At 44.3% G+C, this 71,399-nt stretch overlaps 1 protein-coding gene across 3 annotated transcripts; it reads right to left on the reverse strand.

Moving 5' to 3' along the window:
• Positions 1-380: 380 nt before the first annotated feature.
• Positions 381-31,828, reverse strand: SMAD5 (SMAD family member 5). 3 transcript variants are annotated; one of them, XM_061457028.1, is made up of 7 exons: positions 31,549-31,828; positions 9,527-10,113; positions 8,015-8,266; positions 6,775-6,894; positions 5,935-6,156; positions 3,204-3,460; positions 381-2,309 (listed from the first exon to the last, which is right to left on the reverse strand). In XM_061457028.1, exons 2-7 carry the CDS (start codon positions 9,927-9,929, stop codon positions 2,166-2,168), a joined length of 1,398 nt encoding a protein of 465 aa, XP_061313012.1. In that variant the 5' UTR covers positions 9,930-10,113; positions 31,549-31,828; the 3' UTR covers positions 381-2,165. The 3 variants fall into 3 exon arrangements, with proteins under 3 accessions (XP_061313012.1, XP_061313011.1, XP_061313013.1); XM_061457027.1 differs by lacking the exon at positions 31,549-31,828 and adding an exon at positions 19,453-19,643; XM_061457029.1 differs by lacking the exon at positions 31,549-31,828 and adding an exon at positions 19,015-19,293.
• Positions 31,829-71,399: the final 39,571 nt, after the last annotated feature.

A 71,399-nucleotide genomic window follows, 5' to 3' on the forward strand; every position in this document is an offset into this window, starting at 1 on the left:
GAAAAACACTTTGGATAAAGTAAAATCTTGTACCTACAACTGAGATCTTTCCTTAATCCAATGTGCCATGACGTTATAAAAGCTAGTCAAGAAAAAGAAATTCTGTAGTGTCAAACATACATATTCAGCAACTTGACAAAAGAAAAGCCTGATCCTGTGGCCAACTGACTTCACATCTTACTTGATCAAAAGAACCATCTCTGGGTTGCAGCTCCAAAGAATTAAAGAGAAAACCCCAAAGGTGAAGAGCAAATCAAGTTCTTTCCCTTCTCCTGAACATTCAGTTGTTTGGTTTTGAACACACTTGAGAAACGGCTTAAAAAACACTAAACCCATAAAAAATACACCATCAAATACAGAAATTCTTGTACAAGAGAACATCAGGGTTCTGCAGAAGTGTTACAGTTTATTCCTTTAAGGCATTTTATAGGAAACATTTTAATGACACGTAAACAATTTCATTTCTTTAAGATCACTTGTTACTTAGGTACCATATGATGCATGATTTCCATGTCATTCAATAGAAGACACCGGAACTTGTGTAAGCAATCAATGTCTCATGATTGCAGTAATTAACTGCAACACACCTTTGAATAACTATTTGCATTTTAGAGTTTTCAGCCTCTCCCCCAAACAATGAACCCTTTTCTGAAGGGGTGATCAGGAAAGAGAAAAAAAAGAGGACAAGAAGGTAAAAAATACAATGGGACTTTTTCTGCATGCAAAGAGATTTTGTATATAATTCACTTTAATTCTCTTAGATTCAGCCTCCTTTTTTTTTAAAGGGGAAAAATATACATATGTTAACTGATTTTAGTGTTTAGTACAGTGTTTAAATTCTCTACTGAGTAATACAACAGCACAGGCAAGAGGATTCCTTACATGTGAGAGAGAAATTTCATCATCATATTAATGCAGTCCTTCCATCCCATAAAGCTGCCAACTACAGCTACGAGTCTTCTGACTGAACACCTGCCACCAGGGACAGGATCAAGACCACTGTTTCATGTAGGCTACAAATAAGTGATTACTTTTGGTCATTACCAACAGGTCTGTATTAAATCACATGATCTGGAAGTAAAAGCTTCTGCAATCATTTACTAATTTGCTAAGCCACTCACAGTCTTTGGAGAGACTCAAACGCATACTGAAAGTGAATTAAATACAGTGTAATCACTAATACTGCATAAATGTCTACGGAGAGATTAAAAAGGCCTAACACAGATCAATTCCAGACAGGTAAAATAAACAGCTAGAACACCAAAAAGAGAACAAAAAAAACTTAATTCCTTCCAAAAAGTAGTAAGCGCTGCCATTTACAAATAGTAGTGTTTATGTTAAAATAGAGAAGGGTACCTAAAAAGAAATAGCCTTGGCAACCAAATCCAAATGGCACGAGTGTAAATCAAAGCAAAACAAGGATTATTACTCCAGAAACGTGCAAGATGTTTACCTTGTATTGATTACTATTGAAAACGGTGGTTAAAAGAGAGATTACAACACTAAAGTGGGAAAAAGGCTAAGAACTGCTATTCTGCATTAATATAAAGTGTTTATGACAGCATTTTCCAATAGACAATAAAAGTGTTTTTTACAGCACTCCAAGATTTGTAAAAAGTATATTTCATGTGTACACTTAAAACAAAAAGTCACATTGCTCAATCTGAGGCAAATTAGCCATGATAAAGTCTAATTTTATTTATGACAGATGTCAATCTTAAGATGTTAAGCAACTATGCTAAAACTACAGCCTGCAAACTGGAGCTGCACATGTTCAAACAGTAAAAGAATCCCAAACTATGATATGTATTTATTTGCTGAAGTCAGTCTTCATAATTCTTGTCCCTCCAGGACAAAAAGCATTTTCCAGTTAAGACATAGGCCTGTAACTTCTAGGGGAGGGAGGGGAAAAGTGTTCTGAATCTTTTCAATAGACTTTTTTTGTTACCCTTAGGGCTCAACTGTCACTTAAGCATCACAAGAACAAATTGAAATGTAAAACTGATTAGCTATACACAATGGAATTGGTCACAAAGGGCTTTAAAAAAAAAGAGAAGTTAAACCGTAAGATCCATTCTCCACATAGCTCACAGTATCCACACTGGAAGTTTCGCTAGAATTAGAATAAGTTCGCTAAAAATAAGGCTGAAGATAGAATTTCAGCACTATGAAACAGATGAGATGGGATTAAGGGGAGAACCCATTTGTGTAAGTACTTTATCCAGCCACTGGAGGGGCCCATGAAGGTGAATTTCTATCCAGCATGGGGTACTCGTCACATCTTGTCGGTGATATTCAGCTCCCCAACCCTGTAAAAATGAACAACATGTTATCGATCAAGTTAAGGAAATGCTTTCAAAATAACTGTACCAACAAGCAGCAGGAAATCATGTTCTAAGATATTTATCTGAAGGCAACTCATGATCTAGCGACACTTCTTATCTAAAGGAAAAAAAACATGAGGCTGGGAAGGAGTGGGAGGGAAGCTGCACCTGGAAGCCTAAAGTTTTACCTGCTAAGCCTTGAAGTAACTGCAGGAGCTCCTCTTGGAGCTAGCTCACTGCTGACTCAAGAACAACTACTGGCTATGGCCACCTTTTCTGTTTCTCCCTCCTGCTCCCTAACCTCTGTACTCTCAAATTGAGCAATATTTATCATAACTGACAAAACAAGGTATCTTTTGGACAAGATGCAAAAAAAACCCTGGAAAGCCCAAGTCTAGACTTTGTGCTAACTCTGAATTGGACAGCATCTTGATTAAACATGTTGAGAAAACACCACTGAGAGTAACAGCAGAGTCTGACTTAATGAATTCAAATCATGTCTTTTTACCCCACACCAATTATTTAAAACTCAGTATCATCTCAGTATCATCTCTACTGACATTCTTTTAGTGGTCTTGCAATTCACTTTGTTCTTTCAAATTTAGAGCATGAGCTCAAATCTCCCATAATAAAATTATAGCAACCACGATTAAATGCCTGTCCTGAATACTGAATTAACTAGATACCCATCATCCAATACAGCAGTGTGTGCTTTCCCTTTCTTGCACCAATTTTCCTCCCTCCAAACTAACTATTTTCAACATAGTTACCATTTAAAAGAACCACAACAGGTCAGAACAGCTTTGCTACCTTGTTACAGTGCTAATGAAATTGCCGCTGAATACCCAAATCCACAAGAGATACCAGTGCCCGATTTACCTTTACAAAGCTCATGCGAATGGTGCACATTTTGGTGAGCTCGTACACTGCTTCAAATCCATGGTTGACAGACTGAGCTAAAAGCTGAGCAAACTCCTGATTGTTGAAGATTTTCAGACTGCATCCACTGGGAATCTTGCATACAGTCGTTGGATGAAAGCCATGGTGGTAGTTGCAGTTCCTGCTCTGTACAAATATGCTGCTATCACTTAAACACTCAGCATAGACTTCCCCACCAACATAGTAGAGATGAACTCCTGGAAAACAAGATAAAAACATTTCAAATTACTTTTTTTTTTTTCTGAAAATATAGTACTTAATACAGCTCCCTCAAAATCAGAGACAACGAAGTACATTTTCTGTTTGAGGAGCTTTTCAGTAAGCTCTTTTGTCCACACTATAACATACTTCCTCAATACAAAACACAATAAGCTTCATTGTACACTAGCCACTAGATGTCCTTCTCTCATCAATTAAAGAACAGAATGGAAAAACTACTGCCACACAGCAGTTATTTCAAGCTATTTTCCTAGAGAACTTCTGTGGGTTTTAAAACTCCAGTCTTATAAAACTGATGGTTTCTGTCTATGGCAATTCCAACAGAAATAAAAGTGTCCTAGGGAAGGGGCAATGACAGACATGAACGAGAAAGTATATCCATGCTCTGACATTCATTTTTGTATTTTTGTGAAGAGGCAATCCAATTAGCTGCACAACTTAAACACCATCAGACTTTACAGATGTGATAATCAAAGCCCTTAGATTTTCACATCTGCCTGGATTCAGATATATAACATAAATGCTTCCCCTTCATTATGTACTGAAGCCTATATATCGCTGCAGACTATACTGCAGTTTGCCAGATGAGGCTGCAGCAAGTAAGCAGATGCAAGTTAATCTTTCAGAAAGCAGCAGCTGCTGTGAACATTGCTAGATCTGCCTGGGACTAAGGCAGGATGGTTATGCAGAGGAACCATTGGCTTCAACCACCCTAAACAGCTGTCAGAAAATCTGGAGTGAGCAAGAAAGCATTTTCAGCACACAACCCTGTATGTTTAAAAAGACAGGGACTACCACTTGCTAACTAACAATCTTTTGATTAAAGACCTTCCGAGAGATTTCTAAAGAGGGGAACGGACTAATGTAACAGTCTGAGAAGAACACAGGTACCTCTAATTGTGCACTGGATTATGCTTAATATCACACTTGCAATGGAATACTTCTGCAGGGAGAAAAATTTACCAAGTAGGATTGGGTAGTTGTAAGGAGACAAAAAAAACAAGACTTCCAAAAGCCATAAATGAACAGTATTTTAATCAAAAAAAAAAAAACATAGAATCATAGAATGGTTTGGGTTGGAAGGGACCTTGAAAGGGTTCCAACCGAGGAAAGGTCTTCCACTAGATGAAGTTGTTCCAAGCCCCGTCCAACCTGTCCTTGAACAATGCCAAGCATGGGCAACCACAGCTTCTCTGGACAACCTGTGCCAGCACCTCACCACCCTCACAGGGAAGAACTTCTGCCTAAGATCTAAACTAAATCTCAGAACTTTTACCATAAAGCAAATTTATTTTAATAATTAGTATTAGAGTCATAGACATATTAAAACTCACTGCAGCCAATACTACTCTACAACATGATCCTGGACCCTTGTTACATTTCTGACCTTAGGGAGATGCACTAGATTTCCCTGCCAGCACCATCAAAAGGCATTAGCCAAAACACAAGAACCTTACAAACCAGCCATAACCAAGAAATCAGATGTTTCCCTTCATATTATTAAATTTTCTTGGACAACAGCATTGCAGAGCCATGCATCATTTTGCCATATGTATAACTGTTTCTAACTAAAAGACCATTAAGGAACAGGATGGGTCTTGAAGACAGAAGATATATTACAAGCAACAGTGACTTTTATCAAACAAAAGTCAACTCCAACTGCACTGAATGATCTCTGGCATTAAAAAGGCCTCTAAATGTGTGTAATAAAAACAGGGTTCTCTTCTCAGGACTTTGTTACAGTAAAAAGGAGATATTCAGAAAAGTAGTACTACCTTTTAAGATAATCCAAGCACATTTCAAAGATGAAAACCATGCATCTGTATGTGCTATCAGCCAAACAGTATGGGAAAACTAGAAGATCTTGCAAAACCTGCTGTCTCCAGGAATCCCTCCCACACACAAACACGCCCCATGGATCCACTCAGACAAATGAGCCCTTGCAGTTTTGCATTAGCACTTCAAAGTCCTGCTGACAACTCATGCAAGATACTTGAACGTACTGGAGACAGCAGCGTAGTACCTTGCATGTACAACAAAAGAAAGAAATCTATCTTTGGTACACTGTGAAGTAGTATGAAGAATTTGATTTAGGAAGAAGATATAACATAGAATATCAGAAGTCCTGCAATATTTCTTGGTGCTGAAACATGGAATTCTACATACAGACTACTACATCAGCCATAACAAGCAAAGCCCTATGACAATATAGTGTGGTAAGGAAGAGGTAGTATTTAATCTTTTAAATTAGTGCCAAAGAAAAATGTGTTCAATTTCTAATTAGACCTAAACCATGCTTAAGTAAACTGTGTTCTGATACCAGAGAGGTAGATAAGAATAGTAGAAACCATCTGTGATGTTATCTGAGAACAATCATTGTTGCAGTATACAGAAGTTCAAATAAAAACAAAGACTTCGCTTCATAATCATGCATAACACAACCAAGCTTTACCTTTTCCAATGTGTCGTCGAGTGTTCTCAATTGTCGAGTTGCGATTAACGTTTGAGAGCAAACCTAAGCAGAACCTGTTTTTGTTATTGGAGGGATCTGTAAACCCATCTACTAAGACACTTGTAGAAGATGCATGAAAAGCCTCCCCAACACGATTATTTAGCTCGTAATACACGATGGAACACCAGTGTTTGGGTTCTTCATAGGCAACAGGCTGAACATCTGAAAATAAGCAAAATGGATTTACATAAGGATTAAAATATTAAATCTCAAACTCTAAAGCAGACGTTCCAGCATACAACAGGTAAGTAAATGCTCAGTCAACAGTTATGATGGCCAAGAACTGTCCCGATTTGGATCTTAATGATTTTTATTGTTAGGCATTTTAACTAGTCCACTGACTTTATAATATTTTCCTATTTTAAGTCTGTTATTAAACAAAAAACCTACACAAAAAAAAATACAGATGACTGTGGTATCAGATGAAACGTGATTCTTCTGTCCACTTTTAGGAGAATTGTTATAATTTTGGGACTAATCTCATAGCTTTTGTGTATATACAATTCCAGCAGCAGGCAAAGGTAGCAGAAAAAAATGGTTCTGAGAAATTAATGAAGTTCAACTTGTTGTAAGCCATATGATGCACCTGAGGCTTTAAAAGCAAGAGATGCAAATAAGCAAGGCAAGCCTTATTTCTCAACTCTTTCTCTTACATCCCCAGCTTGCCTTGGAGGACTGCTTCCACTTATCAACAAGGTTCATTGTGTCATCTGAAGTTACTCACTCGATTTCGTCATAAGCCAAACCATGTTAATTTTACACCACACTCTACAAACTTACCTCTGGTAGATATATTTGGCATGATTTGAGGGATCATTGAATTGCTTGTGTCCATAGACTGCGAATTATCCTGCCCCATTTGATCATCAGGGGGCATATATGCAGGAGGTGGAGTATCAGCTGCAAACATGAAAAAAATAAACCCAAATAAACCTCAACAATTTAGAGTATTTATTTATTCATGCTACAGCTGTAAATACACAAAAATACTCTTGAACAAGAGACCTTAAAACATTTGGACCCATTTTCAAAGTAACCTGAAGACAACCCAGCCAGCTGCCTTTACTGTAAACTCCCTCAACAGTTGGATTCTTACCTAAATAAATTAAGAGATGGGGTTTTTTCTTCCTGCATTTTTGTTTTAAGAACTGTATTCCTGCAGCTGAGCAAGATGACTACAGTTCCTACCTCCTGTCACACAAACATTAGCTTTCCTGCCTACCCTCTCCTCCGTGGTCAAAAAGAAAGTACTAGAAGAAATAACTTTATTTGCCGCAGCATAACAAAGGCCTAAACCAGTTATGGTTTTGCTGCTTCTGTAGGCTGAGTTCATTACAAAACTGCGAATCTCTGCATTCTTCCATTCAGCACAGCAGCCAGTGTACCAACATATTATTATCCTCTACTTCAGAAATTCTCTCCGGATACCATTAATGCATCCATCCCAGTGATCCCAGTACTTATCCGAGAGGGATACCCCACTGAATGGACACTCATTTTGTGGCACTGGGCAACCAGAAAGAACAAAGATGAAGCCACTGAGCTACTAGAAAAGAAATTCTTCCATTTATCAACTTCTTGGCTTTATAAGCCACACCAATAACCAGACTCCATACAGCTTGTCTTATCATTTGTTGGTTTTTCCTTATTTTTACCCAAATAGGTTAAGTTCCTATCAAAAATCTACTGTTTTCCCAGTTAAATACCATATGTCTTTGTTTAAGACAGACATCAATAAACTTCTTGCTCAGCCTCTTACATCTGCTTCCTTTTCATTACTGAATATTCTTCTGAAGTATGTATCAGTTATTCTACACGGAAGCTGTGCAAAATAACTGACCATACATGACAGTAAAACAAGAACTAATTCCGATCAGTGACAAAACTAGTAAGAAACCCCTCTCAAAAAGCAAATGGAAAAGCAATTTACTGCAAGTATCACAAATTCCTGAGGTAGTAAGTCACAGCAGCATGTGACATTTCAATTATTTTATTAAGTTGACATTTAGGCTGTACTTACCCGGTAGCTGAAATGGACTGGATGGTCCAGAGCTAGCTGGGGAGCTCGGGTAAGTGCTGCTGGCTGGAGAAGGTGGATAGGGACTGTTTGGTGAAATGGAAAATGGAGTGCTGTTGGGTTGCTGGAAAGAGTCTGGAAATGTCGCATTGTGTGGCATGTGTGGTTCGTTGTGGCTTAGGTTCCTGAACTGGACTAGTAGACTGTGCTGTGGATTGAATTCACTATGTCTAGGCACTAACACTGGAGGTAGAACTGAAAACAAAACACAAAAAATAGATACTTAGATAGTAAAAACTAGTGATAGGAGAGATAAAAGTAAAATGCTCTTCTGCTCATCATGGAAAGACAAGGGGTGGAAAGAGGAGTAGGGGATTCAGTGATGCCTTTGCCCCATCCTCTCTCCTTTACCTTTTTACATTATGCTCCATGGAAGACTCAAACTTCACTCTTGCAAAATTAGAATGAAACTACACTTACTTCATGCAACTGGACCTTTTTTTCCAAGAAAAAAGAAACAGTCTACATGTGGCACATACCAAAGTACTGATTTTGAGGTGCTAAGCTGTCCTGGTTTTGGCTGGGGTAGAGTTAATTTTCTTCCTACCCTCACTGTATGTGTAAATTACCAACTGAGTTGAAACAGAAATACAGTCTATATTACTATAGCCTAACTACATAGTTACACATAGTCCTTTCTTGCTGAAGACAAAAAAAATTCTACACTGCAATGTAACTATTGCTAAGCTGGAGTTTTAACTTCTAAATTCAAGAGTGCTGGAGTCTGGAATTCAAGTGCTACAGCAGAGCACCTGAGCACTACAGCAGGTTGCAAGTAGAGTTACAACCATTTTGTGGAACAATGGAAGCAACTTTTCACTGCACTTTCCAGAGCAACATACTTCACCTCTCCCACTTGTAACCACAATCCTCCTCACCTTCTCCCTTGGCAATGTGCCTTAACAGCAAACTTACTACCTGACACAAATCTGGTACCTTGCTCTAACTGATCATCACTCTTGGTTCTGTTCAGCTCTGCTGCCTGCTGCTGGGAACTCAAGTCCCACCTGACTTTATCAACTCTGTATCTCAGAATTAGTATTTTAATGCCTCAATTCATGTCACTCAGTGACGAAATACTAAGCTCCTGAAAGAAGGTTATAAACCTCCTCGCAGACTCAGGGTTTTAAACAAGTTTGTCACAGAAACCAAAGTATTTTGATCACTGCTTTCTATTTTATTACAATTGAGGAGTTTGCCACTAAGTTTAAGATTAATGGGCTTAACAGATCTGCTGGAAAAGTGTGATTTGCCACAAAATAAAAACAGCTAGTACAGAATGGACAACACACCTCCCCCAAGCCCCACCAGAAAAGTGTACTTCGAACATTATTCCTCTTCCAAACTCCCTCAGACACCAAATGTAGTTTGTTATACGGCACTGGAAAAGGAGTGAACAGTAAGTGGTACCTGAAGATATTATCCAGTTTTCAAGACAGCCATGTTCAAACATACCTGGGCTCTCCACCCTCTTATAGTGGTACGGATTGATGCAGACTTCCTTCTGTTTAGATCCAAAAGGAAATTCACAAATATCCAATGGCTTCAGCTCGTGATGACTTTGTAGATCAGGCCAACGCCAAACACGACAGTAAATGACATGGGGAAGGCCCTTTCTGTGAGAAACTTGAAGTCGTCCATCTAAAGAGCGGGGGATAGTAACGCACTTGCTGGGCTGTCCTGGACTGCTCAAGGCTTTCTCCAGTTCTTCCATAGCACCTTTTTTCTTCTTCAGCTTTTTAACCAAAGCATCAACAGCTTTTTCGGCCCATTTTTCCTCTTCATCTCCTTGTTTCCAGCCCAACAGACGCTTTACAGCTGGGCTAGTAAAGGAGAACAAACTGGCCATTGACGTCATTTGACACAAGTCTTCAAAAGGTCTGTTAGGTTTTGGCTGTTGGGCTTTTTTGTTTATTTGGGTTGTCGCCAAAGAAATGTCAGTTATTGCCACTGATGAGCTGCACTAGTTCTTGGAGGCTGACAAATGAACATAGAAATGTCAGTGATGAAGTCTTCGCATCAAAAATAATGATCGATTCCTCCTATTAAAGAGATAAGTTAACAAGTAATTAGTAAACAAGTAAAGAATGCGATAAACCAAAAAGGCCAATATCAAAAAGAATCCCTGTTTCAATCCAGCCATGGCACCTGATTTTGTTTCAGAATAATCTCTTAAGTACAAGAACCTCACACCAAAGCTAAATGGGATCAGAGTCCCCAGTTCCTGCATCACTGATCAGTGAGGGAAAGGACAGCCAAGGGACCAAAAGGACAGCATGGTTTCTGTTAACAGTAATCTTTAAATCCATGATTTTCCTTCAGAAAACAGGCTTGGGGAATATGCTTTAAAATTGGTATTATATCCCTCTCATGGAGCTTCACCAGAAGACTTAAACTCACGATGAAGAAACAGGGAAAAGGCACAGTGGAACCAATAGTTTCACAACCAGTACGGCACTGTAACACTCAGCTTCTCAAATGGATCTTTATTGCCCAAAAGGAGAAAATACAAAAGCATCTGCTTGCTCTTGAGCTCTAATTCAGCACCCTACATTTTTGGAAGAGTATTAAGAAAAAAAATAAGGAAGAAGCTGCAGATAACTACACAGAAAACAAAATCAATCGGAAGAAAAGCACAATAATACCCCCAAAGCAACCCTGCCCCAGGCACTCAAAGGTGATCAACCTTTTCAGCTGCAGCTATTTTTATGCTGCACTTCCTTGTATCTTTTCAGAAGAATATTTGAAGCGCTGGATATATTTAGCCTTTGGCACAAAAAAAGTGTTTTCTTTTCCCCAGAAAAAGAAGGGGGAGGCATGGTGGAGCAAATACTGTGACCTTTACTACAAACTGCCTCGGAGAGGAGCAGAACAACACTGTGCAGCTCAAGCAGTGCTCATGAATGGTGATGTTTTCTACCACTCACCAGCTCTAATGCAAATCCTCCCCCCACCAATTTAAGGAGTACCGATGACAAGAGGAAATGATGTGCTGTGGCAACGCACTGATAAGAACTTGTAAAATCCCTTGTGAATACTAAATAAGCAAGTATAGACAATGAGCAGCTGGCAAAAAGCAAGAGCAGAGCTAAGAGAAAGGATGTCAATAACAAAAGATGCTTCCTTTCTTGCTACAGAGACTGCCAAACAACACTGTCTCTCAACTTTTGATAAACCATGGTGAATCAGAGCACCTAACATAGCCCAAGATGCCAAATCTGCACATAAGAGAAAGGTGTGCGCTGGGGAGCAGAAGATTTAAGTTCCTCTGTGCTGGTTCTCTTAGATTCCTACCTTTGATCATCAGGATCTTTTTGCCTCCCATCTCTGATTAATTAAGTTACCTGATAAGGTTTCTCTTAGTGTCTAGGCACATATACAAGCTTGCTCAGACACATGGACAGGTACTTTCCTCTAACATAACCACACATTAAGCATCAGCAGCCAAAGATACAGCAAACATCCCCCGACAAAGCATTTATCATGTTGCGCATGTAATCATCCTAGATGTTCTACAAGGGAGGTGGAAGGTGAGGAAAGCAGGGAACAAACCCAAGGACACTTGACTACAACGAAGAGTGTAAGTTTAAAAACTTATGAACATCCTTTACAGGAAAAAGTCCATTTCTTTCACACAGTAGCTTAATCCCATTGGTAATTCTTTGATTATTCAGCTTTGTTTCTATAATATCAAACAAAAATGGGAAAACCAAACCGAACAAAAACTGTTTGAAGATCTTTCTTCCTAAATTCTCATAAAAAGCAAAACGAACAAAAAGAGATTAAGGGAATAGAAGTCCCCTACTGCTTCAGTAAGAGGCCATTGAAGAAAAAGAAAAGAAGAAAAGAACCCACAACCAATTATGTATCACAAGAAATAAGGACACGTCTGCACTTTAAGTATCATTTAGTTCCCCAGAACTATTACACATGAGAATCTTTGCACCCTTCAAAGTAACAGGAAACACATAAAGGGAGATAAACTTGGCCAAGAATGCAGACTAAATTTATTCTTTTACTCAGGATAAAAGTTTACTGTTCTAAAAAGTAAAAGCTGTTTATAGTCACATTAAGTTGCTTCCAAGCCTTGCGCACATTCAATAGCTGTAAGATATCAACTACTGCTCACACCCCTAAGAAAGGAAATGATCCCACCTAGCATCTCAGACCAGAAAGAAGAGAATTCAAAAGTTCTATTTTTGGTTCTCAGCTATGCTTTCAAAGAACCTTCAGCATCACCGAGGCAGAAGAGACACCAGAAATTTCTATAGTTGCTGAGCTCTGATGAGATTCTAAGAAATGCCTCTTGACTGTCGCCACCCTGATCTATTTTCTGTTACAGCTGCCCCATCTATATTAAGCAATCAAGTTTGCAGATCTATGATTCTATTCTATGATCACATCTAATTGCTTATTTTTTATTTAATACAACAGTAACATGCAGCAAGTAGGAACAAAATTTTCCTGCTTGTATATAATTTCAACATCATTTATCCACAAGTATGCTCATGGAATAAACAACTCTAACTAAAGGCAAAGAAAGTTGGAACAGTTCTAAACTGATGCTTTGGAGGAACTAGGGTTTGTAGGGCAAGTGTCAAGAGAATTTTGACAAATAGTTGCCCTATAAATGATGATTTCAGAAACAATCTGCTTGGAGTAAATAACGTAACTCGAAACCCTTCACATTCATCTGAATACCTATCAACAAAACCAAACCTAGTTGTCCACATACATGCTTGCACTATAATCACTGAAAAATGAGACTGCTGAAGATGAAAGCGTTAACAACATTTACTGGAAATCCATTCTGGCCACCCATGATGCTTTCAAGACTCTTCTGCTGAAATGTATTTTTACCTGTTCAAGAAAAGCAAGGGCAAAACAGAAACCCTGAAACAAATTACTAACAGATTTTAAGAAGTACAAACGACACTGAATTAAATCTCATTAAAAGCTTTTCAGAAGTTCATTTTGGAAGGCAAAAATACTGAAGGTTTACAGCTTTTGCTTCTTAAGAAAGCAAGGCAGAATTAAAAAGCTTCACAATTACTTTTACACTTAGAGTGTTTCCTTCTTTGGAGCTATTTAAGGCCATAGAGCAGCACGTTCAGGTATTTATGTAGAAACCAAGCATTTTCATGATAAAATACCTGAATGAGAAGCACAATCCATTTAGAACACTTACTTGTATTTAATATCATTTCAGCATCTGATTTTTGAAAGGTTTCTCAGTAATCATGCATCTGCTAGGAACAGCATCACCACATCATCTATATTTACAATCAATTTCTTCTGAGGCTTTAAAAGTGCACCTTATGACCTGTGACTGCAGTACAGCAGCACGTCACCAAGACTTGAGCACAGAAACAAATGCTTGAGAGTCACATTTTCGTTCATAGTGTTGCACAAATTACATGTATTATTGCACCTCTAGACCCAGCTGGCAACAGCTTTCATGGGGGGGGGGGAAGCTTTCTTAACTTTCCTTAAGAGGCAGAGGACCTATTACACATTACCTGCTTTTATTAAATAACTTTTCAGCTGAGCTAGAAGAGAACATCAGCTGGAAAACATGTTATTACATTTAAAATAAAGTAATAGTTACAAACACTCTAAAGAGCGAGTGCAATGCATTGCAAGGGGTAGTGTGAGGGGGCTTTTAATGGGTAAGAATAAAAGGAAGTAAATGTATCTAAATTGGACTTTGGGGCATGCATTATTTATATGTTTAAAGTTCTTGTTAATGACTTCAGCAAATGGAAGGAAACTAGTTGTGTGAACAGATCCATTGTTTGACCCCTTCTTAATACCTCATCAAGCCAGCTACACATAAATAAACTGGGCTAACAGCAGAACTTACAAGTTACTTTTCAGCTTCGAAGATGGGAAGAAAAGACTACCTTTCATCTACCATCACAACACTAAGCAACTCAACTACTTTTTTGGTTCGTCTTCTGAGGTTTTCTTAGCATACTATATCAAGCCAACAAGTTTGGCAGATAAATCTGATTCACTAGAAAGGAATCTCCTTCTGGCTAAAAGGGTCTAGCAAGACTCACAGCAGAATAGATCAGTATAAAATTAAGTGTTGTGTATTTATTTTAATGAGCAGCACTTCTTATGTAACATGTTCTGCCATCGATTCTAAACTAATTTCCCCACTTGCAAAATCTAAAGTATCATTAAACCAAGCAGCCCATCACCCCAGCAGCATGGCAATAGATGCTTCTTCTTACAAGGGTTACAAGGGTAAGAATAAAATGGGTTAACAACTAGACAGTCTTCATCTTTCCCTGCTGCCAATACTAAGCCTGTATTGCGAATGCACGAGCACTATTCTTCTCCTGCTTAATTTACTTTGTTGCAAATTAAGACAGCTTCCTGTAGCACCATACCCAGTCTGAACTAAGGAACCTCAAACCCCCAAGCTGCTTTGAGACTCAATTTCAGAATGGAAACAAACCACCACTTATAACCAGCTACACAATTGGTAGTTCATTAGAGCAGTTAAAATTGTGCTTAACTTTACTGCCTCTTCCAACTTAGAAATGCTCAAGTATTTTGACTTCATACACACATTAATATATTATATATGCACACAGAACACTCAAACTCAATTACAGCATATTATGCTATATCCAACCATCAATATTTTCTTCAAAATTGTCTACAACTACAACCTCGCACATCAATTTCACCTGGTTTTATGAAGGTCCTTCTTTCCCTCCAAACTTCTTGGCAGGAATTACACTTGGGTTTTATTATAGTTTTCCCAAGTCTGTGTCTTACCTTGTAGCCCAGCACACAGTCCCATGCAATGATATGCATTACAGCCCTTCCTTGAGGACAAATATAGAAGAAATGTTAGCTCCACGATTTTTCCATATACATCAAGGATAAGATAAATCCCAAGGTTACACACTGGTTAAAAACTTGGGTAATAAACCCAAAGGGCCTACATATCTCATACCACTTCATAGCCCTTCAACAGAAAGGGGTTTTCTTCAATTATCCTGTGCAACATTTTAGCCATGAAGCAGATCACCAGCGATATAACTAATTTTTTCCTCTCCTCCCCTTAAGGGCAAGTAAAAGATGAAAGGAGATTTTATAAATGGTATCAAAAAGGAACTTGTGGTGTTTTTATCAGAACTGAGCTTGCATATCCAAATGTACATCCAGTTCACCAGAACCCATAAATGTTTTTATACCAGCACTAGATTTCTTTGCTTGAAACATGCCTTGTAAGGCAATATATTCTAACTAATACTACATGTAAACAAGAACAGAAAGGAATTGTCTGGTATCTTCAAAACTTTTACTAACCATGAACTGTTCTCCAAGCACAAAAATGCACTGACAACTTCAGACATGGCTTTCTCACACAATGCTTGTTCTTTTCATTTCCACATCTGTACATCATCTAACACAGCTTAAAAAGAAAATGAAATTGAAGCATTTAGCTCTGTCAACTGAGAAGTATTTAACTAGCACTCTCTTAAAGGAAACATCATAAAAACTCTGAGGCCAAGCACAAGCAGTAATACATCGTACATAGAAGTGGAATCATAAAAGCCAGATAGTAAAAGCCATGCTTCTCGTTTTTCTTAAAGTCTTCAAAATAATTACTCTTAAGAAATAATACAAGTGATCATGATTTCTATAACAAAAGAGGTCCAGTCAGGAGTTCACTAATAGAGCTGTACTGCATTTCAAAAGCACCCTCACTCCCAACTGATGCCAAGAAAACCCCAGAAAGAGTATAACCAAAGAACAGAAAGGTCTGAATTTAGTCTGCATCATGGCAAAACTTGATCTTAACTGTGATACAGGGGAGAAACACAGAAAACTTCCCACGCCTGAACAAAGTTAATATCTATTTCTTAAGGCATCTGCTTAGAACACAAAAATCCACTGCTCCCATGGCCCTGGTGTCTGCAGCTACTCTAATTACTGAGCAATTAGCTTTTGTAGAAGTTCTCAAAACCTACAAATTCCATCTCTGAACCAAAATCTCTCTCCCTTAAGTGTTTTGTCAGATCTGTGCATTTTCTCACACTTCTATTTCTGCTAATTGGTGCTTTCCAACAGAAGCATTATGCTGAAAAATGCCATTACCAACAGTAATCGGCACGTCTGAAAGTCAGCCCTGAAACTGCCTCATGTTTTTAAGATTACTTAAGATCTACTCTAACCACAGCAGATAACTGCAAGTTAGCGTCCCTTTCTTAGTTAAAAATCACATACAAAAGCATTACTGAATTCCACTAAACATGAAAACAAAAGCTCATTCTGTGGACACAGACAAGCAAGGAGGTGATTAGAAATTACCTTGGAATTACAACTGGAGAAAAAGCTGGGAAAACAAAGGATCTTACATTTTTCACAACCCCTAAAATATGTTAAAAAAGTTGAACAAAGCCTTCCAAAAATGTTGATGCTCCTATGCAAGACCTTCATTAAAGATCCTAAATAAAATGTGAATTAGCAACAAAAAAATGTAATCTGAAAGGGACTTTAAAATTTCATGAAGTTTTGAAAGAGGGGAAGAAAAATAAAGATGTATGGGTGTGTGTGCATATATGCTTCCACACCATCTGAACTGCGTTAAGATTGTGACAAGTTTACAAAAGCTACAGGATTGGAGGGAACACTGACAATAGTAATTCAACCAGCTTTCCCCCCGCACACCCTTTGCACAGAATGAATGAATGGCAAAGTATTCTAAATTTGTCAGTTTGTGACATGCACTGACCCAGAATTCAGAGACACTACTTCATAGTTGGTGTATCAGTAGCAGCGATCCTGACAAAGATCCTCTGTCGGGGATGACAGTCCTGGCAGGCTCAACCTTGGTGGTAGGTCAGCAGGGATACAGACTTGGCAGGCGGCAGGCTGCACCTTGCCAACCCACGCTGGTCAAGCACACTCTAGTGCCAGCCAAACTTTTATACGTGGTCACAGGAATATGGCTAAAAGGGCTTCCAGAAAACAGGGCAGGAACTTGCACTAAGACTAATGATAACTGCAAAAGTCTTCAATTACTGTTCAACTTGCTTTTAATGAGCTATTTATCAATGTAAGCCATGAACTATCTGAAGTGTTCTCAGCTCACACAAGAATGAATCTTTTAATTCTTAGCATGAGCTCCCTTACCTGTTGCTATTAAAAATCACTTAAAGATCTTTGAGGAAGAAATATTAACACAGTACTTTTGGCAAATCTATCATAGACATTAGCAGAAACTTGTATTTTTATTTAAAAGACAAACCTAACAAAAAAGCAGCTCAACTGGCGGTGAAGGAAGGCACAAGAACTTGCACAGAATTGCTACAGCAGCATCTCTGCAGGTAGGTAATTCAGCCAAGAGAAACAAAGGAGTTCTTTGAGTTTTCTTTAAAGAACTATAAAGAAAATATAGAGGACATTTTACTAAAATTAAAAGCATCCTCTGGAATACTAAAAATCACAACCTAAGCTGCTAAACCCACTCGAATAAACCCCAATATTTGCTTAATAGAGTGCATGCACTCCATCTTGAGACACAGCTTCTTCCAGCTCAGATGATACTCTACCATCATGAAAACTCTGCCCAGGAGACCATCCACTCAAGGTGCAAGATTAAAAACTGGATTTCATAACCAGACCCACGTAGTACAAAGTCCACAGTTACAGCTCATTCAGGTTCCATCAGAGGTTAAAATTCCAAATCTCACACAAAATACAACCACCACAAGTATCATAGCAGCATGCCCTTTTGTAGTGATCTTTCGCCATCCAGAGAAAGAAACGCAGAGGAAGCTTCTCTTCCTCCTTTCCCACTTCTCATCCCCATCAGGACTGCCCATCTTGGGCTTCCACTAGGAATGTTTTCTAACAAAACCAAGAAAATTCCTCCCTCAAGTGTATTTGCTCCACAATGGAAAGGAAAAGAAAGCTTTCACAAAGGCAGGTACCCCGGTAAGCACATGGTTTGTAGGAGTTTGGTTTTGCTTGCAAAAGTAAGCGCTATTAAGCACTGAGCGGCAATTTCAAGACCAAGTGTGCAATTTTAATATCAGCGGTAAGAGTAAACCACTATCAAACGGTAGGGATTAAGACATTAAATCCAACAGCACTCTACACACAGACAGGGCACTCTCAAAAGTTACAACACCCTAATTATGAAACATCTTCAATTAAGTTATTTGCTGCTGCTATTAACTTCCACTACTACCATCTGCCAGCTTCATAAAGTGTTACATTACTCTTGATGAGCACGGGCACATGACTCCAACACTGTGTTTCCACCCTTTTTTTCCCCCCTTTCTCTTCAACATAATTCTGTGATTCCTTAAAATATCAGATATTCTGTGCAGAACTTTCATAACTGACATATACAATGTTAATTTCAGGTTTTGGTATTATAAAGCCACCCATGGAAGGTAAATCAACAAAGACATAAAAACCAGCAAGAGATTTCATCTAAAACCATCACATACCAACGATCTGATTTCCCCCGACAAGGCAAAACTTAAGAGGCTGATGCAAATGTTGACAGTTATTTCTTGGAGGTTTTGTGAAAGCTCAAATTATTCACTGAGTAAAATCTCTGAATCCCCACAGATCCCACCAAAACAACAACTATTACTGAACCTATTCAATAATACATTCAACAACTACTGTAAAATCAGTTCTTCCCTGTTTTACTGAGAAATAGCTTCATTCAACGAGCTTCAAGTCCCACCAGAAGCTACCCAAGTGGAACAAGCACCCAGATCACTTGATTCCCAGTCTTGTGCTTTTAACCGCAAGACCATATTTCCTCTATTAAGTTTACAACCCGCAGAAAACAAAAATTGCCATTCTAAATCACTCGGGCGGCCCATCTGTTGTCAGGCAGCTGTCAGGGCTGGGTGCACGCAAGGGAAGGCCGAGATGGACAAGTATGGGTTCCCTACCATCGCCTCCGCGGGAAAGCGCCTCTCTTTCCCAAGGGATCCGAAACGTGGAATTGTTCCTCTCCCTTTTCCTTGGGCCAAGGCCTTGCTCCAGCCGGGAGCGAGCTCCTCGTCTTAAATAAATAATAAATAAATAAAAAGAGAAACAAAAACCACCGAGCCTCTCATTAGCGTTGCAACAGTTCGCTCCTACAGTTACGTGCACAGACTTATTTTTATCGGCACGGAGCGTGTTTTAACAGCCCAGCAGCGCGAGCCTGCGCTCCCCTTTCCCTCCCGCAGCTGCTCTTCCCTCCACACGCCGCTCCCCCTCAGCCCGGCCCGGGTCGGCCTAAAGCCCCGCGCCGCCGCGGGAGGCCTCGGCCCCTCTGTAAGTTTCGGAAAGGCCCGTTCCCCCGCCCCGGGAACGCTAACCGCAGTCCCCCCGCCCGGACCCACCCGACACGGAGCAGAGGCGGCCGTGCTCCACCGCGGCGAACAGGGAGAGCGTCCGTCCGTGAGGCTGCAGGCAGGGGCTGGGCCGCTGCCGCCCGCCCGCTCAGCAACAAAACTTTATTGGGAGCCCGCGGAGGGGGACAGCGGCGCGGCGGCGCCGGCGGGGCCAGCGCCGGGACCCGGATGTGCGAGAGGGGCGGGGCCAAAGCACGGGCGGGAGCCTGCGCTTCCCGCGCATGCGCGCTGCAAAGGGAGGACGCAGACGCGGCGGGAAGGGCGGGTGGAGAGTGCCCGCAAAGCAAAGTGAAATGGAGAAAAAGAGAACCGTTCGGGGGCTGTTGTCGAAAAAAACACCTTATCCCAGACGGAGGGATAAAAAGTTGAGCTGAAGATCAGCGCGGTCTCGCTGTGACCCCTCATGAAACGCCTCTGCTGGGGCCGATTGAAGGCGCCAGTGGCAGGCTAGGGGTGAAGGCCGCGATGGCCGGTGCTGCAGGGGCTGAGATCCAAAAGGCTCAGCTGAGCTGATAAAAGGGCTGAAGAGACGCAGTGTTTGGGACTGCGGGGATCGAGCTTGTACGCGCTGAAGAAAGTGAAATAGAGAAAATAGAGAAGTGTCAGGGGTTGTTGATGAAAAAACAACTCGCCCTGAATGGAGGGGTAAAAAATTTACCTCGAGATCAGTGAACTTCCACAGTGACCATTCATGAGGATGCCTGTGTTGGAGCCTATTGAAGGTTCCAATGAGAGCTGAGTGGTGAAGGCTGTGACAGCAAGCACTGCAGGGGCTGAGATGCCAGGGCAGGGTTGAGGGGAAGCAGCAGGAAGGGCCTGCGGGGATCCAGCTTGTACCCACAAAACGAAGTGAAACGAGAAAAAATGGAAAAGCTGGGGGTTGATGGTGAAAAAATAACTCACCCTGAGACTGAGGGATAAAAAAATTCACCTCAGGGTCATCTCAGACCCTGCATGAGGGTGCCTCTGCTGTGGCCTATTGAAGGTTCCAGTGGCAGTCAAAGGGTGAAGACCATGATGACAAGTACTGCAGGGGCTGAGATCCAAGAGCTGGGCTGAGGGAACATGGTGAGGAGGCCTGTGGGGATCCAGCTTGTACCCACAAAACAAAGTGAAATATTAAAAACAGAATCGTTGCGGTTTGTTGATGAAAAAACAGCCTCAAAATGGAGGGATAAAATATTTACTGCACTATCAGAGCGGTCCTAGAGTGACCCCTATGAAACACCTCTGCTTGGGCCTATTGAAGGCCCCTATGGCAGCCGAGAGGAAGGCTGCGATGGCCGGTGCCGCAGGGGCTGAGATCCAGGGTCTGGGGAGAGGGATGGGGCGGGGGGGATCCAGTTTATACCCCCAAAAGAAAGTGAAATAGAGAAAAAATAGCATTGTTGGGGGTTCTACACAAAAAAAATAACCCCAAGAAGGAGGGGAAGAAAAGAGAGAAATAATTTACCTCAAGATCAGTGTGGTTCTGCAGTGGCCCCTCATGAAGATACCTCTGCTGGGTCCTATTGAAGGCCCCAATGGCAAACGAGGGCTGGAGCTCACTTGCACTGAAATCAGTAATAAACCCAGTTGTCCATTCAAAGGCCTCATATCGCAGGGCAGGACTGGCAAAGTCCTGCTTCCCTTACAGATGATGAGACAGCTTAGAGCATTGTGTAAGGGCTGAACCATGTTCAGCTCTGCTCTTCACGCGCTTCACTCCAACATAAGGCTGAGGCCTGAACTCTGATGGCAGTGAGAAGCGTAGTGCATATGTGGTGCTGAGGGGAGGAAGCAATATGGCAGGGAGGGCTGGGCTGGGGTAATGGGGCACAGTGCGAAGGGCTGGGCTGGGCTGAGGGGATGTGGGGGTTAGGCCTGGGGGGGATCCAGCTTGTACCCACAAAAGAAAGAAAAACGCAGAACATTTGGGGACTGTTGTTGAAAAGTAGCTCGCCTCAAGGTGGAGGAATAAAACATTTACTGCAGAATCAACACAGTCCCCAGTGTACGCTTATGAAATGCCTCTGCTGGGGCTTATTGAAGGCCCCAGTGGCAGCTGAGGGGTGGAGGCTGTGATGACCAGTGCTGCAGGGGCTGAGATCCAAAGGCTCAACTGAGCTGATCCAAGGGCTGGGCTAGGCTGAGGGGATGGGAACAGGGACTGGGAGGGGGGGAGGAGGGCAGCAGGAATCCAGCTTGTACCACAAAACAAAGTGAAACAGAGAAAAAATGGAAACACTGGGGGCTGTTGATGAAAAAAACTCACCCTGAGAGGGAGGGATAAAAAATTTATCTCAAGAGTAGCACAGTTCTGCAGTGACATCTCATGAGGATGCTTCTGCCGGGGCCTATTGAAGGCTCCAGTAGCAGTCTAGGGGTGAAGGCCACAATGGCCGGCACTGCAGGGGGAGATGGCAAGGGTTGGGCTGAGGGAGCTTGGTGGCAGGGCCTGTGGCGATCCAATTTATACCCCCAAAAGAAAGTGAAATAGAGAAAAAATAGCAGTGTTGGGGGTTCTGCATGAAAAAAAAACAACTCCTCCCAAGAAGGAGGGGTAAAAAAAGGGATAAAAAATTTCCCTCAAGATCAGTGCAGTTCTGCGGTGACCCCTCCTGAGAAAGCCTCCACTGGAGCCATTGAAGGCCTCAGTGGCTGGTGCTGCAGGGACTAGATCCAAGGGCTGGGTGGGCTGAAAGAATGGGGACAGGGATGGTGGGGGGATTGAGGGAGGCAGCAGGAATCCAGCTTATACCATAAAACCAAATGAAACAGAAAAAAAACAGAAGCGTTGGGGGTTGCTGATAAAAAAACAACTCGCCCTGAGACGAAGGGATAAAAAATTTACCTCAGGATCAGTGCGGATCCGCAGTGACCCCTCATGAGGACGCCTCTGCTGGGGCCTATTGGAGGCCCCACTAGCAGTCTAGGGGTGAAGGCTACAATGGCTGGCGCTGCAGGGGCTGGGATCCAGGCTCAGCTGAGCTGATCCAAGGGCTGGGCTGGGCTGGGCTGGGCTGGGCTGAGGGGGTACAGATTGTATCCGCAAAACCAAGTGGAATAGAGAAAAAAAGCAAAACATAGGGGCCTGTTGTTGATAAAATAACTCACCTCAAGATGGAGGAACAAAAAGTTTACCTCGAGATCACTGCAGTCTCCCTGTGACCCCTTACGAAACACCTCTGCCAGAGCCTATTGAAGGCCCCAGTGGCAGCCGAGGGGTGGAGGCTGCAATGGCTGGTGCTGGGGGGGCTGAGATCCGAAAGCTCACCTAGGCTGAGGGGACGTGGAGGGGGGTAGGCCTGTGGGGATCCAGCTTGTACCCACAAAAGCAAGTGAAATAGGGAAAAAAGTAGAAGCATTGGGGGTTGTAGATGAAAAAAACAACTCTGCCTGAGATGGAGGATATAAAATGTACCTCAAGATCAGCACCATTACACAGTAACCCCTTAGGAGGATGCCTCTGCTGGGGCTTATTGAAGGCCCCAGTGGCAGCTGAGGGGTGGAGGCTGTGATGGCCCGTGCTGCAGGGGCTGAGATCCAAAGGCTCAACTGAGCTGATCCAAGGGCTGGGCTAGGCTGAGGGGATGGGAACAGGGACTGGGAGGGGGGGAGGAGGGCAGCAGGAATCCAGCTTGTACCACAAAACAAAGTGAAACAGAGAAAAAATGGAAGCATTGGCGGCTGTTGATGAAAAAACTCACCCTGAGAGGGAGGGATAAAAAATTTATCTCAAGAGTAGCACAGTTCTGCAGTGACATCTCATGAGGATGCTTCTGCCGGGGCCTATTGAAGGCTCCAGTAGCAGTCTAGGGGTGAAGGCCACAATGGCCGGCACTGCAGGGGGAGATGGCAAGGGTTGGGCTGAGGGAGCCTGGTGGCAGGGCCTGTGGCGATCCAATTTATACCCCCAAAAGAAAGTGAAATAGAGAAAAAATAGCAGTGTTGGGGGTTCTGCATGAAAAAAAACAACTCCTCCCAAGAAGGAGGGGTAAAAAAAGGGATAAAAAATTTCCCTCAAGATCAGTGCAGTTCTGCGGTGACCCCTCCTGAGAAAGCCTCCACTGGAGCCATTGAAGGCCTCAGTGGCTGGTGCTGCAGGGACTAGATCCAAGGGCTGGGTGGGCTGAAAGAATGGGGACAGGGATGGTGGGGGGATTGAGGGAGGCAGCAGGAATCCAGCTTATACCATAAAACCAAGTGAAACAGAAAAAAACAGAAGCGTTAGGGGTTGCTGATAAAAAAACAACTCGCCCTGAGACGAAGGGATAAAAAATTTACCTCAGGATCAGTGCGGATCCGCAGTGACCCCTCATGAGGACGCCTCTGCTGGGGCCTATTGGAGGCCCCACTAGCAGTCTAGGGGTGAAGGCTACAATGGCTGGCGCTGCAGGGGCTGCGATCCAGGCTCAGCTGAGCTGATCCAAGGGCTGGGCTGGGCTGGGCTGGGCTGAGGGGGTATAGATTGTATCCGCAAAACCAAGTGGAATAGAGAAAAAAAGCAAAACATAGGGGCCTGTTGTTGATAAAATAACTCACCTCAAGATGGAGGAACAAAAAGTTTACCTCGAGATCATTGCAGTCTCCCTGTGACCCCTTACGAAACACCTCTGCCAGAGCCTATTGAAGGCCCCAGTGGCAGCCGAGGGGTGGAGGCTGCAATGGCTGGTGCTGGGGGGGCTGAGATCCGAAGGCTCACCTAGGCTGAGGGGACGTGGAGGGGGGGCCTGTGGGGATCCAGCTTGTACCCACAAAAACAAGTGAAATAGGGAAAAAAGTAGAAGCATTGGGGGTTGTAGATGAAAAAAACAACTCTGCCTGAGATGGAGGATATAAAATGTACCTCAAGATCAGCACCATTCCACAGTAACCCCTTAGGAGGATGCCTCTGCTGGGGCCTATTGAAGGCCTCAATGGCAGTTGAGGGGTGGAGGCCGCAATGGCTGTCAGTGCAGGGGCTGGCATCCACAGGCTGATCCAAGGGCTGGGCTGGGCTGGGCTGAGGGGATGCAGATTGTACCCACAAAACCAAGTGGAATAAATAAGTGGGTGGCAGCAAGGAGGGCTGGAATAGATTGAGGGGATGCGGCGTGAAGGGCCTTTGGGGATCCAGCTTGTACCCATAAAACCAAGTGAAATCAGAGAAAATAGAAGTGTTTGGGGGTCTGGATGAAGAAAAAACTCACCCCAAGAGGGAGGGATAAATAATTTACCTCAGGATCAGTGCAGTTCCGCAGTGACCCCCCATAAAACGCCTCTGCCGGCGCCTATTGGAGGCCCCAATGGCAGCTGAGGGCTGAATGCCACGATGGCCGGTGCTGCAGGGGCTGAGCCGCCGCCGGCCCTGCTGCCCAGTGCCGTGTGGTGCCTGGGATCAGTGCTGAGGCCTGCACCCTGATGGCAGTGGGCAATTGAGCTTTAAATGGGCATCGCCAACATCCACAATTAGGGGAAAGTATTGAACGCTTCAGCCCACAAAGTGATTTTAAGAGGAAGCTTTCCCTACATGAAGATAAGGAAAGCACAAGTCGCCTTCCTCAGAGAAGGCCGATTGGAGCCTGTGTCAGACACGGCATTGACCTAAACTGAATCCCAGTCTCACCCACCACAGAAATTCCTACAGCGTGTGTAGGAACAGAGAATATGGGGCAAAATCATCATCTGTACATAAGCTTGTATCTTTGTTGTAGGACAGGTAACTACTCTGTCTTGCAGCAGTTAAGGGGCTGGCATACCGATTGCATCTGGCATGCCAAGGGAATCTTGCTATCAAGCAAATTCCTGTTGGAGAGAAATGTTAGAGACAGGGAAATAGAATGGAAAAGTTATTTTAGATATAAATATGTATCAAATACATATATAACTAAGTGAAAAAGAAGCCACATGAAACCCCAGGTTTTATTTGTGTGAATTAAGGGTAAAACATAAAAAAAAAAAAAAATTTAAAAAAACACACAAAAAAAAAAAACAAAATAAAATCTCACAGCATAAAGTTTGTAGAAAGAGGGAAAAATATCCAATGAACCAAATGGAAGTTTCCATTTCAAATACATCTGAGCTTCAAAGACATTTTCTTCTGGTTCAAACCCATGTGGCTCTTGGTTATTTTTGAGGTAAACAGAAGTATTTTGCACCAGTGTACTCTGATCAGATCTATACAGAGGTCAATTAAGAGCCCAAGAGGATATCTCTACCATAAAGTTCATGACAGTGGGGAAGGAGCAAAGCTTTGGTGTAATTTAGCCTCAGAACAGCGCTAACCTTTGGCGACTCCAATGTATCTGTGCACCAGCAATTGTTCTGCTTTGGCCGGGCAGTCCAAACTACGGGACAAAAAAAAAAACCCAACTGTTGGTCGTCTTCCAAATCTTTTGTGTAACTTAATTAATAAACCAAGTAACAAACAACAAATTGGCAGCAGGCATTTTAGGTGTTGTTCATGTGCCAGCCGTCGTGTCTCTGCAAAACAAAATGTTCTCTTATTGAGAAGTTACAAAACGGTTGCGTACTGTCAGAGCAATCTACAACGTAGAGCTCCCCTGTGCTGCCTCTTGCGGAGGTTTTAGAGCTCAAATGATGAGGAGTGCTGAAGGTGTGCATGCAAGTGTATGGGAGAGGATGAGGAAAACTGAAGTTTTCCAAAACTAAGTTTTCCAAATGGTCTCAATTTTAAACAACAGGCAGGTTGGACGTGTCTGCTTGCAGCACTCCACTCAGAAAGCAGTGATTCTTAAGCAGAGTGTACAGACTGTTTTGGAATATGGCAATATAAATATGATCTGCCACTTAAAGAATAGGCTTCCTCTAATGGGCACACCTCAAAGTGTCTACAGTCAAGTAATCTCAGTCAGTGAGACAAAGGACAAAGTAAATGACATTGGTGATCTGATTGTTCAACTCTGTGTACCCTTAAGGTGACACCATTAAGTTAACACCACCTTCACCACTGTGTACTTCATACATGGTTTCCATTGCTTTAATCTCTACAGCCACGCTCCACTAGGTCCACTTTACTGACATACCAAGTTCAGTGAAAGGCTTGCAACAACAAGACTCAGAGCATCCTAAACGGTTTCTAGAAATCAAGTGGTTTCATGAATTCATGAATTTTACAACTCATGGAACCATCAATCCTCTTTAGCATTGGCAAACCAAGATTTTCCAACACACAGACATGCAGCTGTGGTGGTCCAAGGAAAAAAAGACAAGCTAACCTTCTACTTACCTGAATGTTTAATTGCTAATTGTGTGTTCAGATTTTGCAGAGACAACTGCACAACGTTTATGCTTTTGGTCCTGTCTTTAAAGTCAACCAAAGTACCCGTCTTGCATTCCTTTACACACAACCCAAAAGCAATGAAGATAGAAAACTGCCTTCTCATAAACCAACATTACTGTAGATGTGTGTGCTGGAGCTACTATAACCTTACAACCTGATCAAAGCACAAAACAAACAACAGAAGACCTACCACCAGTTTGTATGGTTGAGAAGCAACCATGAAGTTCAACAAGCATCTTAAATTACATTATTTTGATTTCTCTCCAGATTTTGAATACAATCCCTATATTTCTGCATGAGATTTTTGTTTGTCTAGAAATGAATAGTTTGAAAATCAAATAGATTGTTTGAATTATAAGGAAATGGTCGGGGGGGGGGGGAAGTTGCTTTATTCTGCAACGGTGGCCTTCCTGTGACTTCTGAAATGACTGCACTGTTCCACTTCATTCTCTATCAACTCTCTAAATTGCTGGGGGAGAAGGGGGAAAGCTGGTTTTACATATATATATATATGTGTGTATATGAGTATACATATAAAACCAGTTATCATGCCTTTACCCACATGAAGCATTTGCAAAACCACTTTCTACCTATGTTAAAAAACTCCTGCATTGTGAAAGATGGCTTACTATTTAATCCAAATCTAGTTTCAAAACAGGACTGGGGGAGATGGTTCGGATAGCTCAAGAAGGTTCCACTCTCACAGCTGTCAGCTGAGAAGAAAGGGGGGAAGGGGGAAAGGCTGAGAAAGGAATTTCAGGGTTTTTTTGGCAGTGAAGAGAGGAACATGCCATCCCTGTTTGAAAAGTTTCAGGGTGGGAAAGGCTAAGGAGGGGCTAACATACTATACATACCTTTACATACATTTTTGAGGCTGAAAAGCAGTGTTAAGTTTGAGCAGAGTTCAGCAAGTGGAAAGGGAGGTGGCATTGGCTCCGGCCATTTAGTCCTCTTAAACAGACCTGCGAGTTACAGCACACTGAGAGCAAGGGTGCTAGATGCTAAGTGGCTGCCTCACAACAAGAAGGCAATACAAAGGTTGTACGCATTGCATCACATATGTAAAAAAGTGAAAAAAGAAAAAAGAGTTTAATGTTTGGAGGAAATATATGAAAGGTGTTTATCTGCCAGGCCCTTGGCGGTGCAGGCTCCTGTGAAGTTACACTCAATCAAAGGCTTACAGCCTTTGAATCCTATGAGAATAAATTATGTACCCTGTTATTGTTACAGCCACACTTCTGGGTACCTTGCGTGACTCAACTCACACAGCAGTACAGAGGAAGGGAGAGAAGAATTAGTCTTGTCTCCTGAAGCTATGGGTACGAGATGTTAACATGAAATTGTAGGCCAGGGGAGGAAAAGGCAAGCTCAAGTTATACTTCCCAAGTGAGTCTAAAGCTGCAAACTCTTCTCAGACTGCAAGAATAAATGTGATGTGTTACTGAATACTGGTAGGTCTATGAGGACGTTAGAAACAAAGGCATTACGTAAAGGTTTTGTAAGTTCTCACACTCCACAGAATTAAAACGTGTGTATCTTAGGGATGGTGTATCCAGTTTGACAGATCTGGGAGTCAGCGAGGGGTGCAAAACTAGACATGCAATTCAAGAAATGAACGTCTGGAAAACTAATAAAAAAAACAAAGCAAAATTCCAAGAAGGAGAAAAAAGACTGTAGGAAGAGCAAGATATGTAAGAAGTGGTAACTGAGAGAAGCCTTTGCCTGAGAACTGTCACAAAGTCCACATCAGGCTGTGAGGCCTCTTCCATTGGCACCTACGGATAGCGCTTGGTCATACTGCTGAATTGGATCTGCTTCTTGGAGCAAGGGGTGGAAACCTTCCCAGAGGCATGGAATAAATGTCCCAGCTGATTAACACAACCTAATACACTGCTCTCACACAGGAAGGGATAAAAATTTGTAAATGCCACAATTCCTTTGGTATTCCTCCGGTGTTGCTATTTTTCTGGACCATCCCCCAGCTTACCCTCACCATTGCATCAGCAGTACCAGTATTCTCATTCTGCTGGTCAGTGATTCCCAACTATTTCCAGAATGCGATCTCACAGTATATGAACACTTTTTGGAGTCTGACTCCTACTGCTAAGCTCAGAGGATAGCCCCTGCCTCCTAAAAGGTGTCTGTGGCAGCCAGACCAAGACCTCTGGATAGCCTCCTGAGTGTATTCTTCAGTGGTGTTATAGAACCAGAAAATGGGTTGGGTTGGAAGGGATCTTAAAGCTCATCCAGTTCCAACCCCTGCCACGGGCAGGGACACCTTCCACTAAAGCAGGTTGCTCCAAGCCCCTGTGTCCAACCTGGCCTTGAACACTGCCAGGGATGGGGCAGCCACAGCTTCTCTGGGCACCCTGTGCCAGCGCCTCAGCACCCTCACAGGGAAGAGCTTCTGCCTAAGAGCTCATCTCAGCCTCCCCTCTGGCAGGTTAAAGCCATTCCCCTTGTCCTATCACAACATGCCCAGTATTGTCACCTGCACAGACCCAGTTTTTCCTGGGGCTCTTCACTCCCCAGCCCAAGTGTTGCCTTCTCAGAGCGGTCCCTTTGGAAAGTGCCTGACGTTTGGGTGGGAATCGTTCTCACTTTGGGACAGTGAGAAGATAACTGTAGTCTCACACTCAACATAATCATCTGCTGACAGACTCATGAGCTGGAATTCCATTGCTTGTAGCAATAGTTGGGACCAACATCCACAATAACTGTGCACTGAAAACTTGTATTTGTGGCTCCATGGCCAAAACCACAGGAAAACTATTTTTAGCTCAACAGAGCTCTAAATAGTGGAAGCCCTAAAAATTCAGTTCACATCATGGGCCAAATTCTGCCCCTGGTTACACCCACTCTATGGACAAGCTTGAATATAATAAACAGAAACACTCTGAAACAGAAATTTAAGGAAAAAAAGAAAAAGGAAACTTTTCCTTCTGAGTAAAATCAGTATTTTAAACATTAAATGAAGAAAGAAAGGTACTCATCCTCCAGCATGTCCTCTGGGAATAAATGAAAGGAAAAAGGAACAGTTTGAAATAGAAGCCATCTATTACAATAATTGTACCTATTATGATAAAGGTAATTCGTCCAACAATGTATGTCTGAACAATCCCTATGGCTAAAAACTATTCATTATGCAGTTACTTTTGGCTGAGACCAAGGAAAAGGACGCTGAGTTTATCTGTATCTTAACAGAAGACACAGCAGATGAGTGTAGCCTATGAGTAACAAACCAGGTTTTAATAGCCAGACCTACGCTTAATTACTCACAGGCCAACTTTCTAACAGCAGCTTTATCACCTCAGGATTTCACAACACAAAGCAATTACTGATGGCAATGCCAAGTGCTGGAGCTTTCTCATGTAGGAACTGACAGGACCTGACTTTCTCCTTCTGGGCGTATTCCTGCCCAGGTCCCCAAGTTACAGGTGCTGGGCCTTGTGTTTAAACCTGTATTTAAATTTTGTGGCACACTTAGGGACACAGCTTTTTCTTTTCCACCCTCATGACCAAATAGTTGGGTTTAATAATTTCCTCTACAGTATCAAGATCTGCATATACAAGCATAATAATGTCTATTATAAAATTTAAGTGCTCTTGGGCATGGTGCAGTGCAGGCTTTGGGCAGCATGCTGCAAGCTGTTGGCTTCTCTTTTCCATTGGAATCGTATTTTTCCTTTCTTTGCTTTTTGTTAGGAGAAGGGGAACCAGATCGTTGTCTAAAACAAAAATTAAACCTTTTGGAGAAGACAGATGAGAAAAACACAAGGGTTTTTCTCATAATAATTAAAAAGTTATTTTTCATTCACTATTTGATTGTTGATGAGCTTTCTTTCACTCTTTATGCACTGCCCTATGGCCTATGCTTTAAAAGGAAATACAGGAAGGGAAATCAAAGGGCAAACAACACATTTTCAGTTTTGGTTCCATTTTTGCAAATCTGAAATAAATTGGGATCATTGTTATTGTCTAAAAACCTTTGTATGTAAAGGAAGAAAACCCACCAAGTTCATAAATGCCTTAGCTGCTTCCATGGGCCCCATGTAAGGCACTGTCACTAAAATAGTTCCCAGCCCTAATTACAATTCACCACATCTTGGGAATGACATTTAGGATTCTCAAGGCGCTTTTAGATCATTTTTAGACTTCGCATGGAAGTTCAGCTGTCACGAAGTCGGTTTTATTCTGTAACAGATTTTATCCTTTGGAATGTTATGTTTGGATTGAGCCGGAGATATGGAAAAATACATGCAATATAGTTCACTTACCCCGCTGAAATATAACTCCTAAAACAAAGCTGCAACTTTTTTGTCCTTGAATGTTCCTATTCGAGCCTGTGCTTGCCTATAGCTATTTAGATTTGGGGGGAGGTAGGAGAAACAGCTCTCCCTTACTGCGCTCTTCCGACTCCATTAGTTAGCCAGGGAGAATTCCTGCTCGCTATCCAGTAATTAAATAAATGTTTAACATTGCAGGATTTAATTGGAATCCCAAAAGTTAACAATAGCCTCTGCTATCGGTGTCGCTATCTGTGGGGTTCTGTTTCCACAGGCGTATATTTAGACCTTGGCCACATCGCCCACTTGCATTGCGAATAGTACACCCCCCCCCCCCCCCCCTTAGAAAAAAAAAAAGAGAAGGAAACAAACAAGCTCAGTAAAATCTGGAAACTTTTATAAGTGACGCCCTCTCCGCGAATCTTCTTCCCCCTGCTGCAAAACGCACTTCAAAGCATAACAAACCAAGTGGCAGGCAGGCGCTCGTAAGAAGAAAACAAAGCAAGAAGCAGTAACAAATGAACAGGGCTTTACCTTCCAGCAACTTACTGCAGCTCCATTTCCCGAGCCTTTATTTTTGCCCTAGCTCCCTTCCAAGTGATTCCTATTCCTCTCTTCCTCCCATGCTGGCGGCGGGGAGGAGCCGAGGGTCCCCAGCTCCGGATCGGGTAACACACCCAGCAGCGCGCCCAGAGTCGGCTGCAGAGAATTCAAATTCCCACTTTAGAAACTTTCAGCAAAACTTGTGTGTCAGGTCTATTTTTGCTTCCTTCCTTCATCCTGTAATAACGCTCCTCGCTCCGATGCAACGCAGCCATCTTTTGTGCTGTGTCTTTCTTACAATCTATAGATCAAAAGCTCTTTCCCGGTGTAAATCCCGGCTCTGCCAGAGCTGCCTGATCCCTTTTAGTGAATAATTTATCTAGGTTGCAAAATGGGAGCTATTACAATCACAATGTATTGACTCTTTGCATTAAGTCTCTGCATAGGAAGAATACTCGCAATCTGGATGCATTTAATGCATATAAATGTGTATATACATGTTTAATACATATAAATAGATCTATATGCACATATAAATATATATACACACATTTAAGGCATTTACATGGTACATCTGTGCACACATGCAGACACACAAACCTCAAAACAGGCCAGTGTAATTAGGATAATGGCATTTTTCATGTAAGAAATACAATTCTAAAGCACAAATGATCTTCATATCAGGTCTTCTCCATTTGCATTTCACCATTCTCTATGTTATATACAAAGATGGCAAAAGTGGAGACTTACATTGTAAGTCTGCATGCTCATGCTCTGTGAGTTAAACACAATAAAAACCTATTAGTCTTGTTGACAACAGAGCTCACAGAGGTTTCAAAGTCCAGGAACAGTCTGACAGCAGCACTCCCTAGGAGAACAATGTAAAACAGAAAATAAAGTTCATGCAATTAGATGCTTGAAGAATCAAAGCAGTTCTTACTAAAATAATGAGAATATTATGATTATATCTAATTACTAGCCATTGATCTTCTTGAAGATCATAGAGCCATAGAATGGCTTGGGTTGGAAGGGACCTTAAAGCTCACCCAGTTCCAACCCCTGCCACGGGCAGGGCTACCTTCCACTAGGGCAGGTTGCTCCAAGCCCCATCCAGCCTGGCCTCAAACACTGCCGGGGATGGGGGTTGGTGACGAGGGTTGTGTCTAAATGATCAGCTCAACCCTCTCAAACCCTAGTTCCTGAGAAACCTTGTGTCTCCCTCACACTGCAAGCTGGAGACCCTTGCTAGAGCCCCTATCTGGCAAGATTTAAGCCAACAATAGAAAAGAAGGTTCAGACACCCCCCGTAAAGAGTATAGTGAGGAAGGATGAACATGGCTTGTCCAAGGAGTCAGGCTCTGCAGATCACTACTGGATTCCTTTGAAGGATTCAGTCAGTGTAAGGAAGATAATGATATATCCTACATGGATTTCTAAAAGACTCTTGACAATGTTTCCCACCTTTCTCAGGGAAGATCATCTGCCAGGAGAAAGGAGGTAATGGTCTCCTGAGAAGGTATTGCTACTCAAGTATCTGGTTACTTTCCATGGTAGAGGGAAGTGGATTTTCACAGGTGTATTGCACGTTGATGCTGCTCAGTGTAGTGCTCAATGAGCTGGAAAAGGCAGTAAGATGATCTGTGGGTAAAAAAGTTGGCCAGGGAAGTGAAGATGAGGACTCAATGTGAAGAACGGAAGAAGGAGTTCGCTGTACTGAGTGGGAAACAAAAGACAGATGAAATTTGGTATAACTATAAAAGTAAAGCAGCACATGTGGGAGTGAAGTCACTTCCAAGATGATGTGCTCGTGCATTATTACTCAGGAACAATAATTTATAATAGTTTGATGCAGGTGTTGAATGTATTTTTGGTCACCAAGGAGTTCACTGAATGTCAGGAATAGCCACAAACGGAATGGCAAACAAAGCAAAGCGGGTCACTCTGACACTGAATTCCTGGTGCACCTGCATCTCAGGATCCAGGCAGTGGGCTCAGTTTCCATCTGATAAACAAATCCTACATCTGGCAGAGGTACAGACAATGCCAAAAAAGAATGACCTGAAGCATCAAATTGTCCTATGCAGGGAATGTCTAAGTAGTCTTTTCCACCTGGAAAGAGCTGAGAAAGGATATTGCAGACATCTGCAAAAAGCCCAGGTGGAACAGGGAAGGTGAAAGAAGACTTTGCCTTCCAGTTCTGGAGGAGATGAAAGGAAGCTTAGCTGCGGGCTTTTGAGGAGAAAAATGTAGTTCTTCACATAAAGTGCTATAAGGAGTTCAAATCTCTGCCAGTGAACACTGTGGGACTAAAAGTTTACAGAAGTTCAAAAACCAAAACCAGTGACAGAGCTATTCATGAAAGAAAAACCCGTTAAAGGTCAGTAAATACAAAGACACTGACCTTTGGCTTCAGAAGTCCCTTGGCTACCAATTGTTGGTGAGTATTCTGTGCCATTACTGTCTGCCTTGTACTTGCATTCTTCCTCTGGGCATCCTCTGCTGCTGCCTGTTGGGCAAGACACTTGAGCTGGGCAGAACGTTGATCCCACCTAGTTGGGTCATACTTGTGTTCTTCACTTGTGTTAGGAGAGCTGCTTTTCATCCTGAAGCTCAAATCTCACTGCAGTCATATTTTATTGTCTAAAGTACCATTCTGGTCTGCATTTTTTCCAAATTGTGCGATACCTCAGTTCTGCTTCTCCACCATCCTAAAAATACCATTACATAGTTACAAATTACACATATAAAATGCAACTGGTAATAGGAACATAACTTTTCTGGTCAAAAACTATTAAACTGGTTGTTAGTGTACCACTTTGGCTTTCTCAATACATCCATAGGCTTGTAGAATCACAGTATGATTTGGGTTAGAAGGGACCTTGAAGATCGTCTGGTTTCAACACCCTGCAATGGGCAGGGACACCTTCCACTAGATCAGGCAACTTCAGAGCTGACATTTTTAATTCAACTCCCAATTTTGAATTCCAAAGACCAACCTGATACAGAGGATCTCAGGTGTGAAAATACAGAGCAATTATAGTTGCACTGCACTTCCCACTATCCCCTAAATTCGTAGAACATGGAGATGTTTCCGTTCTACATTACCAGGGATGTGTTTGTGAGAAAACCACACAATTCAACTTGAAACAGGCTTTTTCCTGCCTTTCTTATACATAACTCATCACACCCAGATTTTAATGTTTGTGTTCTTGTTTCCAACCTACTCTGCCTATTTGCTGTATAAGCAGCACCTTGAACTTCATTCTGTCAAACAAATTCCTTAGAAACACCCTGATTTTGGTGCCAGTTTTCTTAGTGGGATACTTGGAACTGCTCATAGAAGGCTATAAACTTTGGGTTTAGGAAAATACTGATTAGTGCTACACTTAAGCATGAGAATAATCTCCTGGCTATTTAGTGAAGTATTTATGGCTATGCTTTAAGTACAGGCTTAAATTCAATTAACTTCATTTTAATCATGGGCTTAAGTGCTTTGCTCTCTCAGGATAATAAGGCCATTGGCATTTCATTTAGCTGGCTGAGCTTGTTTTTAAGTAAATCTCGTATTCTCAAGCAGAAACTGACAATCATGCAAATAAGAGTTACCTTTTTGCCTAAAGACAGAAAATGATAAACCGAGTGGTTTTCCAGTCCATGAGGGGAAACACCTTGGTATGGAATGGATTTTCATTTCCCTGATACTATCATATTAATTGTCTGGTAGTGAAACGTTGCCTAGTAAGAAGGGATTGTGCCATCTTTGATCTCCTTCTGTACATGAGCAAGGAGAAACATAAATGTTGCTTTCCATTGAAATGAAGAACGTTTGTTTGCTTGTTTGCTAGACAAAAGCAAATGTCTTTGAGACACTGTGGGCCATAGTTTCACTTGATATACATTGGCACGTCTCTTTCATTCCAGGGGAATTACACTCATTTTACACCTCGGAGTACATCTCGGAGACTTTTCACGTCATGTATAAACTTGAATAGAGAGACTCTGTATCATGAGGTGAGATGATAATATCCAAGTGTTTCACAGTCATAAAACTATGAGGTCTGGGAATGCTTGATGGTACTTAGTAAATACACTACGGTCTGCTCATAAGTGGGACCAATTGTTTGGAAGCAGAATAAGCCAGTTGGTAGGCAGAGCCAAAAAGCAGTTTTTCTTTACCATGGTACCCCTCATTAACAGCTTTTTCCCCATGAAGTAGTAAAATTACGGTTTTATTCAGTCTTAGGTGGCTCGAAAAAAAACTCTCAAACATCATTGGCATTTGATCTGTGCATCAGAGAACCAGTTTACACCATTGGCTAGAATCTTTCTGATGCAAATTGAGAACTGACATAAAATAATGGTGGTTTTACCACCATTCGATTTTAAAGGAAATAAATTGTGTTATGTTGTCACAGCTACTTCAATTGCAAGACCTGAGATAAAAGATCTTCAGGATGTTCTCCCAGTGTAAGTGTTCACAGAACCAGACCAAAAGCAAACCCAGCGGAACTGGAATTTCTGATGTTGGGAGAACTTCAGACTGGAAACTTGGTTCCTTCAAAACCAAGAGTTTTGAGGAGTTCTGAGTGATTCACTTTGGAGAGCTGAGAAACTACCACTGGCTGCTCTTTGCTGCAAGAGCTGGAAGGTGACTGTGGGTACAACCGGGGCCCTGTGACTGCCAACACCTCAACTGCCCCATGCACCTTTGATGATATCCCCAACAGAAAGCAGAGCCATTGCTCCCACCATCACTCACCCCCGGGAGCTGGTCCAGCCTGGAGAGGTAGAAGGAGAGTGGACTTTCCTCCTGCAGGCCATTATTGCTGCAGGAAACAAAGGTGAATGATAATTAGTGAGACTATGAGAAGCTTGCAGTGAGCACTCGGGGGTTTCTCTCTTATTACTACATATTGGTCTTGCTGCTGGTGGCTCAAAAATTTAGGGACAACATAACGCTGAGTAGGATGGATTCCCCAGGTCCTGCCTTCACCTGACTGACAAATACCTTCTCCTGTCTTGAAGAAACATTGGGTTTGGTCTGCAGATGCCTCTCTCTGACTCATTCCCTACCTGCCTTTTGTCCTTTCCACTTACTTTCGCAGGCTTTACACTGAGTAGAATGCTGCATATAAGAACCAAATATATGATTTAGTCTTTTCTTCAAAAAGGAAAACAAAGTCTGAGGGCACAGTGATTTCCAGCTGTTTGAATTCCTGACATAGAAAACCCTGTGGTTAGTCAAAGGTAATCCTGTTATTTCCACCAGTTTTACAACACTATAACCATCACTTCCCATTGGGTGGTTATGAAGCTACATCAGTGCAAAGGGAGAACAAAGTTAAATCATCCCTGCTTCTGAGTACAGAAGGGCGTTTGGACCTCCATAAAAGTTCACTTCCTTGTTGTAAATGACAATAATTCAGGACAATTCTTCTGAGGTTCTTTGCATTTAAACATCAAAAAAAACGTTCAAGGCTTCAGAAGTGCTTTCAATCTGAGCTGCAAATCAGAGGGGGAAAAAAGGCAGTAAGAGTTAATGGCTTCTTTGGAGCAAATTCTCATTTACAGCTTGTTCATCGTTAATATGTACCTGTACAGCCACCCTGAGTTCATAAAGTTCAGTGAATTCAGTAAAATTTAAATGAATTCTTGTATATTAAAGGCCAAGTCATATGGGGGTTTTATGCAGGCAAAAGCCTTGCTGCTTTCTTCCTGAATAGGGCCTGATTAACGACAGCAGAATTCAGCTTTATGTTAATGCACCATTTAGTGCCCCACTTCTGCGTGCTGCAGTGCTACATCTATGCCCTTTCCATGTTCTCAGTTAAATTAGAAGCAAAAAAGGAATAGATTAAAATGATGCATTCCAAGTATTCTGCACACAGACTTGCTCCTGAGCTCGACGGCCCTTTTTGTAACCAAATGGGCCAGAAACAGCCTCTTTTCCCAACTGTTGGGCTTTTTTAAATGTGGCTGTTAACATTCTTTATGGTAACAGAGAGGAAAACCTCACGGTCTATCCTGATGCTCTGCTTGCAGCTATTCCTCCATTGCAAGGGGCACAATGCACTTCCCTGGCTGATGCATGGCTGCACAAGAACCATCCATTTTTATCACTTTTGGTTATTGTTCCTTTCCCTCGCCACAAATACTTCCCACAGTGCCACTGTTTTCTCTTGGCCTCCTTACTCATCCAAGCTCATAGTTAGGGGCACGCTGGGCATTTTGTTCTGCCCTTGTTTTATGTTCTGGTAGGCATGAAAACACTCAGTAGGGATTCCATTATGTTTTAGCACTTGTGTTGAAGGGTGAAATAACTTCAGAGCCTGTCAGGGGAGTGATGCATCATGAATAGTTCCTGCTTTAGTCTACATATTTTTGTTTAAACATTCTTAACCATGTTTTGTAACAAGCTGCTTTCACTGTGCTAGACTGTCTGGAGGAGGAGGATCTGTTTTAACTTTCAAATGACCATGAAAGATTGGAGAGAAACAACAAACAAGGACATCTCTGTATTAAGCTATCTGACTTTTTCAAGGAAGCGGAGGCTGGAGAGCCAAAAGTTAGCAGAGTTCAATGTTGTGCTGCCCTTGTTTTTCAGTATTTGCATTCTTTCCACCTAGGGATTGATTTCACCTCAGATTTGTTTCTTCTGTGATTTCTTTGAAGACCGAATTTACATGGGCAGAGCAAAGGGCAGACCAGTGCCAAACCCCATTGGCACCCTGTTACTGATAATCTTCAGGTTCTTGTCAACAAATCATATGTTTCCAAGACAGAAAATGTCAGATTTGCCGGTTTTATCATATTATGAGAACTCATTACCCCATTCAGCTAAATAACTGCACCAAGCTTTTGGTTAGTAGACATTGCTGACTAGTTCAGTTTTGGGAAAACACCCAAAATTCCTTTCACAATATCAAGTATGTGAAGGTCGTGTAGCGTCAGTGAGCAGCCCTGACTGGAAGGGACTGTGATTCAAGTCAAGGATGGAGCATCAGCAAGGAAGAAGAGGAAAGGGCATTTTCCTCCTCTCAAAGCTCTTCTCAGTGCAGTTCAAGCCAGAAGTTACTGCACATTCCTGACTTTTCCTTAGCTCTTTAAAACAAGTAATGTCAATGACTGAGGGATTTTGTATACTCACAAGATGAAATCAAGTCACAAAAAGTCTGCAAAGTCTTTTCAGTCTGATAGTGTCCTTATTTACCTGGGCTCCCTTTTGGATTTGCTTGGCTGCCTTTTGGATTTGGTGGCCAAAGCCACCAACCCTGATGGTACATCAAACCAGGATGGTGCATTAGCAGTAGTACAGCTTTTATTACCTGCCTTATTCACTAACATGTGCTCATCACATTTCTTAAACAAGCCATGACATTATATATCCCCCCCAGACGTCCACCTTTAAAACCAGCCTAGACACTACATTCTAGAACGTTAAGCTGAAAATCTAAGAGCAATTTCTTCACAATAGTTGAAGCAGGAGCATCTGTTGTCACTTTGCCCTGAACCCCACTCATGGTGAGCACCACACGTGCTACCCGGAGGCAGGCTGAGGCTTAGGTCATGACTCAGAGTGGTGTTAATCTTCCTTCCTTAGGGTTTCCTTCCTCACTGCCTCCAGGAAGTGGGTCCTGCACCAGCTTTCTGCCTGGAACAAAGGGTGGCCCCACCGCAGCATCTCGGACTAACCTCCTGCAGAGGAAAGGAGTTCACTGCGCACACAGCGCCATCAGTTCCTGCTGACAGACAGGGAAGGGACAGAGCTGCCCTGCTGCTGGCTTTGATGCTACTCATGGTAGCATCAGGAGCATGATGGAGCTTGTCCAAGGGTCTGCTTAGCAAATCTGGTCAGGTTTGAGCGCCCTGAGCAAGGTCCTTCATTTCACTTGGCATCTACAGCATCAGGATGCCAACAGCTCTAAAAAGCAGATCAAAGTCCAGAGACATTGTGCTGTCTTGTGCCTTGCCAGAAGTCACAGGCTGTACCCCTTGCATGATGCCACCTCCAGAAATCAGTGGTCTTATATCTGTCCCCAGGGCGAAACCAAAGCTCTGCTTCCCAGCTGATGCACTCCTGTCTGGCCTGTACAGTAGATACCAAGTTACTTACATGCAATGACAAGTTTCATATCCTGTCTTCTGCCCCTAAAGTAAAAAGCAGAGGGGGAAAAAAATATTTAGATTGATCCATTACTCTTCTAAAAAGATAAAAATAAAATCAGCAGCTCTTACTGGTGCATTTGTTATGGGAGTAACTGTGAACTGCGGGGTAGAATTGCTGGCTGCATGCAGCTTGTGCTTAAAGGACAGAGACCAGACTTCATGCTCCCTCCTGTCTCACAGACATTTTATCAGCTGGAAGAAAATGAATAAGATCCCAGCAGTGATTTGCATTCACAAGCTCAATGAAAGAGATGCAATGCAGAAAAGTAATCACACGGGAATGTACAGAACATTAAAACCAGCAGCAAAAGACAGCATAGAGTCAAAACACAGGTGCATCATCATTATTTTCACTCAAGTACTATATCCTCAGGTAACCTGCACAAAAATCCCTGGAAGAGTTGGCGGTAGGAGGACTCCAGAGGATGAAGGGAAGTCTGCAGAGGACATGGAGCTGGTGCCAGAGGATCAGAGGCAGCAAGAAGGTACTGGGTTAAAGTTCTTCACATCGGTAGTAAGCTGCCAGGTCAGGCTGGGCGCTCCGGTGGGTGACCTGCTTTGATTTGCTCAGAGCAGATAAGACCTGTAAGTTTCACGTGTGACAGTTGTGGTGAATACAGGGTAAAGAAACTACACCTTTGGGTTTTCCTTAGCCATGAATTTTACAGCTTATAATTCAACACCACATTGAGAAGCAGACCCTTGCTGAAGAAGGGGAGAGGAGCGGGCAGGACTGGACACCACAGTGCACAGCAGTGCCTGCTGCCATGAAGAGTGATGTTCTGTCTGCTGAAACTAAATCATGATCAAATAGATACCACAGGTCACATTACACACATTACTCTGGTTACAAGCTCCCTTCGTCAGGGTGAGAAAGGTGTTTGAACAGATAGAGCTGTCAAAGAGCACATCTCATACACACTTTTAACCACCTCTGGTCAGAAGAAGGAAGGAGAGGAACCATGTATGCTTGCAATTACAACCCAGGGGCCTGATCCAGAATCTATTGAAGTCAACAGAAAGGTTTCCATTGACGTCAGCAGAGGCTGGGATGGGCCCCCAGAGCTTCACTGCATGCTAACATCATCTTGACTGCTATTAGCTAGAGCTTTAGTGGGTGGATTTCAGGACTAACTTCAATGCCCAGGTTCCTTCTCCTTGCAGGAGGAGTAGAAACCCAGCCTGCAACCACAGGGCTGTAGGTTTTAAGGCTGGTTTAAAACAAGGACCAGGCTTCAGCACATTGTGCAGCAGCCTTGGGCTGTGCTAAATGAATGCCATCTGCTACTGGCCTTCCTCCCCTTGCCTCCTCCCACCTCCTCCCTCAGGGGGCTTCTGACAGTGGAGAATAGCTGGAGTACAGTCACAAGCATCACGCCTCTTCCTGTCCCTAACACACCCTTTACACCCTTTGTTTCTCTCTAAGTGTCATGGGTGGAGTAGGATCCCAGTACGCTGGCTCCAAACCAGCTGGCAGCATCTGGCCAGGCTCAGCCCCATTTCTTCAGGACTTGGAGGACCTGAAGCAAGGCAGAGCCTCCGAATCGCAATCTCCAGGGGTTAATGATGGTATTTTTCACCCAGGAGAGGAGTTATTTGCAGTGATGTCACCTCCTTGTTGAAAGCTTATGAACTTTCCAATGTCAGGGGAGAACTGCAGATACCATGTGAGATCTCTGCTCACTCTGTGTTGAAACCTTGCAAGGGGAGGCTCCCACTGCTAGGCTGAAAGTTCAAAAGGCAGGAGCCATTTCTCACCATCAGTGCTTGTGAATGGCAGTTGAAAGTAAAGATCTTAATTACATTTGGCATTTCTAATAGGCAGGCTCCCACTAAATAAATGACATCATTTGTGGCACTGGCAGTAAAAGAGCCCACTGTAAGGGACTGTAAACAAGAGTCTATCCAGACAGATTCTGCCCTAACAAAAGGAAGGGGAAAGGGGGGGAATCCTGCAAAATGACCACGATATTCACATTTTCTTCAGTATTAGGCATGTCCCGATACCTCTGCAAAATAGTTTTGAAACAGGGTAAAAACACGCTCAGAAACTGGGACTTTTGGGAACCATTAGGAAATCACTGGACTCCACAAGGTGCAAGTGTTCCTACTGGGGCAGGGTCTTTCTGGGCAGGGATTTTGAGGGTGTTAAAGATCTGTGAAGCTGGATTGAACCTCCTCCTGATTACTGAATGCTGTTCTTGACATTTCTATGGGATGCATTTTCCAAACCATTCACAATATTCACAATCCCTCTTGGAAAATGGTTGCCCATCATACAACGCTTGCGTGCTCCTTGTGCTTCACCTGTGGGAGTCTCAGCTCCCGCATCAGTTGAAGGGGAAGAGATGGTTGTGTTTAAGTCTAGAAGGAGCTCCTTCTACAGAGGAGCAAAGCAGCTCTTTCCTACCAGGGTCTCCCCATGGTTTTGGGGTAGGAACGTCTCAGCCTGGGCTTTTGGGGGAAATACCAGGATGCAGGAGCTGGGCACCAAATCATGATAAAGGGAACAGACAAGAATGCCTTCCCTTTCTCCTCAAAATCAACCAACCAACAACAAAAAAAAAAACACAAACCCAAAACCACACACAAAAAACCTCGGGGGCAAAAAAAAATAGGAAAAAATAGAAAGGAAGGGGAGAAAAGGGAAAGGGAAAAAAAAAACAAACCGACAAAGACAAAAAATAAAGATAAAAAAAAAAACAGGAAAAAAGAAAGAAAAGAAAGAAAAAAAGAAAAAAGAAGAAGAAAAGAGGAAAAAAGGAAAAAGGAAAAAAAGAGGAAAAAAAGGAAAGAAAAAGGAAAAAGAAAAAAAGAGAAAAAAGGAAACAAAAGAAAAAAAAGAAAAAAGAAAAAAACACAAAAAAACCCACAAAAAAATAAAAGCACAAAATAACTTAAAAAAAAAAAAAAAAACCAAAAAAAACTCAAAATACCAAGGAAAAAAAAAAAAAAAAAGAACGAAACCAAAGCAAACAACCCCTAACGCTGTATCTCAGGCTCAGTTTTCCAGTTTGCCCCTGCACAGCAGCCTGTCCCGGGCCGTGCTGGGAATGAGCACAGCACCAGCTCGGAACAGCCCCAGCTGCCAAGACAGGGGGATTCTTCCGAGCTCTCCTCACCTCGTCACGATCCTGCCCGCCCCTGCTTAGTTTGTGATATTTGAGGGCATCGCAGCGTGAGGCGCTCTGAACGCAGGCCATTAATTGTAACAGGATGCGGTTAGAGGCTTTCTGATAGCTGCGTGCCCGTAACTGTAACCTGCATTCGGCTATTTTCAGCCCTTCATGCAGGGAGAAGCAACATTTGCATTCACATTGCCCTTAGTGCAGAGATGTGCTGGGTGATAAATTAAAAGCGCAGCGTAAGGCCAATACCCATCTGTTCCATGTCAAATATATATGATTTCTTCCCTTACTGGCTTCTGTAGATGGATGCTCTTTTTAGGCAATTGCATTCACCGCTGAAAAACAAGTGCTCATTTGGCCTGTGAGTCAAACTATGATCTTAATACTTTCCCACTGCTCAGTTTTTGGTATCTCCTTCCAAGCTGGGCTTCCAATAGGGTAAGGAAGCTAAGGAAAGACCTTCTCCTTGGTCTTTTATTCCTTTGCAAGAGTAAATTATGGGATACATTCTTGAACCAAGCATGTGGAAATACCCCCTCGCCTGCAAAGTGACATGGGTTCATAATGTCCCTTCCTCTTATTGATTTAGTTGCAAGTCACTCTCTGAATCACTCACAGCATCATCATGCGAGCGAGCCCTTTCACAGTAGTTAGGCTTGATTCAGCGGAGCACTCCCCTTGCCGAGTGTGAAAGAGGCCATTTATGCTTAATAACGATAATAACCAGCAGTTGGAGACTGGGAAAAGAAAGGAAAATAAAACCCTGCAGAACTTTACAGGAAAGGACATTTCATGTTGCCAGGAGGGTGAGAAGGTCAGACATCTGGTGCTTAGTCTCACTCTGGATTACAGGCAGGAATGCACGGCCACAGAGGTGGGGCTCGGCTGGCCATGAGGCAAAGGCTTTTGTGGCCAATGGGATTTGGGGTCCCCCATTGTGCCCCCCTGTTTGTATGAGACCTCTTGTGTTCGGGGGTGCAGAGCACAGAGCGGACTCATTCTGCACAGATGCTCTCAGGGAATGAACAACAAGGACTGTAATGGGTTTAAGCTTAAAGAGGGAAAGTCCAGGTTAGATATAACAATGAAATTCTTTCCTGTGAGGGTGCTGAAGCACTGGAATGGGTTGCCCAGGGAGGTTGTGAATGCTCCATCCCTGGCAGTGTTCAAGGCCAGGTTGGACGAGGCCTTGGGTGCCATGGTTTAGTGTGAGGTGTCCCTGCCCATGGCAGGGAGGTTGGAACTTGATCTTAAGGTCCTTTCCAACCCAAACCATTCTATGATTCTATTAGGAGGAGAAAAGCATGATCTGAGAAAAATTTGGAGGTTAATCTGGATAATGACTATCAGGGAAATATTTAGGAAAACTCTGAGGAATCCTGTTGCATCCATCCTCATAAATCATGATAAACCCAACTATCAGATATCACAGAGACCTGCATGCCCACGCTCAGTGGTCACAAACTTTCTAGGCATAGACTGTCAGATATTCATAGAATCCCAGACTGATTTGGGTTGGAAGGGACCTTAAAGCTCACCCAGCTCCAACCCCTGCCACAGGCAGGCACCCCTTCCACTAGAGCAGCTTGCTCCAAGCCCCTGTGTCCAACCTGGCCTTGAACACTGCCAGGGATGGGGCAGCCACAGCTTCTCTGGCGTAGACATAGCAGCTCTGTGAAGAGCTTCTTCCTGATATCTAATCTAAATGTACCCTCTGTCAGTTTAAAGCCATTCCCCCATGTCCTATCATTACATGTCCTTGTAAATACAAATAACAAGTATGTGTTTCAAAGAGCCATCTGCAAACCACCTTACCACTTCTAGACCCTTCCATAAGGGGCCACCAACATTGCTGCTTTATTCCCCTCTAGTAAGGCAAAAACATTGCAAGGGTGCTGAAACTGCAAGTATCAAGACCATGCAGTGTCCTCCTGTGAGAGGAGGGGATGGAGAGCTCATCCTGTTGGCTCTCACTTGGCCATAAGTCATTGAAATACATAGAGTAAAGGGAATCTACATTTTCCTAAAGCCTAGAATAATGCTCAAGTTTAACCTTCAAGAGCTCAGCGACCCACACATAAAGGACTATTTTATTATCAAACCCTGCAATGTTTTTCCTTTGGTGCTGCAATTTCAACACCCCCCAGCATTTATTCTAAGTTATCTCAGACATTCTCTGTGTTCAGTTTACATTCATCTCCATCTATTTTTAACAGAAAAATAAACTCAAATGTGCACTGGAGCAGTGCAGTATTTCTCTTGAGTATCATAAGACTGCTTGATCACATCTTTTCCTGGCACTTAGTCCATTGGTTTATGAATTATTTTGTTACACTGAGTACACAGTTGATAGTTGAATGGCTGGAAGTGATTGTTCTCGAAATATGGATGGAGTTGTCATGGTAATACATTGCGAGGAAGATTAAGGCATGCTTAAATTAAGGCATGCATTGACTTCTCCGTTGTTTTAGCTACTCTTTCCTTGCCATGTTTGGAGAACATCCTATCTAGTGCAGTCCTCCAAGACATCTTACTCGATTCCCCATCAAGCAGTGACTAACCCAATGCTTTGAGTCACCCATTTGCCATCCCTGGGCTCCAGCCAGTCCCGTGCAGCCTGCCTTGGCTGGCGGGGCAGCGATTGGCCTCCAGCACTGCCTGTTTTGCAATACCAGGAATTCCTTCCAGCCCCTTTGAACTAAATCCTGAACAGATTCACACTCTGCCGGAGCATTTGGCTCCAAGATACACAGGAAGGTTTTCAAAAGGACAAAACAGATCAGACAACAGCAAGAGCTGGGTTTCTACAGCTTAATTTTAAGGGGTTTAAAGGCATCAGTAGCAAGAGATGGGGCCTGGGGGGATTTTCAGTAACACATATGGAAAGTGTCACCCTGGGGTTGCCTCTCCTATGCCCCACACAGCAATGTGTTCAAAGTCACTGTACCAGTCCCTATCAGAAACTCCAATAAAGAACATTTGAGTTGAGCATCTCACTACTTGCGACAGACTGATCACATTTCTGGCTTCTGCTGAAAGAGATCAGCCACCACCAGTGAAATCTCTGCTCATCTGTGACCTGTCACTGGAGGTTTTTACACATTGACAGAAATGATGTGCATGGCTGGGAAGGGGGAAGCATCATTTCCCCACAAGCATCTCCCTATAACCGGCCCATGTCAATGTTTCAGGTAGATTTAGTCTTTGCCTCCCCATCTATGCACAGTCAAGAATATACACTGAAACCTTATCCTTGAGGACATTTCCATGGCAAAGGGGCATTATTGGCAGTGCCGTGCAGGGTCTCAAATCCATGCTGGTAAATGAAACATGAGCAAAGAGAAACCTTCAGATGCCGAAACTCAAGTTAAAAAAAATCAAAACAAAGCTCCACAACAACAGGCCAGTCTATGGACATGTGGGAATGCGATTTTCAGACCTGCCTAAATGAAACAGAAGCCCTGTATTTATTTCTGGACATCCTACTGCTATGGACAAAGCAAATTCACAGCGATAAGAGTTAGCAAAGAAAACAGATTATTGTCAAATCCACTGACACGGAGTAATAACAACTCATTGCAACTGCAGTCAACACCTTACTTGTAAATCCAGCACATAAATATTCACTGCCCTGTACGTGATCTGCAGCTTGCAGCAAAGATGACCCCAAGCACATCCCAAGCACATGGGAAAAGGATCAAAACAAAAAGCACGTGATGGTTCTTAACAGAAGCTACATTATCCATGGAAGAGACAAACACACATGGCCTTCAGATCCGTGTAAAACAATACCAGGGCTGCAGCAGGGCTGAAGCTGGGAAAAGCAGATGCTGCCCAAAGCAGAATCTGCTTGAGAAGTTTAACATGCACAACACACATCAGGAAATCAGAGCGCTTTCATGTGAGCAGAGAAGAGCTCATTGCAAGCTTATTGCCAGCTAGAACTGATGAACCAAATGGCAGGGAGACTCAAGAGGCAGAATTCATACCAGGATCCATAAGCTCATTCAGCTGAGTTTGCCCTTGTATTCAGCTTCTTGTAGAGACAGGAGCCAGCTACAGAAATGAGGCCTGGCTTAAGGTCAAGAGCTACTGAAAACCATAGGAACAGTTCTGCAGCTTTTCCTCTTAAGAGACACCATTATCCCCAACAAGAAGCAGGAAACTTCAGCTGGTGCTCAGTCATGGGAAATTAAAAACCCACACAAAGCATGAGGGTCCCTGAGACAGGGCAGGAGGGGGGAAGCCCCCCCAGGCCACATGTGTTTGACTCCTTCAAAGATGCATTCAGTTTAACCCTCAAATCCAGAGATCTCCAGCTTTAAGTAGGTGCCAAATCCATTGTTTTGGCTAGAGAGACAAATTAGCTTTGGGCCAGTGGAACAGACTGGATGACTTACTGAAGCCCCTTTCACAGCGCTTGCCATCATTTCATAAGCCAATTACAACATGCAGAGAGATTTAAAAGCATCCAAGGGCAATGCTGGCCTCCTTGTGCAGTACAAACCAGTGCAGATTGCATGGAAGATACCAGAGCTGTTTCTAAGGTCTAATACATCTTAACTCTTTCAGTTATTCCTAATTCAAGTAACAAACATGGAAAATTTACACTGAGTTTCTGGCTGATTTAGACCCAACACTCAACTTGTGCTTCAACCATGAAAAAGTGGCAGATAAATCTCAGATAAGATGGACTAACACTGGTGTTTGCATGTGGAGATACCCATATCTCCAGAGGAATGCTCTCCTCGAATGGTCTCGAGGAAGGTGTGGAGATTCCTGTGTGAGAGCAGTTGGGTATTCACTGTTTTCCATGCACACAGCTTACGGATGGGAGAGAAAGAAGCTTCTGCACTCAGCTACAGTTGCCTACACGAAGAAGGGCCTGTTCACCACATTCCGGGTCCTCATTCTCTGTCTACACCAGAATATTTGCAATCAAATCTCAAAGCACTGAGAAGGCAGCAAAGATTAAAGCTTTTCCTCATCTGTCATTGCCAAGCACGCAAAGGTGATGCTTGGAGTCCTGGCGAGGAGGTACTGGCGTGGTGTATCCATGGTCCTCACTACTGCATCGCTCCTGGCCTCCACGCATCTCCCATGGGATGTTGTGGAGGAACTGCAGTGCCATGCAAACAGGGTCAGGTGAATGGCAAAGCTCAGGCCAGGAGTGACATGGGAAACAGCTGGGTGCTGCGAGAGGGAGGTGGCTGCAGCCCTGGTGTTGCTGTTGGCTGCCCTCCCTGCCCCATGCTTAGGATATAAACCCAGCCTGCCAGGGTGATGGAAAAGCAGCTTGTGCCCTGAGGCTGCTTTCCCCCTTCCTTTCTAAAGAAACCCCCTAATTTACCCCCAGACATGAAGAGCATGGGGATGATGCCTTCTCTGAAAGGATGGTTTAAAACTCCTGTGCTTTTTCATTGTTGTTTTAGGGAGAGTTATCCCAAAAGCATCAGGCGAGGCTAAACCTCCCTCATCAGGAGCAGCAAACACAATCAGCACTGCTCTGGCAGTGGTGTGCAAGCTGCCAGCCAGGGAAACATGTAAAGCAGCCACTTGAAAAACAAAATTCCCCACTTTCTCGTGCATGTGGAATGAGCATGATTTATCTGGGAAGGAATTTGCCCTCAGTGTTGATCTCCTTAAAAGAGACGGTAACTAAAATAGCCTCAGGCCGCTCGAAAATTAACCAGTTGCTGTGTACAAGTGGCTTTCTGATCGCTTCCCCTCACCCTAAACCCTTATCTTATCCCAGTATCTGTGTCAGTAACTTCCTTAGCCCCTATCCCACAGCAGATCGTGGTGATGCTCCTGCACGGGCAGATACTGGTACCAGTCGACGATTGCTAACGCTGAGCTGGGAGAGCCATTCCCAAAAGTGGGAAAGAAGAGTTATCTGGTCGGCAGGGAAGAAGCCAGCTGACACAAACGGCTCACCCAGCCAAAAAAAAACAGGATTGCAAATATCAGGAAGCAGGATTAGAATCACAATTTCTTGGCACAGGCATTATTGGCTTTAATATTGTTTGTGAAACCTGCAGTGAATTGGCTGGGGGGGAGGAAGGGAACCAACCAGCCACCAAAAACCCTCCCAGACAAAACAGTCTGTCTTTTGTAGGTCCGTGTACAAACTCTCCCACACAGCCTGGGACCAAGTGTTGGACTGAGGCCTCAGCTTGGCTTTCATTTACCAGCCAAGAACAACAAAGTGGGTTTACAGGGGGCCAGGGCAATGGAAGGGAGGCTGTCATCTCCTTGGGTTCTTCATCATCACCCTGCTTTATGATGCCCTGTCTGCACCCCTGTTGTAGCTGCCTTTACATCCCCATGCAAGGAGGAGGGAGATGAAGTCTATTCCTTTTGCAGAGCTTCTCTCCCCTGTTTGATAGGTGCTCAGGGCTGGGCAGGATTTCAGCTCTAACACCTATAGCTGTCCATCACCAAATCTGAAACACCCAAGGAGGATGGGACACCCTTTAACAGAAGAGCCACTGAAAGGACTGTATTCATGGGGAAGCTATGACCCTCTACGATAAGCCTCAGACAAGGCTCAGATGCTGTCCCAAATGGAAAAGCCGTAAGGATGATCGTACCATCACTGTAAGGGTGAGGAGGTACAAGATGATGTAATGGAGGTTTTATCAAGTCTTTTTACTCATGTTATTATTCACAAAAATGTCTTTGTTTTAGGCTTTTGCTTAGAAAAAAAAACCCCAAGAGTTCATTGAAGGGTTTAATGAACCTTTAAAGACATCACTGCAAGGACTGCCAAATTAACCTGCCAAAACAGCCTTATTGAGCTCCTGGAAATTCGTGACAAGGAAATGTGTATTTAATGTACCTCATTTAACTCCTATTATTGAGAGGAATCAGCAGGTGTATTTCTCTGAAGCACAGAAGATGTTAATGGAGACAGCGTGCACTCATTCAGCCTGGGCCTTTCTAGAACTGAAGAAAACACTCTTTCCCCTCTCCCCAGAGCAAAGGGCTTTTTTCCAGTCTCTCTTTAAAGATCTATTCTTTTTCTCTGCTTCAACCAGCATTTATCCCCCACTTGCTGTGTGTTCCACCATGGTTCAGATGCGTCACTCCAGCAAGCTTCCCTTTATGCACCAGTGCCTAAATATAGAGGTACTTACTCATGTACTACTCCTGCAGTGTCAAAGCAAGTACTACTCAGTGAGTTCCTGGAGCACAACTCAAATATCTGCCCTAAAAAGCTGATTATTGCTGTTGTGGCCTCGTGGCAAAGCAGCGCAGACGGGCTCCATTGAACAGATAGGACAGGTCTATGTTTGAAGACCCAGCTCAGTCTCCCAACACACCAGAGGCATCCCTGTATCCATCTGACCCATACTCTGCTCTCATTTTGTGCACATCAGACCCTTACTGTCCTGCTGATCGTGTGAGGAAATGCTTTAACACCTCACCTGAAGCATCACCGAGCACCTGATTTCTGCCCATGCCCCAGACTGCTGCACAGCATCCTCCCATTTCCCCTCTGCAGACCCAGTTCCTCACATGCTACCATCACAGCCAGCCCCACACTCACAAACCAATCACCAATCCAGGTTGAACTCCTGTTTTCTGCATGAAGAAACTGAAAACAGCATCTTGCACTTCCCAAGGGAGCACCAGGGCTACCAAACTATTTGGCAGTTATTTGTGAACACGTTATTTTACCCTGCAGGTAAAGGAGAATGGACAAACAAGAGAAGATTCACTGATGCAGAGGGCAGGATGCTACAGCACACTATCTGGAACCTGGCAGGGTGGAAGGGGAGCAATCCTGGTCTTCCAAAACTGCTCCACCTGATGGTGAATTGATGTAAGACATATTCATAATCCTAGAACATAGCAGAGAAGCTGGCTCTGCTCTCCGCTTTCACCTACAGCAGCAGCTCCTATGGTAGCATCATACCAAGGTGTAAGTGCTCACACATAGCAATACCACCACAAAGATGCTCTTATTACAGCAGCTCAAGTGCTTAGGGAGGGGATTGCATGAAACTGCCCATCACAGCCACATCTGAAAGGGGTCTTGAGGGCACGGACTCCAATTTGATATCCCCAAGACCTGTGCAGGACATTTAAAGTACCCAAGCCTGGCAGGGCTGCCAGAGGCAACCTGTCCTCCCATCCAAAGTGCTGTTGGTGAGTCTGCAAACCACAGAACCATCCCCATGCTTTGCTGAAGGGGCATCCTCTGCTTCTGGGCGCATTAACAGCAGGGGAAGGATGAAAGGAGAGTAAGAAACAGATCTCTATTGCTGCCTGTGGAAAGAGAGCCTTGCTGAGCTCTCCCAGCTGGCCAGTGCTCACTCTCCCACTCGCTGCTGGTGGTGCCAGCAAAGGTCAGAACTGCAACCAGGGCCTTGCTGTTGGGCTGGGTGCATCCCAACATAAATCAATAGAGGCAGTTAGAAGAGATAAAAGGGAATTATTCTGCTATATCCCATAACGTGACTAGACTGTGCTAACAAGAGACCAGGACACCTCCTGGAAGTAGAGCAGTTTGAAGCAATAAAGCTATTTCCCTTGTTTCATTAGACCTTCCTGTTTGACACTGAAGAGGACAATCCTTCCTGATGTCCTGGACCCATGCTGCTTAGGATCCCTATCCCTTTTCCCTCTCTGCTGATCATTCCCGTGCAGGTATTTGCAGAGCAATGCAACCAGCAGGCACAAAGCTCCGCAGCCCCTCTGCCCTCTGTTGCCCTCAGTGCTGTGGGTTTCTGGAAACAACACTGGATCGCTCCTGCTTGCTAAATCAGTCCTGGCTTTTACAGCACCATTTAAACTACTTCCTCAGGAAATTTCACAGGCACAGTGGCAGGCATTGATTTCAAGCAGAAAATATCCCAGCAGGAAACTTAAAAAGGAAAGATGTGCTGTAATTATATCTTTTCTGGGCTTGCAAGACAGAGGAAGACAAGGTATAAACTAACACATGCACTGAAGCTGTAATGTGCAATAATGCCAAAATTAATACAATCAGAGCACAATTCCAAGCACTTTCCTTGCAATCAGTTTCGATGCCTAAGCGCAGAGCTTTCCATTTGGTTGCCCAGGATTGCAGCAGTGCCGTCGCTAAATGGCACAGCCCATCTCATCTCATCTCTCTGCAATCCAGCTAAACGAGCACAAGCAATTAAATACCTGTGGCAGCTTCTGGTGCACAAAAAGGGCCCGAGATGCATGTCCAGGTTTTCAGTCGATTTCTGGGAGTAATGAAGGCTTGAATAGAAGCAGAATGACTGCACAATGAAGGTGGATAAATGCTCTGAAACTACCTCACAATGTCACAACATACATCTCTGAAACTACCTTTCCTCAGCCGGTTTGGGATCTGCACATATATTCAGCCCTTCAAAGCAAGGATGGGATTTAGGGGGATAATGACTTTTAAGTTAAATTCACAGATGGAGAAATGGGGGGGGGGGAGGGAATAGAATCACAACTTTCTTTTGTTTCAATTAATTTGAGGATGTGTGTACCAGAGAGACCAAGTATCCTTCCCTAGGTCCCATGATAAGCCTGCAATTGAGCCCAGGTTTCCATAATCCAGACAGCATCTTATCTGTTGGACTGTGCCTGCCTCTATAGCACTTCTAAAGGCTGATGTCCTCAGCTGCAGACATAACACAGATTAAAAGTCTCTTGGCATTAGCCTGCTATCAGCCCTTCCTTTGAAAAGAGAACCCTACTAATAAAAAGGGATATCCTGCTCCTGTAGTGTTCCATAGCCACCCATCATGCTGGGCAGCAATGTGGGAAAGAGGGGCAGACAGTATCATGTAGAGATTTAGAGAGGGATTAACCCTCTGAGCCAAGCTCAGTTGGAATTCGATTGCAACCACAGACCACAGCAAATAGGCTGTAAGTCAGCACCAGAAGCAGCTGAGCAAGAATTGTTTTCCCTTTTAGTGCCCTTGAACTTGCACTGCAGAAGAGAGTGTTCCTGCAGAGCACTCCCTGCCCTGACACAGCCAGTCCCGCTCTGAAGGGGCAAACACAATGCTTGCACCCAGGGGATGAATGTGATGAGGTTTGGGTTTTGCCCAACCAATGCTATTGAAAAACAAACAAAAAATCACTGGCTCTGAAACTTTATGAAGCAGAAACTTGATTTATTCTTCTGAACCTGATTTTGCAGGAACAATATATAAAGAAGGAGCTTTTTCATCTATAATTTAAAGCCTATTTTGACTTTGCCACGCAGGTACACATGTCACATTTGTTTAACAGGGAAAAACACGCTTATTGTTTTACATCTCTCCTCGGAGCACGTTTACCTGTTGCGCTCTGCAGGTAAACCAAATAAAATCCGCACTATTGGCACAAGCAGGAAATTCAGGCCCTATTTTATAGCCATGTTTTATGGATGTGATCAAGGGTGGAGACACTCCTTTCTGCTGCCACCTTATAACTTGTTCCACTTTCCTCACCTCAGAGCTAAAGAAGAAATGAAGCTTTTCTTTCAAGGCTCAGTTTTGCATTATTACCAGCAGGGCTATTTATAATCCCTGGAACAATAGCTGACCTTGGCCCAGCTCGAGCACTTGCATACCCTGTGCCTGCATTGTCCCGCAGCATTCCCACCCCGCTGCCTGCGGTTGCCTTCCCTCCCCAAGGCTGCCAAGCCCTTGGAAGCAGGGTGGGGACATCCCAGGAATCATAAACAAAGTGAGGCAAGCCGCGACACTCAAGGCTTTACCGATAACACATCCAAAGCCGGGGAGAGGTGATGTCTCTCTCCCCCAGCAAGCACAACTTCCCTGCTGACCTCTGTGATGAGATAGAAGCTATTGCTGATAGCACAGCAAACTCAATAGAAAGCAAACTCTTCCCCTTGGCTTATTTTCCTCATGAAAAACAACCCAGATGTCCTGGTTTTCCTCCTGGGTTATTTTTTGCAGTAAGGAAACTGCAATTAGAGAGGAGCGGGGCATGCATCACATTGACCCTACAGAGTCCGGCTGGCAGCGCGGTCCTTGAGCAGCACTGATGCAGGTCGATGGGGTGAACCTGCTGTGCTGCAAGGGAGGGGGATGCTCCAGCCCCCTCACACACCAGCAAGGACTGGATGGATCCCCTCGCTCGGTGCTTATCTGCTGGCCTTGCCCAGGCAGCCCTGGCACGGCTCCTTGACTGCACGATGCGCAAGCCCTGGTGTGTTTGCAGAAGCAGAGCAGCGGGAGATAAAGCCAAGGCCACCGGCTGGTGTGCGGCCAAAGGGCCCGGAGTGAACGGGTTAGAGAGGAGGGGCAGTGAGGAAAGGGTCAGAAATCAGCCCCAGAGGCAGGGCTGCCCCTGCTCGCCATGGGGTTAAATGAACAAACCGGTTGGGTTCCAGCACTGCCCGCGGGGAGCGGAACGAGGGGCGCAGGGAGCTGCGGGACGGAGCAGCCGGAGGTCCAAGTGCTGCTTTGGGCTTGCTCTATAGCAGAGATCCCCACCAGAGGGACCTCTTGCTCAGAGCTGGGAAGCCGGGCTCCAGACACCCCTGCGGGCAGGCTCCTGCTCCGCAGCCGCGTTTCCCACCTTCTCCTTCCTGCTTCAACATCTGGATCCAGCTCTGGCAGAGCAGAAGCCTGGATTTGCTGGGGAGAGGGTGGGAGGCTCAGGGGAGCAGCATCCGCTCTCCTGCAGGCACAGTGGGGACAGGCACAAGGCCATCACAGCCGCTGTGAGGTTAGACTGGTGGCTGAAGGCAAATCCCTGCACAGCAATGGCGAGCAGCAGCAGCCCTTGCTTTGAACCCCGGCTCAGATGAGTGTCTCAGGATACAGCCACCACGCTCCCAGGAGAGCAAAGCCTCATCCTCATTTTCAAGGACACAACACATCCTCCCTGTTCCAGCAGCCAATGAATGGTAGGAAGGAGGTGCAAGAACAATGAGGTGCTTTTGGCCTCAGTGCTTGGCAAAGCTGCCAAGGAGCCACCGTGTACCCACTGCCTGAGAATGGGGACTTCAGCCTGTCAGCATCTTCTGCCATTCTCCATCCATCCCAAATCAAACCTCAGCCATCTAAGGACTTAGAGAAAGTCCTTACTCCACACCATCAGGTAGCCAGAGATGAAATAACAATTCACTGGGAATCACATTCCTTTTGCACCTGATTTAGACCGAACACTTGAATTTGCAGCTCAAATCCAAGGAGGGAGGGAACCATTCCTCTTTCAATGAACCCTTTTGTGGGTAGATCTGAGACTGCCCCAACCAAGTGGCCATTATCAGAGTGGTTGTTTAAGGCTGATTTCCTCCTCCCTCTCCTAATGGGATCCTCAGCTGGCTGGGGACCCAGGAGCAGGAGGAAGTGGTTCTGAGCCCCACAGCTCTGCCGAGAGATTCTTATTTCTCTCTAGCATGGTTCTAGCTATAAGAAGCTCCCACCACAATTGGATTAGAGGTTAGATTGCTTCCCAAATCCCAAGGGGAGCAGCAAAAACAAGGAGAGGATATGGAGCTGCCCAAGAGGCACTTTGTGCTAACACACACCTGCAGCAAAGCCCAACCAGCCCCACAAACACCCATTAGGACCTGATACTGGGAGGGCGGGTGGCCACCACCACCCATTAACACCACAGTGCTTTTGCCTGTTAGGCTGGGTGAGCAGAGTGCTGGGATGGAGTCTAATTGCTGACACTATTTAGAGAAGGGGTTCAGGGGCAAGGAAACACACACAAGTATTTGTGAGCAGAAGCCTGGGATTAACCCAGGTTTCCAGATGGCTTCCATGGGAAAGCGCTGGAATCACTGCTCTATTGCAGCACGTATGGTGCCATCATCTGGCTCTGCACTGATCCAGGGTAACCACCCTTGTAAAGTATCCTTTGGTTTAATAATAGCAATAATACTATAATTCAGTGTAACTACCCTTGTAAAGGAGGCCTTCAGTTGTTATGCCCGTTTACTCTACGGAAGCATCAGATGTGCTGTTGTCATCCCAGGGAGCATCCTTTTTCCTGCTCCCACCAAGACTGGCTGCAGGCTGCTCCTTCCCCTTCAAAAAACTTACTTTTCCTGGCAGGGGAGTAAAAAACAATACGTATCTATAAAAAAAATCAGGACATTCCTCAGGTCATCCTCCAAGAGCCATGGTTCCAGAGGGGAACTTTCCCACCTCCGAGATGAGCACTGTTAAACACCCTTCCTAGGTAGATAAGAGCTTACTGTATAGGGAGTGCTTAAGACCTGGGCACAATATTCATTTCTAGTTTATAGATTTATTCATAGATAATAAGAAAGTGGAAATAATGATTTCTTTATTAAAGTCTTTTGGGGCTTTATGGTTTATGCTTTCCTTTCAAAGGAACTAAACCCCTTGGTTTATGCTAGATTTGATGAGTTGCTCGGGTTTCTTTTGTCCGTACCTGATTGCATCACATGTCCAACATGCCCTGAACGCATGAGGGATCAGCTATAAAATTTTTTATATATATATGTATACACACACATATATACATTATATATAATATATGCATATATTATATATGTAAATAATTTTGCTGTGGAGCAATGTTCAGTGATAACTGGTAACCCTAAATGGCGCCTCAAAAAAATGATAGTCACACACATGCACACCTCCCCCTGGTTATTAATGAACTTCGTGCTGATAACTGAAACAGTAGTTTCATGGTGGAATTCCAACCTCCAAATTGTCCCCCAGTCTTTGCACACAGCTTGTGCTTCCTTAGGCAAGGCCCGGAGCGAGCAGCCTTTGCACGAGTGAGAAACAATGGCTGCAAGCGAGGAGTCACAAGTGCCCTGAATTATGTGCAGAATAATTCTCGTATTGATGTTAAGGGGGTTTCCTTTCTTGATATGATCATTTCCTTTAACTGCTGAACTTGGAAGGGAGCCGTCCCCGGTGCCATTGTGCAGGGCTGCGCCGCGCTGGCCATGGGGAGGGCTGCGGTGCTGCTCCCGCTTCTCCTGCTCCAAAGGAGCGGCTGTGCCCTTGGGATTTGTAATGTGGTGGCATGGGAGTCCTTCTGCAAACGCCAGCAGTGACAAGCCCTGGCCATGTTCTGCTGCCTGGCAGAGAAGGAAAGCCCCCAAGATCTCCCTTTTGCTGCTCACACAACAGGATCACTGGGGGAGCTGCTGCTCCACCAACACAACAGCCTCTGCCAACTCTCTACCCTTCCACTGGGAAACTCAAGATGTGTGCTGTTTCGTGTTAGTTCTCTTTTCAAAGGGCAGCTCCTGCCCAGCAATGCCTGGTGCCCTCGAAACACCCCTTCCTTTCCTGACCCATCACTTCTTCCAGCCTTTTACCTTTCCTCCCCAGCAGCATCCCGGTCCCTCTCCAGCCCCACGGCTTTCACTCAGCAGCACACAGGTGCAGATGCTCTTGTGGTGGGAGGTTAAGCAACATCTCCCTGCAGCCATCTCCAGGCAGCACCGCACCAACATCTGCTTCAAGCCCTGTTTTCCCAGTGCCCCAGACATGATTTCAGCACAAGATGGTGTTTCATCATTAGCAGAGGCAGTGATGCTTCAAGAATTACGTGCCTGCTTCATTGCACTGCTCCTGATTAATGCTCCGCAATCTTGGAAGAAACAATTCAGCAAACCCCAAAGAATTACAAAAGGGAAAACATTCCCTATGGCCAAGTCAAATTCCCACTGAAATCCCTGCAAGCATTTCCACCGGCTCCAGGGGGAACTGGACCAGTCACTCTCCAGGAGACAACTTATAAATGGATGAGGTTGTGTGAGTCACCTATACATCCAGCCAAATTTAGCTCCTTTCTCCAGTGAGTCTTTTGTCTTGTCAGTGCTGTTGATATGAGGAGCTTTGTCCTTCTGTTCCCTCAATACCTTAATGGTCACACACCTGGCACTGTGCACAGGATGGTGACCACAGGCTGCAGAGCACCATCACCTGCCAGCTCTCTGCTTGAACATAAGTCCATTCATTCCTTCATGTCAGCATTTGCTTACGAGCATCACCTTCCACCATAAAAACCTGTTCCCTCTGTTGTGAAATAGCAGATCAGCATGAGAAAGGAGGAGGGCTTCAGAAAACCATGCTGGTTTGTAAAGACATTTGGTTAGATGGCATTAAAACAAGTACCTGCTCCCGGGAGCACACCCGGGAGGAAAGCTGCTCCCCTGGGATCCCAGCAATGCTCTATGCAGTAGCTGTTGGCTGCCTCTTGCCATCCTTCCTCACCAATAACTTAATCTAACCAACAACAAAAGAGCATGGAGTCTGGAAAAAAAAGGTGTCTGGAAATCACAGTGGGAAATGGCTTTCCAGGCTGTAGCACAGCACTCACCCCTTCCCTGACATCTGGAGGGGCAGCAAGAGGGGAGGAGCTGCACCACCACCTCCATAGATCCAGACATCAGAGCCATTAAACAAATGAATTCTGTAGCCGGAGAGCTTCAAAATGTGTAAAAGAAAGAAGCAGCCTTATCTGGTAAAGGGGTTTAAGCAAACGGAGGCCAGGAGAGCTCTTGAAGAACACCCAGAAAAACCAGCCGACATGGGATGTAAGTCTTCCAGATCCAAGCCCTCCCATGTCTGCTTCACCAATTCGCTACCCAAGTTAATTTAAGGGGATTTAGGAGAACCTGATGTGTTTTAAGAGGGGACTGCTGAAGACACTGACAGGGAGAAGAAATGCGCTAATGAGAGAGAAGCCTTTAGAAGCAGTGAAGCCTCCCTCACACCACCTATTTGAGGCAGAGGAACAAACAGAAGCTGTAATTACTAGAAGAAAACATTTCAGGAGCCAGCACGGGCCTGAGGACAAGCAGCAAGTCCGTGTCCCTAAACTGGCCTTCTATAAACAGTGCTTTCTGCCAGAAACCAGGCTTTCTGGTGAGACACAGCCAGTCCCCCCCTCGAGGGATTCTTCTGGGCAGAGAGCTTGTGTTCGTTATTGTCACTCAGTGCCCTGAAAGTGCCATCACCCTGTGAACTGCCCACCTCTGCCTCAAGCACATTGGGTTAAAGCCAAAGCTCTTACCAGCCACATCCTTCCCCTCTCCAGGGCCTCAAAAGGACCTCATGGATCCAACACAAACCTGGGTGCTATCAGGTGATGACCAGTGGCACCCCTAGAGACTGTAGCAGGATCACATTCAAAATGTGAAAGAAGAAAAAGAAAGTCTTCATCTGCTTAGTGGCTGTTTTTCCCTTAGGAGACCGGAGGGATGGGTTTAGTTGGCCACCTCCCATGCTTGAAACACACACACTGTCCATTCAGACCTGTTCAGACTTCATCAACTTCATTACCCTCCCACATTACTTGGCATGATCGGCCAAGTACAATCCTAGAAGGTGTTTAACTCCCACATTTTCATAGGTTACAGCCAGGAGCTCAGTGTTAACATCAGAGAGGGTCATAAAGTCATTGCTTCACACCACGGAATGTGGGTGTGGAAAGGCTCGCTGTCACCTTCCAGCACCCTCTTCTCTACACATCCCAGTGCCCTGCTCTACATCTTGGTTTTTTGATATTAGATATTAATTTGTCCTCACTTAAAGATGAGGGGCTCAACAGAGTAACACATTTTATGGTCTCTGCAATTAGTGGGAAAACGTATGAAAACATAATATGACATTAACGTAATATCACTTCTGAAAGTGCGGTTGAGCACCAGCTTTTTTTTTTTTGCCTTAAGTGTAATTTTCCACTTCTCAAAATTCCATTTAATTAAACTCATTTATAGCAACGAAATTAGAATCTAGATCATGAAGGAAATTTCATTTACAGTCTGTCTGCCTTTTTAATTGCTTGGCTCAAAAGCAGCAGCGCTTTTCTTATCAGTCTTCCATGCTTATTGCTCATTTTCTTCTATAAACTAAACTCCAGACATCTTCCCTGTAAAAGCATGCCAGAATTTACAGTGGCACCACGCTAAAGCAATAATTCCTGCTGAAACTAAGCAGATTTCATTACTGTCAGCATGTTTTTCACATCAGAGGAAGAGGTTGGACGATTCAAATGTCACTTAAAAGGTGGGATTGTTTTACTAGGAGGGAAGGTTGGAGAATCTCAGTCCCTTGGTATTTTAGCAGGTATAATTCCTCCTATAAGGCAGAGTTTCTAAACTATAGAAATCTAGAGATAAAATACTGAAACAAAAGCTTTCTCTTAAGTTCAATAGAATTTGGACCAGCACAGGTATGCAGAACAAAGCTTGCTTTGCATCCCCTTCATCTCTTATAGGAGGGCTTGGCACCACTTTTAGCCAGAGCAGACTATTGCTGCATAAGAGAGGTCTGCAGGGAGGTTTGCCAAACTGAAAGAGAAGCAAAACCACCTTCAAAAGAGAAACCCATCCTGGAGGCCAACATCTAAATTCCTCATTAATTCTCTGGTCACCTCCTGCAGCCCTCAGGAATCCATCCAAGAGCTCTGGGGCATTGGGCATTTCTCTTTACCTCTTCTCAGCACCCCATTAGGAAGCCTCCTTTGTCTTTCTCCCCTTTATTTCTCCTCCTATAAACTCTTGGATGACAGTTTGGGGACAAGGGCAGGTCAGGCTGACCGACAGTTTCTCAGTGTGGAAGATTACATCAAAGGAGCAGCAGATGTCATCTTTCTTTATCCTTTTAAGTACATTATGACTTGCAGGAGCTGCAGGAAACCCCCCAAGAGGATATAGGGGAAACCCAATACACAGAGAGGAGCACAGAAATACCCTTACATAAGACTAGAGGCACTTTCAATCTGCAGTCACTAACATGGACAGGCAAATTCAAGCAGCCTCCTTAAAGCTAAAAGCTTCATACCCTTGGCCTTTTGTCCTGCAGTAACAGGCAGAGAGATGCCCAGAGACCTACATCTGTCCACATTTAAGCTGGATTTGTTCCCTCTAGTGAATGTTCATGGTGCTGCTGAATCAGTGGCAATGGGAGGACTAAAGAGATTTTGTGTTCCATTTACCAGCCCACACCCAAGTTCTTCCACTTTTCAACAGAGTAACCAAAGTTTGGAAGTCAACCAAATCCTGCCACTGTTACAGCAATGAAAACCCTCTTAATTACAATGGCAATGGACACTTACTCATGTTGATGTTTAACAGCTCATGAAGAAGTCATTGAAACTTGAGATTAATGGTTGATTTTTGAAGGAATTCAGTGCTGACTCTAGAGGGTTCAGTCCCAGAGAGACAAAGGCTCCAGTGTGCCTTAACATCACTACCAGCGATTGCTAGAGGTATCCAATTAGATACTGGTGTGTGTATGGCCCATGCTAGCCCTTGGCCTAGCATTAGCATTCCAGATTGCACAACTGGTAGTGGAATAACAGAGCCACACGGAGAGCCACAGCCATTGAAAACAACAGGACCCAGCCAAAGGCCTGGGATTTTTGGTTGCAATAGAAACAAAATATTTTCTGAGTAAAATCAGAGACAAATGCTTCCTTCAAGACCCTAGGGTCATGCTTAGACTTTAACGTGTTGCCTACAACTAAGGAAAAAAGAATGGCACATCACAGAGCAATAGTCAAGAATCCTAATGATGGCACTACAATGGGTTTGGTTTTGATGATGAATTACTGTTCTTCATCACAACATGAAGTGGCTTTCCATCAATGTTATCATTTTTAATTCAGAATTAACAGGGAAACGTCACGTTAAGATGCAAACCATCAACTGCAGCTTTTTTTGCTAACACCACATTCAAAAGCTTTTATCTGACATCACTCCAATGACTTCACTGTTTCACCATCCATTTCTGTTCAGCATCCAGATGCGTTAGACTTCAATCCCTCTGGCCTCCAGCAGCCAGCAAGAAACAGAGGAGCTTTTGCAAGAATAGCAGAGTCTAAGACTCTTTCCAGGAGGTTGGGGAGAGCTGCCCCAGTGTGGAGATCCATGGGGAGCAAAGGGAGCGTGAGTGGGAAGAAAGATGATGCTGACAGGCTTATGCTTGCAAGGCACAGTGCTCCATTCAGGACCTTCCCAAAAGTGCCTGGGAAAGGGAACCTCCAGCCATTGTTTGCCTTTCAAGCCAGTTCTGTGGCCACCATCTCTGCAAAGCCAAGGGAGATGCTCTGGATGTCACATCACAAACCTGGCCCAGGCTGGTCGCTTCCCTTCTGAAAGGATGAGGTGAGCTGGGACTGACAGCCCTTGGGTCAAGGCTCAGTGAAAGCAGGCCCTGGTGCTGCAGAGCAAACTGAAGGCGCTTCTGCTTAGCATGAAACATTGGTTATTGAGGAAAGTGATCAAGATGCAGTAGCACATCTAAAACAGCTTTGCAGATGGTGAGTGGGCTGCAGAGGAAAACCCAGGCCCCACAATATTATAGACAAAACGAAAGCTTGGAGCAGCACTAAATTTAAGGGAATGATTTCTGAGTTCCCCAAGCTGTCTGCATACAGCCTGACCATATTGAAACGACTGCACTCTTTCCACAACTCAAATATTTGGCGTGCCCGAAGAAACCTCATGTAAACAGGCAAATAAGCTTGCTTACATTTCACTTAGCACAACTGCCATTTGTTGTGGCACTGTGCTCCAGTGTTGGCACAGCAAGTCGTTTTAATCCTCCGAACGGAACAGAAAAGAGGAAGATGGGAGTGGGAGAGACTATCCCAGGAAAACCACACCATGCAAAATACCCTGACAAGCAAGCTCTGCAATGCCTACTTTCCCTGCTCTGCATTTAGAGGAGCGGAGGAACCCTAACTTTGATACCTGGAAGGAACAGCCAGTGCAAAGCAGTAGGCATTTCTAAAGAAGGACTCTAATTTCTTTATCTGGGATTAAAATATACAGGTTTATGTGAAGCACCTTCGTGATCTCTCTTTCCAAGTGCTTCAGATGGATATTATTTTTCCATTAGCTGATTACCGCTTGCAGGAGATGGTTGCTTTGGAGGAGCCGGCAATATGCCAGAACCTCATCCCGAAGGCCACAGTTTGGCATGAACAGAAGAAGGGAATAGCCTCCAGTGTTAAATAGACATTTTCCATCAATATTTCAATGTCAAGTGAGTAATATCAGCGTGTGGAAGCTACTGCTGGGAAGGGATGTTCATGTGTTAGTTAATGAGGAAAGGTCGCCTAGCCCATGCGGCCTCTCTGGAACAGACTGCATGCTGGAGAAGGGACAAGTGGAGCTTGACTCAGAATAGCGTGGCCTCAGCCCAGCTGCTGCTAATGAGTCATTTTGATGTGGGAACATTTCTTCAGTACAGCTGCCTTCAGATCAGAGTGTTGACATGCACAGTTGGAGCCTTGAGAGACGGGAGACACTGTTTCCAACGCCCCCTTCAAGAACAAGGAGTTCAAGTGCTCCCAGCATAAGGCCCCACGTACAGAGCCTTGGTACCCAAGTGGCACCAGTACTGGAAATGGCCAAATCTTCCCTACAATGTTTTTCTCCTCAAAAATACCCACATCCACAGATGTTTCCCACACAGAAGCTGAATATTCACAATTACTGTGGATATGCAATGTCTTAGGTACTTGACTGTGTAAAGCTGAGGATTTAGGCATCTGTATGCAGAGAAGAGGTGTTCAAACAGCAGTAGCTCAGCTACCCTCCAGACTCCTCCCTTACAGTGCCATGGTCAGATAGCTGACTGCATTGGAGCAGCAATTCAGCTGGAGATCTTCAACACCACCTCATGAGGAAGGTGACCTCCTACAAACTGGGAAGCCACCTTCATTGTGAGATCACTGACTCTGCTCTTAACCCAAGTGATTGAACGGGTCTGGGTTTCTGCTGGTCGTGAGCTGCTCCCTGGAGGAGTTCTGCTCAGAGAGACCTATGGAAGAGCACGCAGGGGGAGTACACTGGATGTTATCCAGAACTGATATGCAACAAGATGGATATTGGTATGATCACAAGTGGAAAAGGGAGGGATTGGAACAGAGAAGGGAAAATATGAAAAATATGAAGGAGGGACAATAAGTTGTGCCAAGAGAAAAAATAAATTATAAAGTGAAGGCAAGAAAGGAATGAATGTTGCAAAAAGGTGGAGTGACAGAAGAGATATATTGGTAGATGCTTCTCTCAAGGCAAAGCTGCTCTGCCAACCCGGCAGGGAGGGTGCTCTTCTGAAGATCGGTTGCCAAGCTGGCTTAATGTGATGTTCTTATAGCCTAAACAGGCAAGATCAAAGATGATGAGACAGAGCCAATGGAGGGAGGCAGAAGGGCTGACATTTGTAAGTCACAGGTGAGGAAGCCAAAGACAAACAAGACAGACTCAGCAGCCACAGGAAGAAGAAAGCTGCAGAGATGCTCCATGGGCTCCCAAGATTTGAGTATTTGGGCTGAAAGCTGGTGCCCCCATTCTGTGGGCGCAGAGAGGAGGCTGAAGACCTGCTCCCAGGCAACAAGAGACCAGGATGACCTAGTAAGAAAGTTTTGCAACTATAGAGTAGTTCAAAGCTGCCCTATGGCACATCAAGGCCAGCTCGACCGAGCGTGACTTAATCAAATAGTTTTACCTTTGTTCCCATGATTTAATGGATGTAGGAGTAGGAGGAAAAACCTCAAATACCTCCTACATTCATCCAAGCCTTCTGACATTCCTTCTTTCCCTTCTCCCCTTGGCCTCCCAGGGCCAATAACATTTCCAAGCCATAAGCTGGAAACGATTAATGCAGAGACAACAGAAAAACATCCTTTATGGATTAGTTCACGTAAGTAATTGTACTAGTGTTCTCAGCAGACCTGTGTGGAAGCCAAAAGGTTCCTGGCTTCAGTGATTGCTGGTGGTTCCAATTATAGTCACCCTCGTACAAGTACAAACACAGGCTTGCTGCAAGCGACAGTGATTCTGCTCCTACAGTAACTGTGTGACACAGTCATGATCTATCTGCATGCCAGAGCCATGGCTATCTAGTCACCAGAACCAGATTACTAGAGCCAAAGAATGTGGATGGAGTTGACTATAAACATAATTATATTACTACCTTACATAAGTGCTATGTTTTCTACATAAGGCTTATAAAATGCAAGGCATCTGTATGTGCAAAATGGGGAGTGATGGAGGAAAAATCCTCATTAAAGTCCTACAGATGAAACACAGAACAAATTCCAGAGCCTTTGCCAGTATTAAGCTAGCAGCAATTACAGCCACCGGAGAGCCAGACTTTACAGATGTCTGCACCCCATCGGCATGCTGCTGCCAAAGGACAGGTAATAGTTCACAAATAGAGCTCATGCCACAGTTTGAAAGGCCACAATGTTGTGAACATGCATTTATCCACTGGATGAAGCCACTGCTGCTGTAGGTATAGCTGTGGTATTATGGTAGTGTGTTATGTATTGAAGTAATGTATATTGGGTACACTAATGTACATCTATTTACTTAATATGTTTATTTAAATGGAGCAACAGATTTGCATGGCTGACAAAGCCAAAGCACTGCAGCTGAGCTTCAACATCATCCCAAGCGTGATGCTGAGGTCTCCAAAGCTGAGATAAAGTAGGGAGAAACAAATCCAGAAGCTGTCTCACACCCACCTTAGACAGGTAGGGCCAGGGCCATCACTGGAAGGGCTGTGAGGAGGTGGTTCTCACTGTCTCATGTATGGATGTCCTTGTTTGAATTCTGACCCTGGTTAAAATTAATGAGGAACAGAAGGTAAAGACATGTTTCCATAAAGGAGTGGGCTGGAACATAACTCCAGGGGACATCTATGAATAGCTCCATGGTGGGTGGATCTCTTGGAACAGCAGCACTAATACATGTCTTTGCCTTTGGACCTATACGTGGCACATATAAGTCACCAAAAGGTGTGACTATCAGGCCTAAATCAGCCCAGGAGGTATAAATGCCACAATCCGTACAATTAACAAGCCCAGGATCACCAGGACATGAGTGCTCAGGCTGATGGCTGCTATACTCATCCTCCTGTGATACAGCCTGAGCTGCATGATGCTGCATGGATGTGAGTAGGGCTGCAGCAGAGCCTCATTCCTTCTGTTTCAATAGTCTGATGAGAACTTGGATTAATCAGAGTAAACCCTTTCTAGGGACTGTCGTGCTTCCAGCAACATGGAGCATGAATGCCATCCTCTGCAAAGCAGCTGAAAAAACAGGAGTTCGTGTTTCTCCCTCTTTTCCATCCCTCTGTAATCAGCTGCCATCCCTGGTGAGCACGTGGTACAGTCCCGGAAGTCAGGGAAGAAAATTGTAAGTTATGGGGATTTTGCTTTGGGGATGAAGTATTAGCAGCAGGGTGTAAGCAGACATGGTACATTTTAATGCATAGGCAGAGTTAATCAAGCTTGATTTCCTCTTCCCCTATGGCAGCTAGGAAGAGTCTGCGGAACTGTAAGAGATGTCAAATGCCTGAACCTGGGAAGTTAACTCCCTGCACTGCGGTGCCAAGAACAGATGTGAACCCATTAACCTTCACCTGCTGGAAATGTCCAGCAAGTTCTGTGTGCTCAGAGGGTGCCTCACAACCAGCCCATCAAGCATTGCATGGCTGCAAAGAGGAGAGCCTCTCCTCCAGCCTCCACGAGCCACTTTGGATACTCCCCACCATTTAGTTCACTGCTCAAATCCCATACCTGAGGTATGGGTGAGCTCCTCTCTTAGCCTAAATACAGCCTCAAGCTCCAGCCTCAGTTTCTTAAGCCCAAGTGTGAACTACGCTGTGATCCATCTCTCTTACCAAAAATCCCACCCAGGATATAAGAAGAAAGCTTCTCGTTATACTGTCCAAGTATTGGGTTCAGTGAATCATTTCCCAGCAAAAAGGGTTTCACTGGAAAATTCCTAAACCAGATCAAATTCGCTCCTAAATGTAATAAAAATTCCAGGCCAGATCCTCAAGTGCTGCAGCTCCCGCGCCCAAGGCAAGGTGGAGTGATGCCACCTCCGCAGGACCTGGCACCCAGCGCTTTGGCCAGCTCCTTTCCTCTGATTCTTTATGGACATTCCAGTTTGCCTTTACCTTAAACAACCCAACCTGCAGCGGGCAGCTGTAATTACATCTGTAGCTTGCTCCTTTTATATGTATTGTGCTGTTGAAGCTGAAGTGGTGATCTCTAGCTCTGAGCTATCTGTGATCTTGTGTCTGGCTGTGGGTAGTGCAGGCCAATGTGCTCATGATTGAGTGTTTGCCTTGGTCTAGAGGGAATCAGCTTTGCCTTTTAGGGTGTGGTTATCTACTCCTATGTGGTGTTCTCCAGCAAATCCTGCAAAAGAGGATCTCAGCATCGCTCTGTTCCCATCATTCCCTATGCGTTACATGGAGGCTGGGAAAAAAATGTTAGAATAGCACCTTGGTACTTATTTATGATAAGATTAAATTTGAAAGTATTGGGTAGGAGTCAGGCAAAGCCCATCCAAGCTGATGGGCAGAGAATTAACAGGAAACTGCAGCCCAAAACTATACAGCACCACATTCCAGGAAGAGTAAAGTTCCTTCGAAGCTATGTTCTGATTTAGAGCTTCGTGGTGGGCAGCCAGAAGTTTCTCATCAGTTATGCAGAAAATGGCTTTAATTGCTGGCCTTTCAGAACTAGACTTGTAAATAGACCTCCTTGTCATAGCAATAGTGTCTGACCACAGCTCAGTTGCTTTCTCTTGCATCTGCATGTTTAAGATGCTGCTGAATCGCTGTGGTCAGAGGAAGACGTTGGCCATGGAGACATCTGAATCTAAACAAGAGTCACAGGACAACAAACAGTGAAGAGCTGAGGCTGTTCCAAAAGTGCTGATGCACAAAGGGAAGCACAGACCTGAGGTCATCTCCTTGTCTATGCATGCAATATCAGGGCTTTGACCAAGCACTGGATAGAGCCATCACTAAGGATTTCGGAAAGCCATCCCTCTGGAGGGAAGGTAAGTGTGGAAGAGCAACCAGTTGAGCACCCCAGCCTCACACAATTACATCTGTATCTAAGAGCGCATCAGAGAGCTCAGAGACTTACCCAGTGGCAGTGAATCTCCTTAACTGCCTTTTCAAGCCTCACTTGGTGACACTTGGGGCTCTTAAGCATTAACTAGGAGTGAGACAAAGCATTTGTCACTGCTAAGATGTGTCCCTCCTGCCTGCCTATACATCTGCAGAGCCTCAGAGGTACATTTCTTTCCTATTCAGTATCTGGTTTAAATTAGACTCAGAAACTTGTTCCAGATACCAGGACATGGAGAACTTGTGACTCATGCTCCATCATGCCTATTCTGGACAGGGGAGCCCGGTGCTTAAACCACGACCCAAGGGAAGGAAAACCTTAAAGGGTATGGCAGGAGGATGCTGCAGCAACAGGGAGCTGCCAAGGAGTCTGCTCATCTTGTGTATATTCAGCTAGGACTTGCAAGCAGAAGAGATGCAGGTCGAGGATGGATGTGCGCTTTCGACAACAGGACAAACGCACCCTTCTGAGCTATTCCCAAAGGAAAAGTCACTCAAGCACGGCAGACTGTACTTCAGCAAACCTGTTCACTGAGAGGGATTCAGCATTAAAGGGAGCTGGAGGATTGAGTATGTGGTGACAAACAACTAGTGAGATAATCCTGATAGAGAACATTTATGTGGATGCTCTCCAGGGGTCCCCACCTTTCTTTTTGGCTGCTATGGTGTCTTTCCAGCTGCTGAAAAATTCAGCTTGGTTTTCCATACGGTCTCTGCAGTGACAGCATGAAAAAGGGAGAAGTAATTACAAAGGGGTATTTTCTTTTATGCATGGGGGAAGCACAGGTAGGATTACTGCTGATAACACCTGCCTGGGAAGGATGGAGACTGAACCCTTTCTTCTGCCCCATCTGCATCTCTGCAGGGTGCCTGGAATACAGGAACAAGTGAGAAAGACCAAACCTAAAACCAGAGCTTTTAGCAGCAATGAGCTGGTAGCAGAATGATTCTATGATTTTAGAGGTGAGACTCCTGTAGTTCTCTCATGTAATGGATTTCTGGATAGTGAGCTGCCAATACAGCACACCACACTCCTGGTGTGGCAGAAACCTCTAACCACTAACCACAGCAGCTGTCTCTGGCCATCCATCCAGCAACACTCCTCTTCATCCCACACCAGGCTAAGACCTTCCTTCCTCCCAGCCTCATAACAAAACCAAGTGCTCACAGGGCTGCCCACCTGGGTGCTTTATTTCCCACTTGGAATTAACCCAGATAGAGTCCCTTCAAGTAGAAAAGCTATAGATAAATTTGCTGCTGAATTCCACATTTTATACTGTAATAAACCCTTCCTGAGATCCTACTGCTATTAGCTGCTAAAATTTACAGGAATCCTTAAACCTTCATTGCCTTCTACAACTTTTTTACCTTTTAAAAAGCATGCTGCTCACCAAAACCCACTCAGGGAAGTGTAATTCAGCCTATGGACTCTGCAGCCAAGCTCAGCACACACACCATTGACTTGTTTAAAAGATTAACTCACATCAAAAAGTGGATTTCTTATCAACAGCCAGAAGTTGCATCTCTATTTCAATATAATTGACTAAAAAATGACATGAATCAGCTTTCAAAAGCCTAATAATGCCTTTTGCCTGAAGATGAATTCAGTGAATTCATAACTGGCAGAAGTTGTTTAAAATAGATAATTCCCAAGATTTAGTGTTACATTTTTTTTTCCGTGGTTTAGACCTCCAAAATATTGCCTCAATACCAAGTAATGGATGAGCAGAAACATGAAATTCCTAGAAAAGAGCTTGAGAGGTGGGGGTAAAAGCAGCCCCAAACATGGAGTGCAAGCTAAAACAGGGCTCCTTTCCCTCGGGTGCCCACTGCTCCCACCAGCCTCATCCCCGGCTCATTGCTTTCCATTCCTGTTCTGCATTACTTGTTTTCCCTTGAAATGACATTAACCCACAGGTTAAAATGCCAGTCCCCCGAGACTGATAGTTACAACGAGAGCATGTACAACACATGTACCATTACTGAAAGCTTCCCAGTGGGCCTTTCCTGCTGCGAGACTGCCCTAGTGCACAAGCTGTACACAGGGCTGTCACATCACTGTGCAGGCACACTCCTTATAGAAAACAGGCTAAATGGAAGGGACCAAGACTGAAAGAAATCATGAACTTCTCTCAGGATATGGAACACTGGAAGCCTGTTGCTATTTAGACTTCTTTTTTGAATACTGGTCTTAGCTACAGTTTACTTTTCCCACTTAGAAACGTGGAAAAGTTTGTTCAGCTTAAAGTTTCCTGTTTGGCATTAGCAGCTGCTGGCTCCGATGTTTATAAATATTCCAGCAGGCATTTCTAGAGGAATCTGGTTGCAATTAAGCATCGAGCAATGCGGCTGTCTGCTCCCAAGCAGAACTAGTGCTGCCCGAGGTGACCTGTGGGAGACGAGGGGCTGCTGCTCGGTGAGCCGTATGCGCTGCAAGGCAGGCGTTAGCAGCCAGCCCTGTAGCTTTAGGGGGCTGTGATTTAACAGGAAAGTGAAATCACTCACTTGTGGTGTCCAAATATAGTAGCTCGGGAGGAACATTTGGTCAGCAGGCCTGGGACCACCTACTCTGAGCATTACTCATCGCGGTCCCCAGTGTCCTCGAGCATCCTTAGGTTGCGCGGTGCAGAAAGGCGCTTCTCCAAGCTAAGCATCTCCCCGTGCCCATCAGCCCTGTACACCCCAGCATTTCATGCTCTCCCTGGGTACACCAGCCTCAGTGTCCCCCAATTCTTGTTAATATACCCTAAAGCTAAGCAAGCCAGAGCAAAGAGCAAAAGGAATAGCCTAGACAAAGACAACCCTTTTATTTCCCAGGCAAATCTGCCCCTAGCTTTCTGTAGCATTCACCCCTGCTGAACCCAAGGCACGTTATTTCTCCCCAGGCAGCCACCACCTTGTTTTCAGGGCTTTCCAGAGGAAATTTCTTCCCATCTTTTTAAAATAGACTCTGATGTGTTTTGAATTGCTCTGGTCCTTAAAGAAAAGGTTCCAAGCATCTCCTTGGAATCAGCAAGGCTTGTGTGTGGATGTGCTTTCAACCCTCAGTGATGGGCAGAGAAGGAGAACGTGGCTTCCCAATGAGCCAGCTAACCCTGAAAAGTCAGGAAACCCAACAAACAATGAGACAATGGTGTTGCCTCAGAAACCCACTAACCTGGGACAGGAGATGCCCTTTTACTGTATAGGTGCTTAGCAGGGGAGAGATTACTCAGAGGAATGTGCCACTCAGCTGCTTTCCCCCAGGCTGTCTGGTTCTTACCTCCTTGATGCTATGTCCTGCACTCTCACTGTGTAAAGCCAGGGCAGCCCCAGAGCCTCTCCACTGTGCCCCAGTGACACCAGTCACAGGCATGGGCAGCTGGGGCCTCATGGCAAGCACAGTTCCCATTCCCAAGCCCAGGCAGTCAGCTGTGGATCAGCATCATTCCTGCCCTGTCCATACACCCATTGCAGGGCATCTCCCAGATCTGAACCAGGAGCTCTTTGGGCACAGCCCAGGACTGTGTCTGAGCCTGCACAGTTGAACTAGCCCTTCTGTGCTCACAGTCCAGTGCTGATCCAGCTCAGCATCCCATCTTTTGGGACTGCAGCTCATGGGCCTCTGTAGCTCCCCAGGCATTTCAGAAGAGCTTGCAGCACAGGCCATTTTACTATTGTTCCCCTACATTTCAGTGTAACAACA

This window comes from Pezoporus flaviventris, unplaced genomic scaffold (assembly GCF_033815535.1).
Source record: "Pezoporus flaviventris isolate CSIRO_AGI_PZ_B2104156 unplaced genomic scaffold, CSIRO_AGI_Pfla_v1 ptg000023l, whole genome shotgun sequence".
NCBI classification, from domain to species: Eukaryota; Metazoa; Chordata; class Aves; order Psittaciformes; family Psittacidae; genus Pezoporus; species Pezoporus flaviventris.

Bases quoted from the DNA above. Each gene is read 5' to 3' on its own strand.
- SMAD5 (XM_061457028.1), bottom strand. From the start codon at position 9,929: ATGACGTCAATGGCCAGTTTGTTCTCCTTTACTAGCCCAGCTGTAAAG. The intron at 3,461-5,934 runs GTAAAGCTTGGT...CTTGTTTTCCAG, and splicing joins TCGACGACACATTGGAAAAG to GAGTTCATCTCTACTATGTT. The intron at 2,310-3,203 runs GTAAATCGGGCA...TCATTTTTACAG, and splicing joins TTCGCATGAGCTTTGTAAAG to GGTTGGGGAGCTGAATATCA.